Genomic DNA, 72,089 nt, shown 5'->3' with positions numbered 1-72,089 from the left:
CATTCTCCCATGTTGACAACCACTTTCCAACTGTACAGTATATGTCACACAATACTGAGTACTGTGCTAACAGTTCTATTATTATGAATGCAAATGTGTGTCTTTATGTGATTCCTATTATCTCTGTTCAGTTTGTCTTGCGGAAGCATAATCCTGCCATTCCTGAACCTTTTCTGGAAAGGCCAGCAACTGTAACTCCAATTACTGACTATTATTACTGTGGTTTGTTTTTTGTGAAACTGACACCATCCCAGGGAGAACATACAAATATCAAGGTCACAATACACCTGTTCCATTACAAAGCCAGTGAACTGCTTGGGCCAGGATTCTGACCATTCTAGCCATAACAACTATAAGGCTGCAAATTTAGCACCTGATTATGTATACGTCAATTATTTTTAACATGTTGTACACGCACTGTACTGGGGAGAGTTCAGATGTTAAACTATTTGATGTGGGAATGTTTATGTAAGCCAATGCATTGGAATGCAACATAGCTGAGCTCATCAATGTCTTGGAATGAAGTCATAAGATGGAGATGATTCTCTAGAAGCAGGAACAAGGTAAAAGACAATTATAGCACAGTGGGGAGGATGGTGGCAGTATGACAGTAACAGGAAGATATGATCCACCATTATTTGAGTTCCACATATTTATAAAACATGGAATGACAATATCCACATTTGGAAAGCAACCTAATCCAGAATGTCATTTCATTTAAACACATGTACAGTATGTAACATCATGTGCTGCAGAGTGGAGGCCAAAAAAGTCAGGGGTATTTGAAAGAATGGAAGAGGAGTTGTCAAATTGTGAGAATGGAATAAAGCACTTCATTCCACTGCTGATCTCCTGGGATCATCTACAAGACTCTACTCCTGTATAGATGTGTAAAGCATATGTAAACCAAACCACTAAACCCTCATATTAGCTTTAACATGTTAATGTAATTTCAAAAGTCATTTTTAATATTTTGAATTGTGCTGATGTTTCCTGTTACAGGGTGATAACATATTGGCTCTCAGTTGTTTTTATGTATTGTCACCCTTTCACTCACTCTTTCAATGGGGACTGCAAACAGCCATAAAAATGGTCTTCTGTGACCTATGATGTTCAGAAGTGCTAGAGCACATGGATGTAGACAAGAAATTGATGCAAAGAGGTTGCAAAAGATTAACAGTGCTGAAATAAAATAAAATATATATTTTTTTAATAAATAAAATCCATGCTGGGGCACATACGCAGGCTTCGGCAAGATGACCGCTTAGCCTAGGAACTTTGTGCCACAACTGCTTTTCCCGGACTTGTTCAGCACTCCCAGTGGGCTAGATGTCCTTCCAGCTGGGACAATGAGCATCCCAGACCCTGCTGCTTCCTTTATGGCTGGCAGAGCTGGATGACAAACAAGGTCCTGGCCACCACCAGCCAGCTGGCCCTCCACAAGTAGAACCCAAGATGGCCGGCTAAGGCAGACCTCCTGCAGGAGGGTGAGGACTTTCCTACTTGCTGTGAAGCAGAGTCCTCCCCAGTCAGTGCCCCCTTGCCACCCATGGAATTCCCAGCTTCAACTGGATCCTTGATCTCTCACACCATGGAGGATCTTTTAAAATCTCAGCCAGGCCTGCAGCCGCCCAGTCCTGATATGGCAGAGGTGTCTTCTCATCAATCTCCCTTGATGGATCGGGGGCACCAGGATCTGTTGACCAGATTCTCTGAGCTTCTGGAGCAGGGCCTGGTCCGCAAGCTTGTGCAAATCACTGCCAACATCAAAGCTGACATTCAGGGGCTGTCAGCTTAAGAGGGTTAAGGCAGTTGAGACAAAACTACAAAACCATAATTGCCTGCACTATCCAACACATGCAGTGCATCCAGTACTTACAGGATCTTCTTGACACCACATTCTCTAAAATGTATGATGTAGTGAACTGATCCAGGCACTATAACTTTCGGATTCCTGGATTGCCGATTATGCTCCTTTCTTCATGATCTCTTCCCTAGACCACCGACTGGAGCTGGATAGGGCACACAGAACTCCTCAGGCTCCACAACCTCATGGTCTTTCACGTGATATTATTGTGAAGCCTCACCTGTATGCCCTTAAAGAAAAGGTCATGAAAGCCTCTAGATTTGCTGAGGTCCTGCAGATCCATGGACATAAGATCCAAATTTTTGCGGATAATTCACCATACACCATACAGAAGCACCATGCCTTAAAACCTCTTCTGGAAGCGCTCAACCACAAAAATATTGATGGACCTTCCTGTTATGCCTTCATTTCTCTTACCAGAATTTTTCATTCTTGCTGGTGAGTGCTTGCAGTAGTGGTTTCAAGGCATGATGCTTCTGTATGCTACTTGGTCTTCGAATCATCGCTCTGGAACCTCAAGCTGCATCCTCACGGGACCGGTCCTATGCACCAGCTGATGATGTGTCCCCTATTCGTCCGATCTCACTGGCACTCATTCATCAAGGAATGTTCGCTCATAATGAAGTCCAGCTCTTGCTAGAAGATGTTTTCCACTCCACAGAGATCTTGGCTGATCTTCTCTCTTGAATGTTGCAGGACCTCCTGCACATCAGATTTTTTATTTTTATTTTTTTACTGGTTAATTCTTACTGACCCCTCACAGCCTTTCGGGGGCTTTAAGGCCCACGCCCAGGTCCTTGAACTTTCGTTTTTTTGACATTCACATATGTGTTTATTTACAGCAGCTTTGTTTGGAGGGACGGGACAGTTTTATTGTTTAACTGTTATAACTTTTCATATCCCACTTAAGTGTAAAGTGTAAAGCCGTTGCTCTTAAAGCAGTTATTTTACTAAGGCCTCGTACACACGATAGGTTAACCAGAGGACAAACGGTCTGAAGGACCGTTTTCATTGGTCAAAACCGATCATGTGTGGGCCCCATAGGTTATTTAACCATAGGTTAAAAAAAAGCCAACTTGCTTTAAAATTAACCTATGGATTGGTAACAGATAGGTCAAAACCGATCGTTAGTAGGCACGACCATCAGTTAAAAACCCACGCATGCTCAGAATCAAGTCGACGCATGCTTGGAAGCATTGAACTTCGTTTTTTTCAGCACGTCGTTGTGTTTTACATCACCGCGTTCTGACACGATCGGTTATTTAACCTATGGTGTGTAGGCGTGACGGACCATCAGTCAGCTTCATCGGTTAACCTATGACAACAGTCCTTCAGACCATTGTCCTCTGGTTAACCTATCGTGTGTACGAGGCTTAACATTTTGCCTCCCTTTTTGTTATTTAGATTGAGACTGGCTCAGGCAAGCCCCAGTCGGTTGTGCCCCACTGACTCATAGTACAGGTGGATTTTTTGTGCCCTGACTCGGGTTAGGTCTGCTTTATCGCAGAAGTTGGTGTCCCTTGCAGACTTTATGATAGATGTTGTTGTATTGTTCTAACCTGAATGTTCTTGTCTCTTTAACTGTGTCTTTCCCTAACTTTTGTATTTTTTCTTCCCTTTTTCTTCTCCTTTGGAAACACGGAGAGATGACCTATCTGCTAACTACTTGCTGGGGACCTGGGCTTTATACTTTGGATGGGTGGCTTCCTTTTATCTGGAGGGAGGTAAGCAGCAGCCCCACACCTCCATTTTCCAGCACACTAGTACACCACATGGCCTTGTCTAAACTCCTGATTCTGAGACTACTTTCCCATAACATCCATGGATCCCGGATGGAACAGCGTAAAGCCTTCCAATATTATCATTCCCAACAGGCAGACATTGTCTTTTTGCAGGAGACCTATTTTCCTGCTTCGTAAAAGCCATCTTTTCTCCATAAACATTTTCCCCAAATTTATACTGCTAATGCAATAAACAAAACTAAGGGAGTGACTATTCTGTTCTCTAAAAATGCTCCCTTTACTCAGACTCAAGAAGTCAAAAACCCAGATGGTCGCTACCTTTTACTGAAGGGCTACGTAGGTTCCCTGTATACTTTCCTCTCCTACTATGACCCCAATACAGGTCAGGTTGAACCATTTTGAACCTTACCCTGGATTTAAGTCTCGATAAATCCAAGCCAGTGGGGGCCCAGTTGCGCATTCCACCCCTCTACAAGGTATTATACCCACTATTCTCATGCACATACTCTTTATACTAGGATAGATCCCGTTTTTGTTCGATCCTCCCCTGTCCCTTCCATTCATCAGGCTTGCATTAGAGAAAAGGCTTGGTCTGACCACGCTACTGTCTCAATCTCTATCGTACGCTCTACTCCTGGCAATGGCCCTTTCAATTGGCACCTTAATGAATCCATTTTGAGTGACCCAGCTGGATGTACTGAAATAGAAAAATGTATTGTGGAATATTTCCAGTTGAACCTCTCTGACTCCATTGAGCCAATTACCTTGTGTGCCGCACATAAAGTGACACTTTAGGGCAAGCTTATCCAAATTGCGCCTCGAATAAATCGCAAACATAAGGTGGACATAGAGCAGTTGGAGAAAGAGTTCAAATCTCTCTGTGTGGCACATAAACTTTGTCTGGATAGTGTTACTCTTAATTCTATCCGGTTATCCCTCAATTTAATACTTCCCTAGCCGAAAAAAGTATCCGCTGGTCGATGCAGAAAAACGTAGTCCTAGAACACAATTTTCTGCTCCTCCTAAAATTCGCTGTTTGCCTGGTGCATGTACTCCAGTAGAGTTCCATAAATGTTATTCTCAGCTTTACCAGTCTACTACTCTAGTGAGTCTTTTCTCTCTTTGGTCAAGATCCCAAAATTAGCTGCGGCCCAAAGAGAGCTGATGGACTCGCCTATCTCAGTGTCAGAAGTTATTCAGGCCATCAAATTGATGAAGCGTGCTTCTGTGACTGGTTTTCGGTGCTATACTATTAGAAATTTGAATAAGTGCTTTAACGCCCTGGGGGCTGCTCATACATTTGATTCAGATATAAATTCGGCATTCCCAAAACCAGGGAAGGACCCTGGTGAGGTTGTCAATTAGGGGCAGATTTAATTAATTATTAATGACCTTAAGTTGCTTACAAAAATCCTGGCCAGTAGACTTGTGTCCTTCTTAAACACCTGCATTCATAAAGACTATAATTAAAATGCAGCGCTAAAAATAAGAGAGACCAAATCGCACAAAGTGAGATGTGCCTCAATGTGCAAAAAGTGAGACATAAATAAATATGTCCACATAAAGTCCATTCAAAAGACAATGGAATGTGATAATCAAATCAGACATGTAACAATAAGGGTTATCTCATAAGCCTTCTTGCAAAGGAGTAAGGGAGAATACTCTTACCGGACCCGGTGGATCTACTTATTAGGCAGATCGTTAGAGAATGTGAAAACCCGATGGCAATTTGCATTCAACTGGTATGAAGATTCTGGATAAACCACACAAATCGCAGATGGCAACTCGTTTAAAGGAAATCCCGGCCTCGAAGGGACTCTGGGTTCACTAGATATTCCTGTGGTCCTCAGATGATGATGAAGTGACCTCCAATCTAGGAATCCTTTTCAGGACTGAAGGATGGCATGATGGAAAAAACCTCCAAACAGCAACTTAATCAATCACAACATGGAAGAAAGGGGAAAAAAGAGGAGGTGCTCCGATGCAGGTAAATGTGGGTTTATTGAAAAACCGACAAGACTTAAAAGTGATCACAATACAAATTATGTTAATGAAGGGCAATAAGTGGAGTGGTGTACCAAGGCCGACGCGTTTCGTACACAAGTACTTCAACTGGGGCATCCCATGTTTTTCGCCTTAGGAGGTTTAGGAGATATTTCAAGCACCTACAGGTAAGCCTTAATCTAGGCTTACCTGTAGTTTAAAGCGGTTGTAAAGGGTTTACAACCACTTTAATGGAGTAGTGGTTCCATATAAAGTATATGTGGAATGAAATAATTTTCATTCTAAGCACTTGGCTTAGTTGTATTGATCAGTATTTAGTATTTATTCCTCTGATAAAAGGCTGACTCTCCAACTAAAAAGTAGATTTTTTATATAGGTGCAGAACCATAGGATCATAAGAGAACCTACAATCAAGTCACCATGCTATTGAACATAAGTTATTTAGTGGGAATTTAGTAGGAATGAAACACTGTTTTCTCTGTACACACAGCAGTGTGGATTCTGAACTAGATGACCCATCGGTCACAAGAATCTCGAATAATTCTACAATGTAGTATGATTATAAGTAGAGTTTAAAAAGTATCCATGTACCATTGTTACCCCAAAAGTCATACAGAAGATGAATTCTTGAAACAAGGAAGGAAATTTAGAGTGGTATACGCATTCTTTTTTTATATTATTTTTTTTTTACTTTTTTTCTAGAGATGATCAGGATGATTACAATTTTCTTTAGTCAGTCTTTATTTTTCATAATGCACATGGTGAAATGACACATGGACCCTATTACCACTCCCTTTGGGAGGAGTAGAAACTTATCCTATTATTTGTGGGCTTATCAGACCAGTGTGACTAGACACTCTACAACAGAGAAATAAAACTAAAAGTACATGGATATCCATTTTCTTTAAAGGGGTTGTAAAGGAAACATTTTTTTTTCATAATAAGCATCCTTTACCTGCAGACATTCCTCTTTTCACTTCCTAATTGTTCGTTTTTGCTCAGAAGTTGCTCTATTTCTTCTCTGTTCTGTTCACTTCCTGCTTGTCTGATTATTACTCACCACTGTAAAGGAAGGCTTTACTGCGGTGGTCAGTGACGTGCTCGCCCCCTCCTAGGAACTACATCTGTGTGTCAGGACGCTCTTTACGTGTTAGAGACTTCAAGGAGGTGTGAATTACTGGGTGTGCCGCAATGCATACTGGGAAATGTAGTTCTTACACGAACAAACGCCGCAAACCAGGAAGTGAATGAGAGAACAGAAACTAGAATGCCGGAGGTGATATAGATGAAGGAATTTAATAGGTATTTACTTGTTTTTTAACAGAATCATTACACTATTCTGTCTGTCTACCTTGCAGACATTAATTTTAGGCATAAACATTTTTTCCTTTACAACTCCTTTAAGGTTTGATGTGTTGTGATTTCAGAGATGGTATTTTGCATACCACGGCTGTAACGAGTGGTTATTTGAGATACTGTTGCCTTTGTATTATTTTGGACCAGTCTGCCCATTCTCCTCTGACATCAACAAGGCATATTTGTCCACACAACTGTCGTTCACTGGATATTTTCTCTTTTTCAGACCATTTCCTGCTTACTGTAAACCCTAGAGAGAGCTGTGTGTAAAAATCACAGTAGATCAGCAGTTTTTTAAATACTGAGACCAGCCTGTCTGGCACCAACAACCATGCCACGTTCAAAGTCACTTAAATTCCCCATTCTGATGCTCGATTTGAACTTCAGCAAGTTGTATTCACCACCTCTAGATGCCTAAATGCATTGAGTTGCTGCCATGGGAATGGCTAATTCGCAGTTTATGTTACCAAGCAATTGAACAGGTGTACCTATGAAAGTGGCCAGTGAGTGTATATCATATGTTTTATTTAAAAAAATATATGTTATTTTTGTTTCATGGCTACAATAGTAACCATACTGCAGACAAGTAAAATGTATCAATAAAATTAAAGCATGAGTAAAAGAGTGAAATGCATACTGTAGATACAGTACAACAGCAATAACATTATGTTTCTCCAACTGAATTTACACTGTTATGGTATAATATAACTATTACCCAAATTTTTTATTGAATATAATTCAGGTGTCTTGTTGAACGTCCAGTGCCTATTGTGCCAGGTGTTTCGCTCACCTGGCACCTGCCAGGTCCCCTGCCAGCTTTATCACTAAACCCATCCAGGTCGCGGCTTCCCTGTCTTCCCCCCCTGCGTCTCCTCCTGAGTCCCGGCGGTCACTTCTCTTCCCTGCCACTCAGGACTTAGGACTCGTGGCCAATTGGGTCTTAGGACTACCAGCCAATCCGGTCTCAGGACCCACTTCCTGATTGTCCGGAGGAGAAACAGGAAGACATTAGCGAATATTAATTTGCTAATGTCACACAACTGGGTGGGGACGGGGGACAGTGCTTTGCACCCAGAGTCCACCCTTTTTGAAGCCAATTAGAGCCTCAGGCTCTAATCATGTGCTTCAATAAAGAAATAAAAAAAATATTGGAATCCATGCGTCTGCCGGACTGCATGTAGATTAGGGGCCATGCACATGGATTAGGGGGCGGGGCCCCATATGAGCGACCGCCACTGTTTTATTAAATCAGTAAGGTATTAAAAAACAACCTGAGCTGCACCAAAAATAAAGTTGGTTTTAACCTAAAATTTTTAATAAGTAAACTTTTCACTATACCCAACTGCAATGTGCAATGCACTTCTCTAATAGTGCAATGAACAATACTATGTGCTAAGTAAAGGAACAGCAAAAAAAAATTATGAGAACAAAAATAATTACTATATGTATATACTATGTGATTTATAGCTGTTTATTTTTCCTTTTATTTTTTGCTATGCTTTTATTACATTTATTTTAGTTTGCAGTGTTTTGCAGACTGGTTATATTACCTTCAGTTTTTCCATAAATGTAAATAATGATGGATGCGCAAAAGGTCACTATGAGTAGTGTTGAGCAGAATACGCCATATTAGATTTTGCGATATATCACGAATATATAGCCGAATATTCGAGAAATATTTGCTAAATTCGAATATTCGTGATATTTTATCGAAATGAAATGATTGCGAAATTTCGCTATTGCGAATGCGAACATAATTGCGAAATTTCGGTAGGAGCACTCTGATTGGCTCAGAATATTCGTGATATTTTATCGAAATTTCGCAAAATGCTAATGCAATATTTATTGCGGAATTTCGACAAATGCTGTAGGAGCACTCTGATTGGCTCAGAATATTCGTGATATTTTATCGAAATTTCACAAAATGCGAATGCGATATTTATTGCGGAATTTCGACAAATGCTGTAGGAGCACTCTGATTGGCTCTGATGCAAAAGAAGGGCGGAGAAAATAATCGCGCAATATTCCTATTGCCGAATATTCGCATTGCGAATATTCGGCAATATAAAATGATCGCTTCAGCTACTCGGCCCAAGGTCTCTAATCATACCAGCAATGCTTTTAGACGTCGATGGAGATCACTAGGATGTGATCTGTTCTAAAAATAAAATTGAAAAAATCCGAATATTCGGAATAGCGAATATTGACCGCGAAATTCGAAATATTCGCGAATACTCGAATATGCCATATTCGAGCCGAATATTCGCAATACGAATATTCGTGAACAACACTGACTATGAGGCATATTTCATTGTAATGGTGGTTATATATTCTGCTACCCCTCTCTCTACCGGGAATATGTTCTTTCTCTCTCCTATCCTTGTTAGGCCAAGACAAGAAATGAGGGGAAATTTAATGACTTGAACAGAGTGACATACAGTAAACAATAAATAATAAAGTAAAAAAATGACAAAGGTTTTAACTTTTTCACAGTCTAGTTTTTTATTGTTGTTTCCTGTGTCCCCATTAGAGATATTTTCTATTAATTCGTATCCCTGTTACAGACTGTCACTGAGACAGTAAGGGAGGGAAAATTTTCATCAGACGAACCGATCGTGTGTGGGCCCCATAGGTTTTTTATCCATCGGTAAAAAAACTAGGAACTTGTTTTAAAATTATCTGATGGTTAAAAAAAAGATAGAAAAAAACGATCGTCTGTGGGCACGTCCATCGGTAAGTCGACGCATGCTCGGAGGCATTGAACTTCATTTTTCTCAGCATGTCGTTGTGTTTTACGTCACCGCGTTCTGACATGATCGTTTTTTTAACTGATGGTGTGTAGGCAAGACTGATGAAAGTCAGCTTCATCGGATATTTGATGAAAAAATCCATCAGACCGTTTTCATCGGATGAACCGATCGTGTGTACAGGGCATTACTTTACTGAGGTTCTAATCCTTCCCTTGCCAGCCAAAAGAAAAATAACGTTTTGGCTGGAGTTTGGCTTTAAACTTTAGAAGGACCCAGATTTGGTAACTACTGTTGGCCACATCAATGCAGCGTGCAGAGAGAAAGAAATCAAAATGGTGATATAATAATTATTGCATTACTGATAAAGAAAAAACTATAGACATAAAAGCATTTTTTTTTAAATAGTTTGAATTTCTAAGAGCAGATCAAAGGCAAAAATAACTGAAATTATTTAGGGATTTAATTCAATCATCTCTAATGCTTAGTAATATGTTAAGTCTGTTCAGAAATACATTTACCATGCCATCTTGTGTAGTGGATTAGTTGGCTCTGGAAGTTCCTTTCTGCTGTTCAATTGATTCTCCAAACATTGAGATTATGCTGAATGGGCCAACCCTTTAAAGATCATACATTCCTATTTCAAAGGACGAAAAGGTTTTCAACTCAGTAAATGTACATAAGAGATAATCTTTAGTTACTTTCTCTGTTGACGCCTTCGTGCGCAAACATTGCTGGTGCTACTGTCTGGAATTGTTTTGGCAACATGAACATTATTTATTGCATGTTGAACTATATTTATAGTAGCATTTAACATTTTTATGTAATGTGTGATGAAATCTTATTTTTCTATATTATGGCCTTTGGGAACGCCTGATTGCATTGCACATACACCCATGACCGATGTGTACCTCACCCATAGAACTTTTCTTTTTTTACAATTTCTTTATTTTTTCAATTTTTTCCTTCATTTATACAGAACATAAGGAATGCCATTGATCTTAACACAAGAGATCAGTATACAATCAATTATCTAAACATTACCTCTCTTTTCATTTATCTCAACAACAGAAAGAGAAAAGAAGGTAAACAAAAATATTCCAACCATTGAGATCCATGCTTCTCCCCATTAACTCCCACCCTCTCCTTTTTCTCTTCAGAGCTGAGAGTGGGGCAATGGGCCATTGGATCACAACATCAGTTCATAGCAAAGGGGAGACCACATGGAGGGGGCCTCTGGTCCTCTCAAAACAACATCACATTTCCTAATGTCCGGTCATGGGGTGACTCTCTCCCATGGCCTAACATATTATCTTTGACCCTCTCTGCTCCCCCTCCAGCCTCAGTGCCTATAATTCCTTATCCACTTATCTTCATTCCCCTGTCCCCCCCCCTCCCCACCCACAATACAAAAAAAAAACACAGGGGTATCTCCTTCCCTCCCTCCTCCCCCTCCTCCCCCTCCTCCCTTCCCCCCCAGTCCCCATCCACTAGTCTTCCACCTTCCTTCGACTGAATTAGGTCATTCCACGGTGTCCAAATTTTAAATATATTTCTCTTTTTTTCCTGCTTGTCCATATCAGGTCTTCCATTCTATTCACTTCTTCCACCTTCCTAATCCACATACTCAAAGTAGGAGGTTGTACTTGTTTCCACTTAAGCGGTATACATGCTTTAGCAGCGTTCAACAGGTGATATAGTAGTGGGTTCCCATTCATTCCCCACGGAATGTCTGACAGATGCAGGAGGAAGAAAGCTGGGTCCTCCGGTATAGCCGTCTCTCTAAACTTTTGAGTAATCTTCCGAACTTTCTATCCAAAACCCTTTAATTCTGGAACAAGTCCAAAAAATATGCACCATCGTGCCCTGCTCTGCTTGACATCTCCAACATTCACTCTTTATGTTTGGGAAGTACCTATGTAACCTATGTAACCTTTCTGGGGTCCTGTACCATTGTGAGATTATTTAATAATTACTTTCCTGCATTTTGGTGCAGGTTTCTGTCTTAAATATAGCTTGTATCATTTTGATTTTTTGAGTTTCCCCAAAGGTCCTCCCCAGATCTATTTCCCATTTCTGAATAAAGGGCAACTGAAAATTTTCTGGTGGATTGCTCAATATCGCATACATTTTTGATATTGTATGCGTACTTGATTCTTTTTCCATGCACTGTTTCTCGAATGGTGTCAATTTACGTTCCAAGTAATATGGTATTACTTTAGTATTTAAAAAATATATTAGTTGTGCTGCTTGCCAGAACTCTAACTGATAGAGTCCATTTTTATCCATCAAATCCTGTATTGTTGGCCAGTTGCCCCGACTTCTGAAATGTAAAATCTGATATATTCCTCTCTCAATTAGTGTCATAAAGGGTCCTTTCTGTGTACCTGGTATAAATCTCGGATTACCCAATTTTTATATATGCGCACTGCCACAAATTTCAAAAGATCCACACATCACCCTGCTGCCTGACCGCCATTCATCAATCTTGAGACAATGAACAGTCATTTGCTTTGCTTTGCTGTATTTTATTTGCTGGACACAACTTGGATAGGATAGGGATGATATGAGATGCCCATAGCATTTAGAACATTGGTAGAACTTCAATTGAAAGATTCAGTTCTGATAATGTGGCACAACTAACGTTCACAGTCTAATAATGCAAAAGGAAAAAACTGCACTAAACAATAAAATTAATTTAGATCAATAAAGACCAAAGGCAGCATTTTGATGAGATCAACACAAACAACACTAAATAGATAAAAACTGCACCAATAGAAAAAAACAGCACCAGGTACTAGGTTTAAATACCAATAGAAATAAATAGCCGGATTCATTCAGTAGATATGCCGTCGTAAGTCCGAATGAACGCCGTTGTATCTTTAAGGCCGTGTACACACGGGCAAACATGTACGATGAAACCGGTCCGCCGGACCGTTTTCACCGTACATGTCTGCCCGGGGCTTTCTGTACGATGGCTGTACTAACCATCGTACAGAAATCCGCGCGTAAACAATACGCGGGGCGTGTCCGCGGTGACGCGGCGACGTGGGCGGGCCTGCCAGTTAAATGCTTCCACGCATGCGTCAAAGTCATTCGACGCATGCGAGGGATGGCGGGCGCTCGGACATGTACGGTAGGTCTGTACAGACGACCGAACATGTCCGAGCGGGCAGGATTCCAGCGGACTGTTTTAAAACAAGTCCAGGAATATTTGCCCGCTGGGAAAAGGCCCGGCGGGCAAATGTTTGCTGGAATCCTGCACGCTCGGGCCTACACACGACCGAACATGTCTGCTGAAACTGGCCCGCGGACCAGTTTCAGCAGACATGTTTGGTCGTGTGTACGGGGCCTGAGCGTATTCTCAAACTGAGATACGCTTCACTGGGGGAGCGCATGCCAAAGTAGCCACCTTTTGCAGCAGACACATCTCTAGAACTGTTAAGAGGAGACTGTGTGAATCAGGCCTTCATGGTAGAATATCTGCTAGGAAACCACTGCTAAAGAAAGGCAACAAGCAGAAGAGACTTGTTTGGGCTAATGAACACAAGGAATGGACATTAGACCAGTGGAAATCTGTGCTTTGGTCTGATGAGTCCAAACTTGAGATTTTTGGTTCCAAACCCTGTGTCTTTGTGCGACGCAGAAAAGGTGAACGGATGGACTCTACATGCCTGGTTCCCACCGTGAATCATGGAGGAGGAGGTGTGATGGTGTGGGGGTGCTTTGCTGGTGACACTGTTGGGGATTTATTCAAAATTGAAGGCATACTGAACCAGCATGGCTACCACAGCATCTTGCAGCGGCATGCTATTCCATCCGGTTTGCGTTTAATTGGACCATCATTTATTTTTCAACAGGACAATGACCCCAAACACACCTCCAGGCTGTGTAAGGGCTATTTGACCAAGAAGGAGAGTGATGGGGTGCTGCGCCAGGTGACTACCTCTTGAAGCTCATCAAGAGAATGCCAAGAGTGTGCAAAGCAAAAGGTGGCTACTTTGAAGAAACTTTTGGTCTGTACTGTATATATATATAAGTTTTGGATATAATGGGTAAAGGTTAGAACCTCTTTCATGTTTTTATTGCTAAGCCCTCAGGGGAAGGTTTATCCCTGTCTTTGTTCTGGAGGACAACGTGATGGAGACAGAAAGTGAATGGAAATCCAAAATTGTAGTGAGGCAAAATCATCTATTAGGGACACCTGTATGGGGGGAAAATTGTCTATACAATTATTTTTACTTTTGGAAATTTCCTCTAATTTCCTGTTGCATGCCTGGGACAATAAGTCAAAAGAAACTACCCAACAATATTCTTTAATCCCTCCTCTATTCTATCCAAAACAAAGAATCAATACAAAGTTTTGCCTATGCATACATTTTAAAATGGGCGATGACCAAAAAATGGTTTTAAGGGGCTGCATTTGGCTCACTAATCTCAAGTCTGAAATGTTTTCTTTCTTTATGGTAATGCCAGCCCTTCATGCTCCGTAGCAATCTACCAAATGGCAAATGCTGCTACATAACAATCATTTTCTTATGTAAATTTCTATTCCAAATGACTTTTTTTTTCCATCTCAACCTTTGTAGTGTGTGAGTAGTTCACATGTCATCTGTTTATTTATTAAAACAAAAAAATGTATGAATGTTTCCAGCTCGGCAGGAAGCTAATGAGCAGAACAATCTATTTTTGTTTACTAATTAACACTAGAAATACTAGAAAAGTCACAGGATCCAAACATATACGTGGTTAGGTCAATATTAGCCATAAATTTATACACAATACTTCTTTATCCTCAACAAAATAACACCCACGGATACAGTACTCAGTTCACATTTCACATTTGTTGGACTATTTCCAAATCTGGGAAAGCTGCTGCGGGGCTGAAACAGTACAAGAGTCAGCTCACCTAGTCTAATAATGCTTTGGCTGCTTAAACTTTAATTGCATGCTATGGATGATGCTATTAGGTAGTGATATCACTGTTAAATCCATATATATTATTATTTACACTGCTGAATGCTAACCTTATTATATTCGAGATATATATATATTTATATATTAATAGATAGATATACATTTTCATACAGCTTATTTCGTCATTAGAAAGATTAGTTCAACCTAAACGTCATTCTATGCCCTCATTAAATGTATACAATTAACAAGGGCACAAAGTAATAGGAAGAAACTGGATACTCGTTTATGCACTATGGATACTGTTAACATGTACCAAGTAGTCTTGTATAAACATATTAAATATACTGATATTGTAATTTTATCAGTTTGAAGTGTATTAAGATGACTAACAATTTTTTATTTTGCTTGGACTAATGCTTGCTTAATTTGCACCTGGATATAACAGAAAACCTTTAGGATTTAATTGATCATGAATGATAATTAGTGATGAGTGGATCAGATTAAATTATCTCAGCTGGTGATCCATCAACTTCAGCTCTGCAGTTTTATTTTCTCAGGGTTGTATAGTTGTGGCTAGCAAGTCAGTGAAGTGAAAATGTAAAACAATCCTTTGCACCCCTTACTAACTCACTAGAGGGCTCTATAGAACGTACTGGGCAAACTAAGAATAGTATGGATGTAATGGCATCATTAACAGGATTATGTCATGTTCCAACCATCAATTAAAGGTGCTTTACAGCATATGCAAATATTGTCTAAATATAATAGGTATGTGTATTAATTCTTGTGCTTAGTGCATTTGTTCCAGATCTATACAGTAATCAAACTTGAAACATTGCCTCTGTGCTGGCAAAATAAAAGAACAAAAGCTGGACAGCCGCACTCCAAATGTTTTCTTTAAAAGAGATGTCTTTATTTTCAACTGTGCATACAGTCACTGCAAGCCCACAAAAATCAGTATGGCCAACGCGTTTCGCACTGGCGTCAGTGCTTAGTCATTGCCTCTGTGCTGGAGCTTCCTATCATAAAGAGCAGTCACTGCTGCTCTCTCCCTCTTTGGGCAGGGCCACTGGACTTGTATCTGCACGTATCTTGTAGATATCTGCAGGAAGCCTGTAGTGGGAGGTGTGACACTTTTAGGCTATGTTCACACTGATCTGACATGGATGTCGCACAACTTCTGAACCTACTTTACCCTTCGACTTCCGGTCCGACTTCCATGCTACTTCAATGAACAGGATCCGATTTTGATCCAACATTGAGATGATTGTGACTTTTCCTTTGACCAATAAAAACAATTCCTTTGGCCCTGGTATGGATGAAACCTCACACCCAATTTATTAAAAAGAAAACAGCATAGAGCCCCCCAAATCCATACCAGGCCATTTGGGGTTGGTATGGATCTTAAGGGGGAACCCCACGCCAATTTTTTTTAAATGGCGTGGGGGTCCCCCCCAAGACCATGTCAGACACCGGAGCTCACAGAACGGTGGACCGTGGGAGCCAGCTTCGAAGGAGGAGAATTTTAAAAGTTTTCATCAAATCTGTGGCGGTGGCAGAGGAAGAGTACATCAGTGGAGGAAGTGGAGAAGGAAGACAACGGTGGAGGAAGTGGAGAAGGAAGACATCAATGGAGAAAGCAGACAAAGAAGACATTGGTGGAGGAAGTTGAGAAAGAAGACATTGTGATTCTGTTTTTTTTTTTTTAACACTACACTGCTTTTTTTGGGTGAATAGATAGGAGTACTATGTACCCCATACTCATTCACATAGCAAGGGCTTCCAGGAGCGTCATTTCTTAAAGGGGGCTTACAGATTCTGATAAGCCCATAGGCCTCAATCCGCCACAACCACCAGCCAGGATTGTGGGGAAGAGTTCCTTGTCCCCATCAACATGCATGCTGAGGGCATGTGGCCTGCTATGGTTCGGTCGGGGGGGGGGGGCGCTCACTTGTCCCCCCTCATTCCTGACCTGGCAAGCTGCATGCTTGGATAAGGGTCTGGTATGGGTTTTGGGGGGGGGACCTCACGCTGTTTTTGTTTTTTTCCATTTTGGAGTGGGGTTCCCTCACAAGATTCATACCAGACTCAAAGGGCCTGGTATGGATTTGGGGGGGACCTAATGCTGTTTTTTTAGGGGATTTTGCATTTCTAACATTGCATATACTTGATCTCAGAGCACAAGTCGCATGCCACAAGTCGGATCAGTTAAGAAGATAATCCGACTTGGATGGGACTTCCATTTAAATCAAGTCAGACCAATTAAGAAGGATTTCATAGGGAACCATTGATTTTGACATGTCATGAAACTTGTGCTCTAGAAGTCAGAATGCATGTTGGACCAGTATGAACCGGCCCTAAGCCTCACCCTGCATAGAGATTTTTCAGATCATGGGACTAGAAAGCACCAACAGACTGAGAGTGACCATCACCTGGGTAGTTCAACTGAGCAGTTACACCTAAACACACATGGTAGTGGCAACCCCATTAACTGAAACACGCACTGCCACAGCATCTGCTGTTGCAATTCACACAATCCTGGAAGCCACAAAACCCCATAAGAAGGTGTATGACCAGGGCCGCCCGGGCCTACTGGGATACCGGGAAATTTCCCGGTAGGCTGTCTGCCCTGGGGCAGCTTTGAGCTGCCACTGCAGCACTCCCCTCCCTCTGTCCTCCTCCTCTTGTATGTTGCGGAGCTGGGTCTGTGTGTGTACGGCAGTGCTGTAACAAGGTCCCGCCCCCAAGACCGACTCATGTGATAGTCTTCTAGATGGAACACTGATTGAATCAGTGTTTCTCCTATCACATGAGCCGGTGTAGGGGGGTGGGACCTTGTTACAGCACCGCCATACACACACAGGCCCAGCTCCACAACATGCATTGAGAGGTGGCTGCTGTTTGTTCGATCCAGAAAATGTTGAGGCTGCATTGGTGGGCACACAGAGGCTGCAATTTGTGGGCACAGAGAGACTGCAATTATGGGCACAGCGAGACTACAATTATGCACAGATAGGCTCCAGTGGTGGGCACACAGAGGCTGTATTGGTGGGCACACAGAGGCTGCAGTGGCGAGACTGCATCTGGTGGGCACACAAAGGCTGAATTGGTGGGCACACAGAGGCTGAATTTATGGGCAAGAGGCTGCATTGGTGGGCACAGCGATGCTGCATCGGTGGGCACAGCAAGGCTGCATTGGTGGGCACAGAGAGGCTACATTCACAGGCACAGAGAGGCTGCATTGATGGGCACAGCAAGGCTGCAATGATGGGCACAGATAGGCTGCAATGATGGGCACAGTGAGGCTGTATTGATGGGCACAGCAAGGCTGCATTCGTGGGCACAGTGAGAGTGAATTCATGGGCACAGTGAGAGTGTATTGATGAGCACAGTGAGGCTGCATTGATGGGCACAGTGAGACTGCATTGATGGGCACAGTAAGACTGCATTTGATGGGCACTGATGATGCTGCATTTGATGGGCACTGGTGAGGCTGCATTGATCTCTTGCATCATGTCTGCAGTCTCTGGCCATCTCTTGTACCATGCCCGCAGCCTCTGACACCTCCTGTATCATGTCTGCAGCCTCTGACATCTACTGTATCATGCCTGCAGCCTCTAACCATTTCTTGTATCATGTTCTCAGTTTCTACCCATCTCTTGTATCCTGTCCTCGGTCTCTTGCCATCTCTTGTACAATGTTCTCAGTCTCTAGTCATCTCTTGTATCCTGTCATCAGTCTCTAAACATCACTTGTATCATGTCCTCAGTCTTTAAACATCTCTTGTATCATGTCCTCAGTCTCTAACCATCTCTTGTATCATGTCCTCAGCCTCTAAACACCTCTTGTACCATGTCTGCAACCTCTGACCATCTCTTGTCTTATATCATGTCTGCAGTCTCTGAGGGGGAGTCTGGAGAGGAGTCAAGAGTGGGAGTGCCGCCGCCATCATGGAAGAAGTCAGACGTGTGTGGACTGTGGAGAGGAGACCATAGGATAAAACCAGAGCCACCAACCTGGAGCCGTCTAACTGAGCCCTGCACGGTGTACCTGAGAATAGGTCAGTGACGGCGCTGCCAGGCAAGTCTGAGGGTGGTCACTGATGTAAGGGGGGAGTGAATACAATAATATAAGAGGGCACTGATATAAAGGTTTTCCCCTTATATCAGTAACCCACCTCCCTTACCTTTGTGTATTCTTTGTGCGGAGGGTGGTTCCCAGAGTTCCCAGAGTTCCTGGGGTGCCCCTTGATGATTGACCAATTTTACAACTTTTAACTGGAATGTGCTTTTTATATATATATATATATATATATATATATATATATATATATATATATATATATATATATATATATATATATATATATATATATATATATATATATATATATATATATATAAAGCCCTATGTGCTTTCATATCTGTCTTCTATATAATACACTCTTCAAATGTGCTTAAAAATGCATGGTTTTGCCTTTCATGAACAAGGAAATAATGATGTTATGATGGTTATGATGTTGGGCTGGTATATAATAATGCTATGGGGCTGGTATGACATTTTTTCCATTGATGGTTTTTAATCCCAGTCCAGCCCTGTTTATGACAGCCTCACCTCGGGTTCCAACTAGGCCACTCTCAACATATTTCACGCAACCCACATAGCTTAGTTATGGGGAAAGTCATCATGACTTTTCCCTTTTCCTTTAGGAAAATAAAAAGGTTTAACCACTTGCCAACCAGGCCTTTTTAGGAACCTTTATGTTTACAAGTTTGAATCAGTATTTTTTGCTGGAAAATTAGGTAGAACCCATTATACTTTTTATAGCAGACACCCTAGGGAATAAAATAGCGATCATTGCAATTTTTATTTCACATATTTTGTGCAGCGTTTTTTCAAATGCAATATTTTTGGAAAAAAATAATTTTAGTGAACACACAATATAACCTCTTTTTTTTTTAAAAATGTGAAAGATGATGTTATGCAATAAGTTCATAGTGGACCTTCGTAGGTTTATTCTTACATGGAATGTATTTGTTTTTGAAGCCTCCCAGTACCTTCAGGTGCAGGGGGTTGCGATGGGGACACGTTGTGCCCCATCATTTGCCAACCTGTACCTGGGGGGGGTGGGAGAAGCAACTTTTTGCCAGGGACAACGTGCCTTCCTTGCTTGGGCAGGGCTTGATTGCATGGCCTCCTGGCATCGCTACATCGATGATGTACTGATGTTTTGGACTGGAACAAGAGAATAATAGGATTCATTCATGGCTATGCTTGGCTGTAATCAGTATAACCTTAAATTCACAATGACATGTGATCCTGCCAAAGTAAGTTTTTTAGATTTAGAAATATTCCCTAACAGGATGGTATCTTGGGTTCCTCCCTGTTCCGTAAAACATTGTCAGGAAACACTTTACTGCATGCGACAAGCTCTCATCCAGTTCCATTGATAAAGAGCATTCCATATAGTCAGTATCTCCATATACGGAGGGACTGCTCTATTGACAAGGACTTCCACGAGGCAGCAGGTGAACTGCACTCAAGACTTAACTCAACTAAACCAAATAAGGATACCAAACAATATGTTAGAATAATTACCCCTTATTGCAAACAACACAAACAAATTTGTGAAATTCTAAAAAAAAATGTGGCCACTACTTTCTGCAGATCCTCTTATCAATAAACATATCAAACAACATCCAGAAATCACCTTTAGGAGAGCGAAATCTGTTAAAAATCGCATAGTACACAGCCACCATAATATAATATCCACTCCAAAGGCCACTAAGACAGACACATTTGTGTGCGATGGACGCGACGTCCGTTGCTCCATTAGCAACAGCAACAAAATACTTCTATCAAATGAACAAATACATTCCATTAGACATAAGGTAACTTGCCAAACCTTGGGAGTGATGATCTATATCAGAGAACACATAATTCCCAAAATTAAAAATGGAAACGGCTGTCAGCTTACATGTGGGCCTTTACCACAATTTTTATTCCGGCATGATCACCTTCTCTGCTCTCGATCATATACCCTTAAACACTAGAGGTGGAAGTGTGGACCGAGCTCTACTACAGCTTGAGACTTGGTGGATACATGGCCTCAGTTTCAAACAATTTCTGTAGGCCACAGATGTCGTTTCATTAATCATCCACATATGTCAAATAGATCTGCCATATTCCTTTCCCCCACCCCCAATCCCCAGCCCATTCCTCTCCTTTCCCCCCCCCATCCTTCCTTCCCCCTCCCCCTCTTCTTATCTCACCATTTTTTCTCCCTCCCCCTGTAACCCCCTTTTATTCCCCCCCCCTTTTCTCTTTCCTTTTTCTTTGCCTTTTCTCCCCTCCCCTCCCTGTTAATTAACCTTTTCCTTTTAGTGATGATTTAAAGGTTTACATAAATGTGTAGTCAATTTGTATGTACTTTAATGTATTAAATTTATAGCTATACTATTTATTTGTAGCCTGATTTTTTATGCTTTAATGAATTATGTACTTCATAAACTAACTATAGAATTATCTTTGCTGCTATGTATATATAAACAAATATTTTGATGTATGCACTATAATGTCATCTGTCAACCATGTCTCCCCCATATCGCTCTCCCCAATATGTAACCTGTGGTCCATCCATTGTTGTTTTGACTTAAGAAACCTCCAGTGATCTGGCACACTTTAATTCTATGACAAATTATAATATACGCCAGTATTTTCCCTTCACAAATCATTTATTAGTGTCTCTCTCTTACAACTACATTTGGCTATGTTATTCTTTTCTCCTGTACTGCCCATTGCTCCGTCTGCTGGGGAGAGACAGACGCGCGCCCACTGATTGGGGCATGTCAGCTCTCGTGCCTCACCTTCCTCTTCCTTCGCTTACAGGCCGCACAGCAGTATGAGTACTGTAGTCTATTAAATCTTCGAAGAAAATTCCCTACGTATGCGGCGCGCCGTCTTTTTCGATGGCAGTGTGTATATGTGACATCAGACGCTATCTGAATGACACACCGACTCTTGCTATATAAGAGTCTTCCTGTCTCAGTATATTGCTGGATAGACCAAGGGCAGCCACACTGATCAACTCTCCTGTATGAGATAAAAATTAACTGACCCATTTTTCTTCCGGATTAACGCTGCAGCTCCTTTTTCACAATACAGCCTATGTTACTATATATCTTCTTCTCTTGTTTAAACCACTGTCACTTGTGTGAGTAACTTTATCCCCCTAGCTTTTAAATGGGATGGGTGATCTGCAGTGGAGATATGGTCATTCTTTATATATAAGATGACCTTTATATTACAAATTTTACTCAAAGCTGTTTATCAATTCCTATATTATTTTCTGTTTGTGTATGCATATGCATGTGTATGTATATGTGCAGATGTATGTATATTTGTATATGCATATAGATTATTTTATTTATTATTTTTACAACCTTGCAATATATACAGTCAGTATTCAATCCTCAAACCTTCCCTCTATTTTTTTATCCCTTGCAGTTACTTATATGCAACAGTCTCATTAACAGACTCTTGTCTGTGATTCAGGCACCCATGTTCTATCTATATTTGTTTATTGATGTAAGTACGCCACACGACTTTGTGGTTCACAACAATTCTAAACACTGGGCACCTCCTTCACTACCACTCATTATTTTGGGTCTTCATCTGTGTATTCAGGTGTTCACTCTCTCATCTTTCATTAATTTTGTATCACCTATAGTCCTCACAATCCCCAAACTTCCCCCCCAATTCTTCTCATCTCCCCCTCCCCACAAACCCTTTCCTCCCTCTTTACCCCCTTATTTTACTACACACTACATCTTCTTTCCTTCCTTGTTCCCCACTCTTTCTTCACTTTTCCCCCCTTTCCCCTTCCCCCCTCCTTTCCCTTCCCTTACCACCCTTTGTCCCATTATCTTGTTCCCTCCCACCTCTCCCACCTCTTGTTCCCATCTTCCCATTTCCCCTTCCTCTCCCCCCCCCCCTTTTTCCCACCTCCCCTCTTCTCTTCCTCCAACCTATTTTTTTCTTTTCCTCTCCCTTTTTCCCACATTGTTTCCTCCACTCCATTCCTTCCCTTCCCTTTCCCCCACCCTATTTTTTTTATTTTCCTCTCCCTTTTCCCCACATTGTTTCCCCCACTCCATTCCTTGCCTTTCCTTTCCCCCACTTACTTGTTTTCTCCCCCCCTTTTTTCCTTTCCTCCATCCCACCCTTATCACCTTTCCCACTTCACTTTCCCCCCAGTTTGCCTCCCTTTTCCCATCACTATTCACTCATTACCTTCACTTTTTATAAAGTGATCCCAATGCTCTACATGAAGTAGTCTGACTAATCACGTCCTACAAATATTCTGTTGGCCAGATCACAGCCGGACCATTCTTTCAAATTTGTTTGGCACTTCTCTATGTGTGTCACCCACTGACGGTACCCTCGTTTGATTCGACCTCGAGCCGCAACTTTTAAGATCTTCATATGGGTGAGCGATCGGGGGTGGACATGGCATTTGACAGTTTATTGTTGTCATTTCATGTTATGTTAAAAATGTATATAACTGGTTTTAATTGTGTTTTGTTCTATGCAGTCTACATCTAAGTGTCTCTTTAAACATCTCCTGAAGAAGCCCCAAGTGGCTAAACATGCTGAGACAATCACTCCAATGCCATTGTTGAGTGAAACTTTTCCATCTGTTTTGAACTCTAGATGCTCGACTGTACCTATGCACACAATTTGTAGCCAATAATATTTTTAACAATGTTTTGTCTGTAGAAATGAAACTTCTGTTATTTTATATTTTTGAAGTATTTAATTTATTATTATTATTATTATTATTATTATTATTATTATCTTTTTTGCTGGCACCCGTAAAAATCCCCCCCAAAAAACTCCCTTGTCTACACACACACACACATATATATATATATATATATATATATATATATATATATATATATATATATATATATATATATATATATATATAACTTATACAATTGCTATAATAACCATGATGTGCTCTATTCACTAAAGCAGATTGCATGCGGTATTTAGTGTATGGACACATTTTCCCTAAATATCGCATGCGATCCTGGAACTGTCAATTCACTATGTCATTTTGTGGTTGGTAAATATTGTTGGTAAAGACAAAATTCAATTCACAGAAGGAAATACATAATTAAATACAAGGAGTAATTAAATAGTGGTCCAGGCATGCGGTATTTAAGGAATGTAAAGATATAGGGGTAGATCCACGTACCTGGGCGCATTAATTCGCTGGGCGCAGCGTATCTAAGATACACTACGCCGCCGCAACTTATTTTTTTTATTTCAAATCCACAAAGAATTTGCGCTGTAAGTTACGGCGGCGTAGTGTATCTTTGGCGGCATAAGGGCACGGAATTCAAATGGATGTAATGGGGGCGTGTTTTATGTTAATACGTCGTGACCCGACGTAAACAACGTTTTTTTTAACTGCACATGCGCCGTCCGTGGGGGTATCCCAGTGCGCATGCTCGAAATTAACCCGGAAAAAGACAATGCTTCCGACGGTGACGTCATTCTACGCAAATCCCTATTCGCGAACGACTTACGCAAACAACGTAAAAATTTCAAAATTGTACGCGGGAACGACGGCCATACTTAACATTGAGTATGCCTCATAACAGCAGCTTTAACTATACGCCGGAAAAAGCCGAACGAAAACAACGTAAAAAAATGCGCCGGCCGGACGTACGTTCGTGGATCGCTGTAAATAGCTAATTTACATACTCGACGCGGAAATCGACGGAAACGCCACCTAGCGGCCGCCGAAATATTGCATCTAAGATCCGACGGCGTACTAAGACGTACCCCTGTCGGATCGATCCCAGATGCCGTCGGATCTTGTTTTGTGGATACAAAACAAAGATACGACGCAGGAAATTTAAAATGATGCCGGTGTATCAAGAGATACGCCGGCGTAATGCTTTTGTGGATCTGCCCCATAATGGCCAATTTTGAGTAGTCTCTGCCTTTTTGGATCAGATCTCTCAACAGTAATGCATAGAAACCTAGATATGGAAATATGGAAATCATTGGGGTTCATTTACTTAAAGTATAACTAAAGGAAAAACTTTTTGGATAGAGTGGAGGTGGATTAGAGCACCTGTCAGGTTTTTAATGTTGTCTGGGCCCCCATTAGGGAAATTCTCCCTCTCTATTTGTCCTGTTTAGCATTATCATTGAAAGTGAAATTAAATGAAAAAATGATTTAATACTGCATACTTAGGCAAACAATCTTTTGTGGGAATTTCTCTGAGAATTAAAGTCACTTAAATGTAGATTTCTAGATTAGAAAAATGATTGGTTAAATGAGGCCCAGTGCAAATCATTCATTACTGTGAACGTAGGCAAAACAATCATTTCCTGGAGATTTTTCTGAGAATGAAAGATTCTCAAATATTGATTTCTAGATTTTACAATGTCTGTTGGGGTACTGTTTAAATCTTCATCTTAACCACTTACCCCCCGGACCATATTGCTGCCCAAAGACCAGAGTACTTTTTGCGATTCGGGATTGCGTCGCTTTAACAGACAATTGCGCGGTCGTGCGACGTGGCTCCCAAACAAAATTGGCGTCCTTTTTTTCCCACAAATAGAGCTTTCTTTTGGTGGTATTTGATCACCTCTGCGGTTTTTAGTTTTTGCGCTATAAACAAAAATAGAGCGACAATTTTGAAAAAAATGAATATTTTTTACATTTTGCTATAATAAATATCCCCCAAAAATATATAAAAAAAACATTTTTTTTCCTCAGTTTAGGCCGATACGTTTTCTTCTACATATTTTTCGTAAAAAAAAATCGCAATAAGCGTTTATTGATTGGTTTGCGCAAAAGTTATAGCGTTTACAAAATAGGGGGTATTTTTATGTCATTTTTATTATATTTTTTTACTAGTAATGGCGGCGATCAGCGTTTTTTTTTTCGGTACTGCGACATTATGGCGGACACTTCGGACACTTTTGACACATTTTTGGGACCATTGGCATTTTTATAGCGATCAGTGCTATAAAAATGCATTGGATTACTATAAAAATGCCACTGGCAGTGAAGGGGTTAACACTAGGGGGCGGGGAAGGGGTTAATTATGCCTGGGTGTGTTCTTACTGTGGGGGGGGGGGGTGGCCTCACTAGGGGAAACACTGATCCTCTGTTCATACATTGTATGAACAGAAGATCAACATTTCCCCTGCTGACAGGACCGGGAGCTGTGCGTTTACACACACAGCTCCCGGTCACCGCTCTGTACCGAGCGATCGCGTGTGCCCGGCGGCGATCGCGCCCGCCGGGCACACGCACGGGAGTCGGGGGCGAGCGGGGGGCGCGCGCGCGCCCCTAGTGGCGGCTGGGAGAGAGGACGTCATACTACGTGCTCTCGCCCAGCCGAGCCACCTTGTGGACGTATAACGGCGGTGCGCGGTCGGCAAGTGGTTAATAATAATTATAATAATAATAATAATAATAATAATAATACAGTAAATGTAGGTGCTATAATATTTTGGTATAGTTTATGCCTTGGAATAAACTACACTCCAGTGTTATATTTCAAATTTTAAAATGGATGTTGGGGGTCTTGTTTAAGTTTGGGCCTAGTGCAAATAATTTATAATTACAACTGTTGGTATTATATTTTTTTCCTGGAAATTATTAACACTCTAATGTTGATGTGAAAATGTATGTTGCGAATACTGTTCAAATTGGGTCATAGTGCAAATGATTTAATACTGTGAATGAAGGTTCTACAATATTTTTCTGTGAATAAATTACATTTACAGTAATTGTTGATGTCTAGGTTGAAAAAGGCTGTCAAGATGGTCAATTGAATGGCTGTTTTTTACATTTACTACAATCATTTTTTAATACAATAAATTACACTCTATTGTTGATTTCTGGTTTCAAAAATGGCTGCTGGGGGTCCTGTTCATACTGAGGTCCAGTGCAAATGATTTGATAGGCAGAATTTATATTTTATGGGAATTCCTCTGGGAATAAAACACACTTAAATGTAGATTTCTAGATTAGAAGATGGTTGTTGATATTCCTGTTCAAATGTAGGCCTAGTGCAAATGAATGAATACTGGTAAAAAAATGTAAACCCCTCTCTAGATGGTACAGGGACCCTCAAACTCTTCATAACATTTTCCCGTCCGTGTCTCCCTTATGCTGGAGATGTGGCTCGGCGGAGGGAAGCAACTTGCATATATGGTGGGACTACACTGCGGTCCAACCCCTTTGGTCGCAGGTTTTTGCCATATATAATAGTCTCTATGATCGAACATTATCACCTGCCCCGGAAATAGCCCTGTTGTCCATGCCCCCCGGGTCGATAGCGTCTCAAAAGAGCTTTCTTCTGCGTTTCTTTCTATCAGCCGCTAGACAACTCATATCCTTGTTTTGGAAAACCACCACCACTCCACCTCTGACTGTATGGGTCTCCTTGGTCAATGATATCATGCGCATGGAGGAGATGATCGCCTTAGACAATGATACCTTTGATAAATTTAAGATCCTCTGGCTTCTCTGGATAGACTACTCTACTTTTGATTCCCTGAAAGCGAGGTTAGAATCTTACAGTCGGCCTGGATGTGTCTCATGAATCTGCTATGTGGGATTTTTACATCTCGGTCTGCACAGCACCGTCCACCTCCCGCCCCTCCCCTGCAGTTGACCTGCATACCCCCTTCCGCCCTCTCCCCTCTTTTTCCTCCTCCTCTACCCCCTTTTTTTCTTCCTCTTTACTTTCCTCTACACCTGTCTCTCCCTTATTTCTATTTTATACCCGGATATATTTTTTCCAGGTTCTGATGTTTAGTGGTGCAAATCATTCTAACTTCAATGTATGCCTTGAGCGATGATTACCTGCACCCTCCTTGGGGACTGGCACTGTTACTTGCTCACCATGTAATCCCTGTTGTTTATTCTCTGTAATTGTCCTCCGTGCCTCGCTCATGTCATGTTATTTTGTTTTCTCAAAATGCTAATAAAAATATATTCAACTCTAAATGCAGTAAGACACTCAAATGATGATTTGTACATTTAAAAAATGATTGTTGGGCAGTCTTTTCAGATTGGGACCTGGTGCTAATATATTTATACTGCAGGTGATACAATCTTTTGGGTGTTTTCTCTGTGAACAAATTACACTTTAATGTTAATACTCGATTCTAAAATGGTTGTGGGGGCCAGGATTTTAAAATCGGGGCCTGTTAAGTTATTCAAAACTGTGTATTTACTGTGCATAAGGCAGTGGTTATACACACACAGCTTTTATGGACCAGTAGGTCCTGCATCGGCAAATAGAATAATGTGCTTAAATCATATGATTCACTCTTCAAAATGATGAGCAGACCTCTACAAACCTACGACCATAGCTACCAAAGTAAGCAGCAATATTTATCTTACAATAAATTCTGCCTGGTCTCTATTTTTTAAAATGCAACTCATAGCGTGCAATTTATTTTTGATTTGTGGACTTCGTACACAGCCACTACAAACTTTTGTATGATATTTTTTTCTGCAAAGAAATTACACTATTTCATGTTTTTAAAATGACTGGTGAGAAGTCCTGATCAAAATGGAGCCTCTTACAAGTTATTTCATACTGCACAGTAAGCTTTACATTATTTTGGAATATTTTTCAAATTACACTCTAATGTTCATTTATAGATTTTACATCTGCTGTTAGGGATTCTGTTCCAAATGGAACATGTAGGCAAAACAATATTGAGGGCCTTTTTATGAATATACTACACTATAATTTGATTTCTTTATGAGAAAATTGTTTGTGGGAGTCATGTTCCATCAATTTATAAGTGTGCATGTAGGCACTATAAAATGTGGGGTTGATAAACTTAAACCGGAGAGTGCAAAATCTGGTGCAGATCTGCATAGAAACCAATCAGCTTCTGTTTTTTTTCTCAAATCTTAACTGAACAAACTGAAGTTAGAAGCTGACTGACTACCATGCACAGCTGCACCAGATTCTGAGTGCTCCAGTTTTAGCAAGTCAACCCCACAAAGTGAAATTTTCCAGTGAAATACAGTAAATACTTGCTAATGCTGATGTAAAAAAGCTGGTTGATATGTGTCCTGTTCAAAATGGGACCTTCTAAAAGTGCTTTAGTAATCTGCATGGAGTCACAATAATAGTTTGATGGCTTATTTCATTTTAATAAATACACTTTGCTGTTGTTTAGTTGATTAAATCTGGCTGCTGTCTCTCTTCATAAAAGTGTGGCCTAGTAAAGGTGCCTATACACTGTGCAGGATATTAGTAAAATATGTATTCCTATTTTCTGTCAAATTATACACTATAACTTTGATTTATTCCAAAACCATACATGTAAGTGCTATCCTCACAAACATCAAACATAGATAATGTCCCTTTAAATCTACAATACACCACATGCAATATATGTTTAAAATAAAGTCTAAAAAAGAAGTTGAAACGAGGTGTATCGGTCTGAGTGGCTGAATACCTGCCATCCCATGGTCCTGAGTGTTGGATGTATGCCCTGGAAACCATCCATGTGGGTCCTGTGAGTTGTGCATTAAATCCTGGGAAAAACATCTGCGCAGGTCTGGAGCAGGAAGGAGCTAGGAACCTCCTTGTGATATAGGGTTCATAGTACAGGGTAAAGTATTTGGCTATCTTTTCCGGTGGTGGCGGCTGGATTGGTTTGCTCGCATCCTGTCATAAGAGAATTTGGATCTTTTGTTTTCATGAGTACTTTTGTAGACTTTTTATCACTTTATTATTTTAAATATAAAAAGGACTTATTTGAGACTTTATTTCAAACATAAATAGCGCATGGTATATTGTAAATTCAAAGTAACATTACCTATGTTTGATGTTTGTGAACACTGAGGATAGCGCTTTGCATGTATGGTTTTAGATTAACCGTAATACAGTATCTGTATGTGGGTATTTATGTTATCTGATTTCCTTTACATTTTATTTGATGCTGAGGTGTGATTTATAACACTTTTTCACACGTTGTGGGTAGGTTTTGTGGTTTTTAATTGTGATTTATTGCTTAAAACCTCCCTGGTCACTGTCTTATTAAATCTGCTTAAAATGTCTGAATCATATCAGAACAATATTTCAGATTTTTTTGTGTTCTGATTTTTAGATTTAGATTTTTTCCCAGTGAACACCTGCCTGGTCTGTTCCTTTTAGACAGCAGTCTACTTAAACTGTTTTACATAGTATGCATCGAATATGTGTGGAATTCTCACTGAAATAATACACTTTAATTTTAATTACTCAATTAAAACCTTCCTGGGTTTTCCCTTGCAGTCTTGCAAAAACGCTTATATACTGTGGAGTGAATGTGTACAATATTTCTGTTTGCGCTCTTTGAAATAACACAGTCTTATTTTATATTGATAACGTGTAATTCATTTTATTTTATCTCCATAATTTTTTATTTTATTTATAATTCTAAATGTTTCTTTTAGCTTTGTCCTGATTAGACTGCATCGGTCAGTTGTTGCTAACAGTCTGTTCCAGAGCTGCCTTTATTGTCCAAACACCTCACTGCATCCTTTGCATACACAATGCCTCACACCTTCACCCTAGGTTAATAAACTTAGTGGGCTAGATTCAGCAATGATTTACGCCGGCGTATCCATCGATACGCCGCGTAAATTCAAAGCTGCGCCGGCGTATCTTCTTTCTTTATTCAGAAAGCAAGATACGCCAACATTAGCCTAAGATCCGACTGGCGTAAGTCTCTTACGCCGTCGTATCTTAGGGTGCATTCTCACACTGGCCGCTAGGTGGCGCTTCCGTCCTTTTCGGCGTAGAGTATGCAAATTACCTGGATCAATTCACAAACGTACTGTACGTGCGCCCGGCGGTAGTTTTTTACGTCGTTTGCGTAAGGCTTTGTCGGCGTAACGTTGCTCCTGCTTCTATGAGGCGCACGCAATGTTAAGTATGGACGTCGTTCCCGCTTCGATTTTTGAATTTTTTACATAGTTTGCGTAAATGTCGTTCGCGAATAGGGCTGGACGTAATTTACGTTCAAGTCAAAACCAATACGTCGTTGCGGCGTACTTGGGAGCAATGCACATTGGGATATGTACACACGGCGCATGTGCCGTTCGTACAAAACATTAATCACTTCAGGTCATCATAGATTAACATAAAACACGCCCCCTTCCACATTTGAATTACGCGCGCTTACGCCGGCCCCATTTACGCTACGCCGCCGCAACTTACAGAGCAAGTGCTTTGTGAATACTGCACTTGCTCCTGTAAGTTGCGGTGGCGTAGCGTAAATACGATACGCTGCGCCGCCGTAACTATGCGCCCCCCCTACCTGAATCTAGCCCAGTCACAATATTTCCTGGTGGAAACCTCAGACATGATGCATGCAGTAGGGCAGGCTAATACTTAAAACACAAATAGGGTTATCTAAAGGCCCATATACACGATCTGACTTTCTGAAACAATGGTCCGACGGACGTGTTTTATTGGACAATCCGACTGTCTGTATGCTCAATCGGACAATTGTTGTCAGAATTTTCACAGACAAATGTTCGCTGTGCATGCTCTCAGACAACAAATGTGTTATGTCGGATCATCTGATCGTGTGTACACAAGTCCACCAGACTAAAATCCAAAGTACAAACACGCATGCTCAGAACCAATGCTAAACATCAGACAACAATAGCAGAAGTTGTCCAAAGGGTGGCGGTAAAGAGCTGAAAAACCACGTGATTTGGTGAAAGTGGGCTGAAAATGTTCTGCCGTGTGTATGCATACCAAGTTCACATCCAAAACCCCTTCGGACAAAAATCCACGGAAAAGTCCAATGGAAGTCCGATCGTGTGTGTAAGCCGAGGCTCTTCGGCACACACCACCTCAGGTCACATGCGGTATTGCATTCCATAGAAGTCAATGCGGAACAAATTATCTTCATTTCCATTGACTTCTATGGGGAAACTCGCTTTGATATGCGAATGCTTTGGATTACAAGCATTCTTCTGGAACGGATTATGCTCGTAATCCAAGGTTCCATTGTAATCATGAATGATAGACAAGAATTATTGATCTCATTCTGACATAGCAGTGACACCTAATATGTGTGATACAATAGTTATTTTTGTACATAGGTGCACCCACATATTTGTATATACGTGGGGGCGAGGGGGCTTTAGTTTGTATTTATTTTTTTACTGATTTGCTGTAAAAAAAAAAAACACTTAACTTTAGTGCTAACACATAGGGGCTGACATGAGGATGTCATTGTATTATACCCAACTTCCTCATTCTCCCCACATCATTTAGAGTCTGTAAGGCCTTCCTTTCATCACAGGTGGGCCTACTGGGTTCCTCCCACAGCCTTGCTCTCTGAAGCACAGGGATAATATTACATTTATCATTGTATCATATTATTTGATTTACAAAAGTATTTGGTGCACACAAATTTGATTTATATTGTCTGTGGCAATTGATAAATATAGTTTAATGAACGTTTTTGTGCCCAGAATTAAGCTTTAATGCGTAGGAAGTTATTCTTGGTTGCTTTACTTTATAAATTTGTATGCCATTGTATCAGGCAAATTTTCTCAATATTCAAGTGCGTGCAAAACCATTTTATCTAGATGGGTTTGGTTAATTAAATAGCTCTTCTGTAGTGATAATATAATGTCAGTCTTGCTAATCACACTTGTGATGTTTAGCCATTAAATTGCCAGGGTATCCTCATTTGTACCTGCCAGATATAACTAGATAAATGTGTTACTTTAAAAAATAAATTAAAAAAAGCATTGCCCTAAAATATAGTTTTCTGTTCAGTCTCTCTACTAACATTTCTACATACCATTAGGGAGCTCTGGCTATAGGATTTTCCTCCCACCAACTTAGTTGTGTAGGAGTATAAAATGCACATAGAACAGGAAAATTATTTTAGCAGTAGACTGTGATAAAGTCATACAGTTCCCTCAATTTACCCTAAAGTTTATACACAGCCTCATGTTTTTTTATTGTTATTTGGATAGAGTAGGAAGGATTAGAATACATGTCAAGATTCAACTGCTATGTTCTTGCTGCTGTTTCTGCAGGGTAAAACACTAGAGACAAGGAGAATATTGCAGCAATGGTTGCATTTTTTTTTATAAATAAAGAAATAAGGCATACTTTTACTTTTCAGCTGCTACTAGTCTTTGTTTAAAAAGGTTAACACATTTCTTCTATTGTACATACAACATTTCATAGGGTACAAAGAAAGAACTTTTATGTGCTTGTCTTTGTCTATAGTTCTTAAATTGATCGATCCCATATGTTGCTCTTTTCTACCCCACCAGCCAGTCATTGCTATATCTTGTCACTGAGTGGTAGTCATGTGTAGCACCCTAAATGCAGACAGGAAAATTGACAGCGCTATCTGGATGTGAGTGGTTACATGGAATCCTCAGACTATATAACAGCAAGTCGATGGTGAAGGCTAAAAATTAGGATTTATTGTTCACAGAAAATATTTAAAACCATAACAGGTAATACAATACCAAGCCAAGCTCGTATGGATGGATGTGGATGGGCTGATATCCACTGCGTTCGGGGGGCATAGAGATGGGAATAGTCTGCCATGATGTACAGCAACTGCTGACACAGAGTTGCAGATGCTTGGGAGACAAGCCAGGGTCCGTCGGCACTCCGACGTGATGTCACAGTGACACAGGGGCAGAAGTGTCGGACTGGAGTGGATTGCCAATCAAATCAGGCTAGAACGCAAGGGGAACTGTTCCCGTGATGACGCGTTTCACGTCAAAACTTTTTCTGTGACCAATAAATCAGAAATATTAGCCTTGAGTCAACCACTCACATCCAGATAGCATTGTCAATTTTCCTGTCATATAGGTAGATTCAGTAAGGCCCCATACACACGATAGAATCCATCCGCGGATAAATCCGCGCAAATGGGTTTCAGCGGATATATTCTATGGTGTGTACACTCCAGCGGATCTGTTTCCGCGGATATTTCTCCGTCGAATGGCTTTTCAGCAGATCGAATATTTGTTGAGATGTTGAACAAATCTATCCGCTGCGAATCTATCCGACGGATAGATCCGTTGGTTAGTACACATTATCCGCGGATAAGAACCACGCGCATGCTCAGACAAAATAAGGGGATGGGAGCACTCGTTCAGGTAAAACTCTCGTTTGTTTGTGATATGGCACATTCGTCATTGTAACTATATAGTGTGTCGTTTATTTCCTCTTGTTTTTTCAGCGTTCTCTTGCTAGAATAAACCCGTTCTCTCGCTGATGCCATCTATCCAGATGTTTGAACTTTATTTTTTGCATCCACATGTGAATGTCTTTGTTTTTCTTTTACAATTTATGTCCCCATTCTTTTTCCTTGCCCATTTTTTACCCTTTTTTTTATGTTTAGCTAATTATGTCCCCATTCTTTTCCCTTGGCCATTTTTTTACCCTTTTTTTTATGTTTATTAAATTATTTTCCCCATTCTTTTGTCTTGGCCATTTTTTTACCCTTTTTTTTATGTTTATTAAATTATTTTCCCCATTCTTTTCCCTTGGCCATTTTTTTACCCTTTTTTTTAGTTTTAGCTAATTATGTCCCCATTCTTTTCCCTTGGCCATTTTTTTACCCTTTTTTTTATGTTTATTAAATTATTTTCCCCATTCTTTTCCCTTGGCCATTTTTTTACCCTTTTTTTTAGTTTTAGCTAATTATGTCCCCATTCTTTTCCCTTGGCCATTTTTTTACCCTTTTTTTTATGTTTAGCTAATTATGTCCCCATTCTTTTGTCTTGGCCATTTTTTTACCCTTTTTTTTATGTTTATTAAATTATTTTCCCCATTCTTTTCCCTTGGCCATTTTTTTACCCTTTTTTTTAGTTTTAGCTAATTATGTCCCCATTCTTTTCCCTTGGCCATTTTTTTACCCTTTTTTTTTTGTTTATTAAATTATTTTCCCCATTCTTTTCCCTTGGCCATTTTTTTACCCTTTTTTTTAGTTTTAGCTAATTATGTCCCCATTCTTTTCCCTTGGCCATTTTTTTACCCTTTTTTTTAGTTTTAGCTAATTATGTCCCCATTCTTTTCCCTTGGCCATTTTTTTACCCTTTTTTTTATGTTTAGTAAATTATTTTCCCCATTCTTTTCCCTTGGCCATTTTTTTACCCTTTTTTTTAGTTTTAGCTAATTATGTCCCCATTCTTTTCCCTTGGCCATTTTTTTACCCTTTTTTTTATGTTTAGCTAATTATGTCCCCATTCTTTTGTCTTGGCCATTTTTTTACCCTTTTTTTTATGTTTATTAAATTATTTTCCCCATTCTTTTCCCTTGGCCATTTTTTTACCCTTTTTTTTAGTTTTAGCTAATTATGTCCCCATTCTTTTCCCTTGGCCATTTTTTTACCCTTTTTTTTATGTTTATTAAATTATTTTCCCCATTCTTTTCCCTTGGCCATTTTTTTTCCCTTTTTTTTTGTTTTAGCTAATTATGTCCCCATTCTTTTCCCTTGGCCATTTTTTTACCCTTTTTTTTAGTTTTAGCTAATTATGTCCCCATTCTTTTCCCTTGGCCATTTTTTTACCCTTTTTTTTAGTTTTAGCTAATTATGTCCCCATTCTTTTCCCTTGGCCATTTTTTTACCCTTTTTTTTATGTTTAGTAAATTATTTTCCCCATTCTTTTCCCTTGGCCATTTTTTTACCCTTTTTTTTAGTTTTAGCTAATTATGTCCCCATTCTTTTCCCTTGGCCATTTTTTTACCCTTTTTTTTAGTTTTAGCTAATTATGTCCCCATTATTTTCCCTTGGCCATTTTTTTACCCTTTTTTTTAGTTTTAGCTAATTATGTCCCCATTCTTTTCCCTTGGCCATTTTTTTACCCTTTTTTTTAGTTTTAGCTAATTATGTCCCCATTCTTTTCCCTTGGCCATTTTTTTACCCTTTTTTTTAGGTTTTGTTTTGGTAAAGTTATGTCACCATTTTATGTAGGCGTGTGTTTTTCCTCTTTTCTTTTCCCAAGTTGGTACGCCAAATTCCCCCCCCCCCCCCCAAGGAGTTGGTGTCCTTTCTAAATGACACATATTATTTGCTAAAATGTTTCATGCCTAATCACCACAGTATTAAAACACAATAGACAAGGTATTTCAGTAAATCAAATAACCATTTATTTGGTACATAAAGATACATAAATTAAATTACCAAGAAGGGCAGCACTTGCTGAGATAGCAACATAAATGCAGACTTGTGTTCCAGACTGCACAGGCAACATAGTCAAGGACAAAATGAATAACCTTGAGGACCGCATACCGAGAACAAAAAAAGAACAACAAAAACAAAAACCAGGAGCAGCAGCAAGTGAGCCAATGTAGCCCAGGCTGTGGTACTCCAAAAAACATGAAGTTTTTGGGGGATCAAATAGAAGGCCGGCAATCATCGTCTCCTGTTCCTTGGAACCCTCCTTGCAGCAGATCTTCCACGGACCCGTCCACGGCCCCTTGCAGGTCGGGATGATGTGGCAGCAGGAGGAGTTAGCAGGTGTTGTGCAGGATAGGCCGGGTCACTCAGCTCAGTGTCATCGGTCAGCCAGCCCTGGTGCAGCCATAAAAGCACCTGGTTCATGAGGTTCCTGGCACGCCTCTGACCGTCCTCCCCCGCTTGGGACAATTCATGGGCCACATAGGCACTGTAGGCCTCAGTGGGGTTGAGGGGGGCCCTCATTAAGGCGCTAGCTTCCCTAATCATTCGGAGGCTCTCATCCTCCACCTGCCTCCTGCGCCTCATTAGGCCAGTTTGCCTGACCCTGGGGGGAGGGAGTTGCCTGGTGGGGCTGACCGTGGGCCTGGGGCCCTCCTGGCTGGTGCTGGGCCCGGCCTCCTCCTCCTGGCTGACAATGACCCCTTCCTCCTGGCTGGCAGGCAGCTCAGCATCATGAGCCAATCTTTCCTGGTTGCTCCCTTCTTCCTGTGTAAAAAAAAGTGACATTTTTAAAAATTTGGCACAAGCAAATCACACACATTTTCATGCTCTAGACTGGTTTCTTTTATCTTACTTTAAACTTGAATAGACTCTCCTTCTGATCCCTGTACTTGGCATCCATCACCCCTATTTTTAGGACCATGACTTTTCAAGTCCATTTTTTTGTTTGGGATTACAATATCAACTCAATAAACAAACAAGAATTAGCAGGCCAAAAACATTTTTTTAAATACTCTACCTCATCAGAAGTGGAGAGTCGCAGATTTTCCTGACTGCCAGCCAGCCCCTCACCGTCCTCCTCCTGGCTGGGGTGATCTGTGGAAGGTCTGCTGCCCTGCTGTCTGGGTGGAAGGCTTGACATTGATTGCCGGCCCTCTATTTGATCCCCCAAAAACTCCATCTCCTGGTAGTACCACAGACTTGGCAACGTGGACTCTCTTGCTGCTGCTCCTGATCTTTGCTCCCGAAGTTCTCTTCTTTTTGCTCTGTATGCGGCCCTCAGGTTATTCATTTTGTTCTTCACCATGTTGCCTGTGCAGCCGGGAACCCATGTCTGCAGATATCGAGCTATTTCAGCAAGTGCTGCCTTTCGTTGGTCCCGGTTTGAATAATGAGGATGTTTTGAATCCCAAAGTAGGGGCATTTCCCTAAACTTCTCTATTAGCCTAGAAATTATCTCCTTTCCCACGATATTTTCCATTTCTGAGTTTTTGTAGGTAAATTTCTGATGAACACTGTTAAACCAAAAATTTTAAAAATTAGAAAATGCCCATCATACACATTGTATTCATATGTGGCCCCAGATTGATCTTGTACTATGCAAACACAGTGTCTCCTGCAGCCAAAATGCTGGCCAGCTCTGCCCCATTGTTGTGACCCAAAATTAGTTCACATGCAGACCCTTTTTAAAATCATTTTGCTAAATACGTGTAATCTAGACCCATCCCAAAATTTACAGATTGCGACCTTTCATGAAGGCAGTATTTAATGTGTACTTAGCCTGCCACTCATCATTCCTGAAATCTAAATACACTTCCTAATAACCTTTGGCCAACCAACACAGAACAATACTTGCATGATCACAATACACCTGGCAAAAAGTAAAACTAGGTAGAGCATTCTTCACATCTAGATTTAAGTGATGTGTAAAAGCCTTGTGAGAATTTAATTCAGTTTGTGGGGACACAATAAACATACTAATTTGCCTTAAAAGGCTGCAAACAACAGACAAAACCACAATCCCATGGCTCTCAAGTTTCTAGGCCTCTGCTGATCCCATGTTTCAAGTTTGTACCTTATCTCTAGCTCCTCGTGCAGCTCAATGAAATAATCTCCGCGTAAGCAACGTAATCACGTCGGTTCCCTTTTAAAGACTCCGCGTGTGCGTGACACATCGTCACCATTGCCAAGCCCCCTAATCAATGTTAATTCTCAAAATCTGGCGTTAACTGTGTTACTGCTGTCAAATGTTCTACAAATCTCCGCGTAAGCAACGTAATCACGTAGGTTCCCTTTAAAAGACTCCGCGTGTGCGTGACACATCGTCACCATTGCCAAGCCCCCTAATCAATGTTAATTCTCAAAATCTGGCGTTAACTGTGTTACTGCTGTCAAATGTTCTACAAATCTCCGCGTAAGCAACGTAATCACGTAGGTTCCCTTTAAAAGACTCCGCGTGTGCGTGACACATCGTCACCATTGCCAAGCCCCCTAATCAATGTTAATTCTCAAAATCTGGCGTTAACTGTGTTACTGCTGTCAAATGTTCTACAAATCTCCGCGTAAGCAACGTAATCACGTAGGTTCCCTTTAAAAGACTCCGCGTGTGCGTGACACATCGTCACCATTGCCAAGCCCCCTAATCAATGTTAATTCTCAAAATCTGGCGTTAACTGTGTTACTGCTGTCAAATGTTCTACAAATCTCCGCGTAAGCAACGTAATCACGTAGGTTCCCTTTAAAAGACTCCGCGTGTGCGTGACACATCGTCACCATTGCCAAGCCCCCTAATCAATGTTAATTCTCAAAATCTGGCGTTAACTGTGTTACTGCTGTCAAATGTTCTACAAATCTCCGCGTAAGCAACGTAATCACGTAGGTTCCCTTTAAAAGACTCCGCGTGTGCGTGACACATCGTCACCATTGCCAAGCCCCCTAATCAATGTTAATTCTCAAAATCTGGCGTTAACTGTGTTACTGCTGTCAAATGTTCTACAAATCTCCGCGTAAGCAACGTAATCACGTAGGTTCCCTTTAAAAGACTCCGCGTGTGCGTGACACATCGTCACCATTGCCAAGCCCCCTAATCAATGTTAATTCTCAAAATCTGGCGTTAACTGTGTTACTGCTGTCAAATGTTCTACAAATCTCCGCGTAAGCAACGTAATCACGTAGGTTCCCTTTAAAAGACTCCGCGTGTGCGTGACACATCGTCACCATTGCCAAGCCCCCTAATCAATGTTAATTCTCAAAATCTGGCGTTAACTGTGTTACTGCTGTCAAATGTTCTACAAATCTCCGCGTAAGCAACGTAATCACGTAGGTTCCCTTTAAAAGACTCCGCGTGTGCGTGACACATCGTCACCATTGCCAAGCCCCCTAATCAATGTTAATTCTCAAAATCTGGCGTTAACTGTGTTACTGCTGTCAAATGTTCTACAAATCTCCGCGTAACCTACGTAATCACGTCGGTTCCCTTTTATAGACTCCGCGTGTGCGTGACACCTCGTCTTGCCCCCTACTCAATGTTAATTATGTAAATCTGGCGTTAACTGTGTTACTTGCAGTCAAATGTTTTACTAATCTCCGCGTAAGCAACTGAGCAGAAACGGGCGCATTATCTCCGCGTAACCTACGTAATCACGTCTTATTCATTCTCTAGACTCCGCGTATGTAGTACCCGCCGCCCTGGTCCCCGCCCATGACGGGACATTTCCAGATTTCCACGCCCCTAATCTCTGTGGGGATGAAAGATGGCGATGACAGGCGAGCATGCACGGAGCTCTCAGGCCAGAAGTGAGGGGACAGAGGCAGGAACGTCCCGATCCCGGCCTAAACGTTATAAGGCAACTAATATGTCCTTTGACGAAATGGTTGAGCTGGTAGACATTATGCGGAGGAAGGACTATGATGGGCAATATGGCCCATACAAGACCCCCAACCGCAGGAAGGGGAAAATTATGGAGAAGGTGGCACGTAAAATGCAGAGGATGTTTGGCATCGCAAGGTCCAAGGAGCAGCTACGGAAGCGGTGGTCCGACTTAAAGCTTCGTGAGCCACATCAACTAAAGAAAATAAAAAAAATACTGAAAAAACGTAAGTTATTTTTTGTTTTGAGGGGTGGGGACAATTTTATTATTTGAATGTTTGGTCAGGTACATTTCTACATCTGTATCCTTGGCCTGGTTGTACTTCTGAAAATATGTTTAAATAATTGTATTTCTCAAAATCTCATTTGCTTGGCCAACGACTGTTAATAGGAAACCTTGTTCACATCAGGTTGCTTCGCAAAAATACGATGTTGGCCCAGGAACAACACACCTGGACATGCCTCTCTTGCCAAAAACATTGTTTGTAAACATTGTGGTCAAATTTTGTAATTGAACAATTAAATCCAAGAATGGGAAATGCAAACAGTGCTACTAAGCAGGTGTTTCCATATCTGTAATCCATAGCACCTGTGTCTCCCTCAAAATCTTACCATAAAATTTGGATGGTCTCAGCTCTAAATTATAAGGGGGGACATCCATGTGTGTCACTTTGCTAAAAATGGAATTAATCAGAGCTTGGCCTAGAAGTCATCCTAAAATATAGGTTTGTGTTCATAAGACAACTAAATATTTTTCTAAAAAGCCTCTAAACCTCTATGCAATGTGTGCGATTTATGCTCTACAATATCTTTTTTTTTTTTTTTTTTTCTAGGGGAAAGAAGACGCCAGCAATTTGAGGAGGCAGAGAGGGCCAGACATGCCCGGGATCTGCCATCTGGCCATGTGGAGGAGGAGGAAGGAATAGAGGAGGATGTTGAGGAGGAGGTGGAAGGAAGAGATGAGGATGTTGAGGAGGAGGTGGAAGGAAGAGATGAGGATGTTGAGGAGGAGGTGGAAGGAAGAGAGGAGGATGTGGAGGAGGAGGAGGAAGGAAGAGAGGATGATGGCGTAATTTTAGATCTGGTAGTTGTTGAGGAGGAAGATGAAATTGAAGAAGAAGATTTAGCAGATTTTGAAGATGGTGGATTGGTGGAAGAAGAAGAAGGAGGAGTTATTGAAGATGGAGAAGTGGTGGAGGAGGAGGAAATCAACACTACATCAGGTCAGTGTCATCCCAGCTTGATAGGGCAAAACAGATGTAGATAGGGTTGCCACCTCATCCCTTTAATCCAGAACACATATGGATTACACATGTTCTGTGGCTAATGTAATGCTGATATGGCACCAGGTGAGTAAAATTACCACCTTTTAATCAGCCACAGAACCTGTGTAATTAATATGTGTTCTGGTTTAAAGTGATGAGCTGGCAACCCTAGATGTATCTCGTCCGCTCAAATGTCTAAAATTTAATATTTTGTACTAATTTTGTAGGGGATGAAGATGCTGTTCCCCATTTTTCTCGGGCAAGTGCGGGAATTATAATCCAGCAAGTAATGGAGTGCAGCAGCGAAATGGAAAATATGCGGCAACAGATGGTTCAGATGGAACAGAATGTGCGCAATATAATAGTCGACTGCTGTGCCGAGCTGGACACTATGCGGCAACGAATGGTGCTTATAGAGCAAAACTATAAGAACATCATTGACATGATGGGCCGTGTGAAAGAATAAACCAACCCCCCCCCCCCGCCCATCCCCCAACCTGTTTTTATGTCTGACTCAGCAACACGCCAAAATTTGAAGATGCACACACAGTGTGTCAACATGTGCTATCTGCCATCACAGAATATAGAATATCTGTGCTTTGTGGGTACAACCCCCTCCTCGATTATTAAATAATTTTCGAGGAAAGGTTTGCTCCCACAAAACCCAGACATTGTTCACCCATGATGGCAGATAGCACATGTCGCCTTTTTAAAGTCTTTTGTTGTGGTAGAACTGACATTTGGCGAAAAGCACTGAATGTGTGCATCTTGAAATTTTGGCGTGTTCCGGTGTGACCTCACACCATGACTGTTTTTGGGAATGCAAAAGTGACACATTTGGGTTTGTATTTTTTGGGACATGTTTTCTATTGTATAGTTTAAAAATGGCTTCCATTCAACAAGCCATACAAAACAGAAAAAGTAAACAAAAATTAAAAAAAAAAATGTACAAAAAACAAAAAAATTTAACAAAAAATTAAAAAAAAAGATTGTTTAACACATCGATCCCAAAAATATGATCAATATTTTTAATTGATTTCCAAAAAAAACAACACCCAAAAAAAAAAAAAAAATTATATTGTTATAAAATATTTCCCCAAAAAAAAAAAAAACGATTATTTTGTGAACAAATATGTAAAAAAAAGTTTGAATATATTTTTACACACTATTACGACAAAAAATATTGAAGAAATTGTTTGGAACCCAAAAAAAAAAAAAAGGATACTTACAAAAAAAAAAAAAAATAACTAATCAACGTGAAACGTAAAAAAGTTGGCATGTTTAAGAGCACAAAAAAAACCTTTTGCCAAAAACATAGAAAAAAGCTGACAATAAAAAAAGTTGGTTTTAAAACATTACAAGGAGTGGCTTGATTTTTTAAGATGATGAATACCCAGTTTGGAGATGAGTGAATAATGTGCAATTGTGTTTATTTACTAAAACCTGAACCCTACATTTGGCACTAGAAGTGCACTATTTTTTGGGCTAACCAGGAAGACAGAAAAAAATAGAAAAAGCAGTAATGACAAACAACTGTATAAAGTCCAATGGTCTAATTATTTATTTTTCATGAGAATATTCCTTTCTTTGGGGGGCCAAATTAGAAAGAAATATGATCTGGCATAGCAATGGCCCCCCGACCCATGAAGTACTCAACATATTTGTCGCGTACCTCACGAGCAGATGGGGTGCCAATGCCAGCGCGACCAGTGACCAGCCCAGGGAGAGGATCTGAGAGTAGTCTTGCCTCAGAAACGCTGTCTGATAGGTACGTCTGGGAATGCCTGCGTAAAAAGTTGTGCAAAATGCAGCAGGCAAATACAACGGTGTTCAATTTATATTCCGCCAAATGTATCGATGTCAGGAACAGGCGGAACCGGTTGCTGAGGATCCCAAAGGCATTCTCGACTACCCTCCGAGCCCTGGACAACCGAAAATTGAACACACTCCTCTCTGAGGTGAGGGTCCTCTGGGGAAAAGGCCGCATTAGGTGAGGTCCAAGCCCGAAAGCCTCGTCCGCTAGGAACACAAACGGAAGTCCTTCCACATTGTCTTCATCTGGTGGCAGTGCCAGATCACCAGTTTGGAGACGATCGTAGAATTCAGTCCGTGAGAACACTCCCCCATCTGACATCCGGCCATTCTTCCCCACGTCCACATATAGAAACTCATACTGTGCCGACACCACCGCCATCAACACAATACTATGATAACCCTTGTAGTTAAAATAGTAGGACCCCGAGCGGCGTGGGGGCACAATGCGGACGTGTTTCCCATCTATTGCTCCACCGCAGTTAGGAAAATCCCACCGCTGGGCAAATTGGGAAGCCACAGACTGCCATTCCTGTGGGGTGGAGGGTAGCTGTGGGGACAAACAAAAAATGAGATTTACTACTTTGGCACATAAACATTGCAAACATAATCGAAAAACCATCATTGTGCAACATCAACAACAGGATTCACATTTCACACAAGCATTGTGAATTTTTTGTTTTTTGGTTAAAAATATAGACCCACTTAATTATCAGACTCCACATCCCTCTGATGATAGAGCAAGAAACTATTTTGGGGGGGGGGGAGGGGCAGAGCTACAATTGATTATCCTAAAAATAAACCAGAATTTAGGCTAGGTGGGTTTGGGCCTAGGAAAGCATGCTGGACAGGTTTATGGTGGGTAAGGAAAAAATATGCAGCTAGGCCCAAAACAAACATGTAAAGGTTAACAACATGCCTGGGAAGAAAAGGGAACATCCCACACACAGCAGATTACAATCTCATGGTTATTAGGGAAGAAAAAAAAAAAGACTTTCTCACACATTTAAAAAAACAAAATTGTGTTGTTCAAATTAGGGAACTTACCTTAATATACTCCTCCTGCAGAACATGTATGATGGCAGTACACGTCTCCGGTATGATGACCCCAAGTGACTGGGGAGAGATGCCTGTCGAGAACTTGAGGTCCTGCAGGCTCCTCCCAGTCGCCAGGTACCGCAACGTGGCAATAAGCCTCTGCTCGGCCGTGATGGCTTGGCGCATCACAGTGTCCTGCCTCGTGATATAGGGGGACAGAAGTTCCAGCAGACGGTTGAATACGGGGTCCGTCATGCGGAGAAAATTCCGAAAATCATCCGGATTATTCTCCTGGAGTTCCCTAAGCAGAGGCATATGAGAAAAATGGTCACGCTGGCGCAACCAATTCTTGGCCCAGAAACGCCTCCTCCCACTGTTCCTGGCCAAACAACTGATTCGCTGAGCCTGTCCATTAGCAATCCCATAACCAGCACCAATTCGCGAGAATCGACGCTGCTGCTCCATCATGGATTCAAACCGGCCGGCTGGTCAGTCAAGAACACACTCCAACAGAAAGCACTCGCAAATCCAGCACAACCTGCTAAGCCCGCACGACACACAGATACGAGCGCACAGTACGCGGAAACGTGCTGAAAGCCTGTGCCCGAATGCCAACTGCAAACCCGCAAGCAAACGCACTGAACCCGAGAATACCTACTGTCAAAACGCGGAGAATGAAAAGCACGAATCGGCTCTAACCAAACCTTCACTAGCACGCGGTCACACGGAACTAGCAAAAGCGGAACAGAGGGCGGCAACGTTGACTTTGGTCTTCCCCTTTATAGTGACGTTTTACGTGGTTTACGTTGCATACGTTCTGGTTCGCGGAGATTTTTGGGCGCTAGTGTGTACGTTCCAGCGGATCAACAGATAAATCCGTCGATCCGCTGAAACCGATCCGCGGATAAATTTCAGCGGATGGATTCTATCGTGTGTATGGGGCCTAAGAGTTAGGCCGGCTTATCAGTAGATAAGCCGACCTAACTCAGAATCTACGCCGACTTATGTTTAAGCGTATGCTCAAACAGAGATACGCTTAAACATATCTAAGATACGACAGCTTGCGCCGTCCTATCTTAGATTGCAATATTTTGGATGGCCGCTAGGTGGTGCTTCCATTGCGGTCGGCGTAGAATATGTAAATGAGGAGATACGCCGATTCACAAACGTACGCCCAGCTGACGCAGCACTTTTACGTTAAAAAGTTAGAGCTAGGCCCTATTGGAATAGTAATGTCAAGTATGGCCGCCGTTCCTGCGTCGTAATTCAAATTTTTTACGTTGTTTGCGTAAGTCGTCCGTGAATCGGAATTTACGTCGTTTACGTCCACGTCAAAATCAATAGGCCCGTGCGGCATACTTAGTCGCAATGCACACTGGGAAATGTAGGCGCCCGGCGCTTGCGCAGTAATGAAAAAACGTGAAAAATGTAAGGTCAAGCACAATTAGCATACAACACGCCCCCTAACACACATTTGAATTAGGTGCCCTTACGCCCGCCCGCTTTAGGCTACGCCGCCGTAACATAGCAGGCAAGAACATTGTGAATCATGTACTTGCCTAGCTGACTTACGGCGGCGTAGCCTAAACACGCTAAGCTACGCCGCCGCAAGTTTGCACCATTGTACCTGAATCTAGCTATGAATTTCTAGTCACTATGTGTACTATTGCTGACCGCTGCATCTGATTGGCCCTTGGGCAGTGGAAAGTGTGATTCCCCATAGGACATAGCGCTTGGGACACTTTGTTGTTTCTATGGGCAGCACATCCATGGTGACTTCACATGCTGCATCAGTAATGAGTGACTCTATTATGGATGAGGATATAAGTTGGTGATGATGTGGCATCTCCAGGTCCTGTATGGGTATCTGAAGATCTCCTTATGAGGTGAGGGGCCCCCAGAGTAGAGCCAACCATTAAATACTGGTCAGTGAGATTTTTGTTTCTAGTTGCACAGGGCACTGGCTTTGCATCCCTTCCTCTGGTATCCTTTAAAATTTCCCACTTATTTTTGGGGGGCTTTTGGGTGCTGTGCCTAGATGTTTTTGGTTGTGTACTGTAAGTCAAGACCAATTGTGAAAAGATTTTGTATTGCCTTTTTAAAGCTGAAGATTAATGCTTACCAGATTAAATGGACCCCTCATTACAAAAGGTCATAAACGCCTGTGGCTCCATACCCAGCCAGGGCCTTTAACTCCAAGCAGTCTTTCAAATTGGGACATAAATCCTCCCCATAAGATGATCACAGGGGTGCACCAAAATAGAAAAGACTTCACATAGTTTAAAATATTCAAAACTTGAATACACTGGAAAAAAGATTGCACTTACAAGATTGTGGTAAAAAAAAAAAGCTTAATTCATATGCGTAGGCTGGCACACATACATAAAACCTGTCCTTCTGGGACACGGATACAACGGTGACGTCAGCGCCTCTCTCCTACCTACGCGTTTTGATATAAGTTTGATTTCGTCCACAGTGCCCCTTTTTTTGTTTATCTATTAGCACAACTTTATAGAGTTTTATATTTTTTGGGACTGTGGTAATATCTCACAGAAAATTTGCTGCTTGGTGATGTTTTATGCTACACTTAGAGCATTATTTTTTTTCGCAATAAATATATCGATTCTACTACTGTGACTTTTGGAAAATTACAAATTACGGCAAACCATGATATTTTTTCACTTTAGGTCCTATTTCACAGCAATAGAGTACCTATAGTGCCTCTTCAAAATAGATCTAATATATTATAATTTCCTATGCATATAGGAGATAAAAAAAACTCACCGTAGATTGGATCAAACCACTAAAACTATGTATTATATTGCTTAAATTGTATAGTGATTAGTATAGCCGTACTTGTTCTTCTTTAACATAAAACATGTTGACCTTGCATTTGAAAACCTTTCACAACTGCATTTATCATCTTCTCCATGATTAATCAGAATGTTACCATAGTAACTTACTGTATACACCATATTATTGTAACAGGTTATCACCATACAAGCAGCATGCATGTAAAATGATAACAATACCTGAATCATTTTAATGGTATTAATTCAATATTCATGGACAATCTTCAGCATAACCAGGCTGATAACATAATTGCATGATACATTTTGCATATTGTAGTTTTTACAAGGACATCATGAACTTGGGTTGCTTTATTTAAAACATTGATTTTTATTGTTTAATTACCTGCTAGAATTAGGTTGTTAGACATAATGGCCCGGATTCTCGTACGAGTTACGCCGGCGTATCTCCAGATACGCCGTTGTAACTCTGAGTCCAAGCCGTCGTGTCTTGGTGCCTGATTCAAAGAATCAGATACAGTACGCCAAAATTTCACTAAGATACGACCAGCGTAAGTCTCTTACGCCGTCGTATCTTAACTGCATATTTGCGCTGGCCGCTAGGGGCATGTACGCTGATTTACGCCTAGAAATATGTAAATCAGCTAGATACGCCAATTCACGAACGTACACCCGGCCGACGCAATACAAATACGCCGTTTACGTTACGCTTTTCCCGGCGTAAAGTTACCCCTGCTATATGAAGCGTAGATGAGGCGTACCAATGTATGTATGGACGTCGTTCCCGCGTCAAATTTTGAAAATTTTACGTTGTTTGCATAAGTCGTTCGCGAAAAGGGCTGGGCGTCATTTACGTTCACGTCGAAAGCATTGGCTTCCTGCGGGTTAATTTGGAGCATGCGCACTGGGATACTTTCACGGACGGCGCATGCGCCGTTCGTAAAAAGCGTTATTTACGTGGGGTCACATTAAATTTACATAACACACGCCCACATCTACCACATTTGAATTAGGTTTTTTGAGTTTTAGCTCAGACCGGGTTGTTGTCTGATCAATGACTGCAATAAACTTCTCTTATGCCTCGTACACACCACCAGTTTTCCCGTTGGGAGAACTGCCATGACAGATTTTGGCCGGGGAAAACTGGCCTTGTGTATGCTCCATGGCAGTTTTCCAGACAGGAAAACCGCCGGGAATCATGGTAGGAAAAATGAGAACTTGTTCTCTTTTTTGCTGCCACGATTCCCGGCTGTCTTTTTTCCCTATGGGAAACACTGCGGTGGAGCATACACACGGCCGGGATTCCCAGCCAAAGCTCTCACCGCAGTTTTCCTACAGGAAAACCTCTGGTGTGTACACGGGGGAAAGTGACCGAGCAGGTTCTAGGTTTTCCCCCGGGATTCCCGGCGGACTTTTTACCGCCGGGAATCCCGATCGTGTGTACGGGGCATTATTGTTTTGTTATATCTATTCAATAAGTGTAAAAATAAAACAGCTGATCATTTCATAAATTCCTATGCTCACTCACTTTGCTTTCTCAAGGAAAGAAATTAGCCAACTGAATCCTTACCTTGGGCCTACAGAATGATTAACCTCTATGTTGTTGACACAAGCTAGTAGGTGGATCTGTCTAGATTGGCAAATAAAGACTGACAGCACTCAGTCTACAAAAATTTTGTGTGTAGTCAAGTCTCAATAGGATTTAGGGAATGAGTGTACTTCTGGCAGATCAACAGGTATTTTACTGTATTTGCAGGGTCTTTAAAATGGATAAATGGGGCATCTAAAGAGATTGCAAAGATGTACTGCATATGTTTTTTTTTCCCTTGACATATGCTGTAAGGCAATAGAATATTGCTGAATCATCGTGGCAGTTATCTCTAAATTCCATAATTCCCTGTTAAAGTGGTTGTAAAGTTAGATTTACAGCTGCCACCCCTCTGTTGTATAAAATATTGTGTGTCAGTTTATCTAAAATTATAATTCTAAATATCTTCTTTCACAATGCTGCAGTGTGGTCACATGACCTCCCTCTGGTCTTCTTCCCTGATCTAAGGAGAGCAGCCGGAGGGGCTGATATTCCCCTTTGAAGTCAGCCAGCCAGTAGAGGGAGATTATGTAACCACACAGCGGTGCTGTGCAAATGGTATTTAGAATTATAATAAAAAAAAACTCACACACAGTACTTTATATCTTCATACAACAGAGAGTATGCCATTTTACTTTACTTTACAGTGGCAGGGAATAGCTACAGGTGGAGGCGGGGGGGGGTTGTCACTCAGACACAGAAATGACAGGCAGGGAGGGGGGGAGAAACTCTGAGCACACTTCGGGATGAAGGAGGCACATAAACTGACCACAGTATCATGGTTCAGCAGCCATGATTACTGTGGTCAGTACACCTAGGGGGTGCAGGAACAGCACAGTGGTGTAGTGGTTAGCACTTTCACCTAGCAGCAAATGGTTCACTGGTTCGAATCCCGACCAAGGCATCATCTGCCTGGAGTTTGCATGTTCGCCCTGTGTCTGCGTGGGTTTCCTCCCACACTCCAAAGACATGCTGGTAGGTTAATTGGATCCTGTCCAAATTGACCCAGTATATATGTGTGTACGACTGTGTGTCCCAAGCGTGTCGACATCCTACGGGGTAAATGACCACACCAGCCAGGAAGACACTGGCTGCAAAAAGCGCCTAGAGGCAATTAAGTTTGCTTGTGTAGCGCTATACAAGTCACTAATTCATTCAGGAACAGGCATGAGGGTCAACCAGGTTTTTTACAACATAGAATGGGACTGCAGATGTGCTGTGATATCTATCATGCTTTAAAAGAACAGAAGCTTTTTTTTTTTCTTTTTAGGATTACAGCCGCTTTAAACATAGACTAATTATTCTAATATTATGAGCTACTCAAGTCTGACTCCACTCAGAGTTTCCATAATGCTGCTGCCTCTGATTCTTTCAGGTTGATTTACTTAATGAAGTGAAAATATACTGCAGTCACTAGGAAGGCCAGTCAAAGCATCCACCTTCCAATACTGCTCCAAAACCACATCTTGCCCAACAAAACTCAAACAAGGCCAAAGGCAGCTTATTATAGCTGCTTGTGAAAACCTCCTGCTTACTAAATAAACCGCCTATTGCTTTTAATGTGACATCAATTTGAGACTTTTAGGCCCTCAAAGGGATATTAGCTCTCAGGGTTCATTGTCAACAACCTATCCAATTTTTCAACATGACACAACCACATTCTTCACCCAACAACATTGCCTTTATTTTTGACGTCATTACTTAATAAAAACTAAAATAGTTTGCATCATATGTATAACAAAATGCAAAATGTACACAAGAGTGAATGAACATGTAACAGGAAAATTACATACACAGTAATTGGTTAAACCTTTGTGCATGATTTGTATGATGAGGATGACCACTGATACTCAAGGCATTGGCATTACTTATGCAGGCATTAGCCATGTCTTTCCAGTGAGAGTGAAAAAGAAATGAACGCATTTAACAATGGTTTCATCCTAAATTAATATTTAGCTGATCTCCCTCTCTCTTTGGAAAGCAATGTCACTTTGTTTAATCTGGCTAAACCATTAGTAGTCTTAATATGCATAAATAATAGCAAAAAAAATCATAATTGCCATATGTAAGCAATTGAACCCCAAAAAATGACACCAATCTTTCTGTGACACAGGATATATTTTTATTAGTATGCAGTCAATTATTCAGAATCGTTAAGGCTTTTCTGGTTCACTTACTAAAAACGGTGGCAGACAAAATCTGACAAATACCAACATTTTCAGCCCCCCCTTTCCTACAAAAAAAAAAGAAAGAAAAAGAAGCATACCATTATTACTGTGCATCAGCCACATGATATTTTGGGGGATTATTATTCAGTCAGTCATTGAGACTTACTTACTAAAGAAGATGGCTATGTAAACTACTATAATCTCAGTATCAGTCGCCTTAAAAAGATTCACTACCCCCCTTCTCCTGCCCGCCCTAAATAAATTATAGCATTCTTTCTGTGCCACAGAATTTATGCTTTTGATTATTATTTTGTCAGTTATTGAGATTTTTCAGACTTTTCAGTCAAGAAAAGAGTGATTGATCCACCAAGAAATTAGAGCATTCTTTCCGTGCCATGGGATATATTTTAATTATTATTCAGTCAATTATTGATATCAGCATCAATTATTAGATTAGCGTGCTAAAGAAGGTAGCCTCCCAAATCACCCAACAGTACCAGCCCTACCTGTATCATGATCTGTTTTTTTTCTTAATTTATAGTTTATATTTTTTAGAGTTTTAGTTCAAGGCTGGTTGTCGCCTGATAAATGACTATATAGAAAATCTAATATTGAAACCATTCAAGGGGCTTAGGGAAGGGTTCATCCCTTGACAATTATCTAGGATTTTTTACTTTTTTTTAGGCAAATGTCTTTCAATTGCAGCATTAACAGACTGATACTGAATGATGCTGATTGCATTTGTGACAAATTATTCCATTAGTGTAGTTAGGTTTGAAAATAAAGGTTTGAAAATAAATCAGGGAGTTACAATATCAACCCTGTTTTCTGCAGAAATATAAGCATTTGCCAGTGCCTGATGTTATACAGATTCCCAGAGCTCCCTGAAACATACAAACTGGCATGCTAGAGCCCCAGAGGTTTCTCTGTTGGGCTAAAACTATGTGGGGCAAAACATAAGGAGAAACACCCTTAACATGCATACATGCACTTTTTGAGCAATACAAGCATGGAAGGCATTTTCTTGGAAGTGCACCAACAATGGACACAGCAGGGACGGCCCATCCATTAAGGGCGCCGTCCCCTATATGACAAATGAATAGATTAATGGATTGTATTAAATTGTATGAATCTATCCGAGGCCGTCGCTGCTACCCCCTATTCAGGCGTCCGGCCTCAATTTGGAGACCGGGCGCCTGATTTCCAGTGATGGGGTGTTTTTTTGAAGCACCTGATTAGAGCCATAAACTCTAATAGGCTTTAAAAAAGGTGGAGTGCAAAAAATTGTGCTCGCAGTCCACCCAACTGTGTTAGAAAAGCAAATGATTATTTGCTTTTCTAACACTGAAATTCCTCTCTGCCAATCAGGAGGCATGGGTCTAATACTGGTCACCTGATTGGCTGAAGGCACAGGCGATCCAATTGGCCAGCTAACAAAAGTGAAGAAGAGATGAATGGAGGACACAGAAGCCTGACCCGTGCTACCCGTCCCACAGCTCGCCACCATCACCTGATGCCTGACCCGCCACCAAGATAGGGTAAGTGCCGGTCAGACAGCGAGCAGGCGTGTGGGCCGGGGGGACGGACACAATGGCTGCATAAGATGGGCACAGAGGCTGCAAATTGATGGGGCACAGTGGCTGCATATGATGGGCACAGAAGCTGCAATTGATGTGGCATAGAGGCTGCATTTCATCAGCACAGAGGCTGCATATGATGGCACAGTAGCTGCAATTAATGGGCACAGTGACTGCAATTAATGGGCACAGAGGCTGCATTTCATGGGCTCAGAGGCTGCATTTCATGGGCACAGAGGCTGCATATGATGGGCACAGAGGCTTCATTTCATGGGCAGAGCATCTGCATATTATGGACACAGTGGCTGCATTTCATGGGGCACAGTGGTTGCATTTTATGGGCACAGTGGCTGCATTTCATGGGGCACAGTGGCTGCATTTCATGGGGCACAGTGGCTGCATATGATGGGAACAGTAGCTGTATTTGATGGGGCACATTAGCTGCATTTGATGGGGCACAGTGTCTGCAATTTATGGGCAGAGTGGCTGTATTTGATGGGGCACAGTGGCTGCATTTGATGGGGCACAGTGGCTGCATATGATGGACAAAGTGGCTGAATATGATGGGCACCATGGCTGCAGATGATGGGCACAGTGGCTGCATTTAATGGGCACAGCGGCTGCAATTGATGGCACAGTGGCTGCATTTGATGTTTTGGTTTTCAGAATCTTTCAGTTTGTTTACACCCCCCCAAAAAATGTGAGCACCAGCTGCCACTGAGGCACAGCATAAGTATACCTTTTGACCCTGGAAAGGTAACACATTTACATCTTCTTTGACTTGCACAAAAACTGGGCACAGGGCTAGAGTAGTATTTATGCCCTTGGAAAGATAATGTGATTTAAGAAAGTATGATTTAGTAGTTGTGCTGGACTAAGGATCTAGTACCACAAATGTCCTATAAATGGATGTAGAAGGTTAATCAGAACATGTGAAATATGATTTGTCAGATGTAGAAAGCATATCTGAAGTGAAACAACAGATTCTAATCTTAAAGAAGGCAAAATCATATCTGACCATGAATCTGACCATGAATTAGAGATTCTGCATATGTGAACAACATATCTTAGATTTACATTAGACTACTCAAATGTGTAAGGTATAAGAGGGCAGAACATTACAAATTTTGCAGACACAGTGCTTGAACAAAGCATGTATGCAGATAACAGTTTCTAGAATTGCATATCTGAACATGAAGTACTACGTTAATTGAATTTAGAATGTAAACTTGGATATTTTATAACAATTTATGTGTGTGGCACCCTTAAAACCCCATTCCTCTTTTGTTCTTGCTTATTTCCTAAATTCAAAATGAGTTACACTCTTTTGTTTTGCTGTGTTATCACCTACAGTTTCATCTAAACATACCGATTCAGTCACCTGGTTACTGATAGACAAACCTAACATTGCAGAATATGCAGAGATAGCAATAGTAGACCATTTTTGCAAGAATCATTTTTAATGAACCCGCTACAATCAGTCTTTTTTTTTTTTGGGAATGTAATTTCTTTTGTGAAGCAGCTTTGCATAACTATTTTTGTTTTACGTCTTCACTGTTTTCACATGTGGGAGACTTTATGTTAAAAAATGTGAGGGTGACCTATTGAGTCAAATAATTGAAATGCCTGTGCAAAATGAATGTTTGTGCGTAAGTGTAGTAGCAAGTGTTTATGAACTTACCTTAGACTAGGCCTCAAGACTGTTAGATGGTGAGGGACTCTTCTCTGGGTTGTGTTCGGCTTGGTGCCTGTTAACCTGGTGATGGCACTTGAGTTTGGGGATCTATTCTATTTAGGAAACAAACAGAAAAGACCTTATAGCATAGCATAGAGTCCATGTTGTCCACTTCTGCATTAGAGGACATCTCTTTATTAAGTTTTTGATTGCTGAAAGTTAACCTGGGGATAGCATCAGGAATGGGAAACTATTTCCAGTGGAAATCACTGTGTTGCATCTTGGTTGGTATCTGTTGACTTTGTCGTAGCAACAAGAATGGAGCAATCAACTTGAGTGTTGATCATTGACTTCAAAATAATGTCAGCAATAGGTCCCTGCTACAGGAGAGGCTGGAGGATATCATTATGTTAAAGTTGTAATATCTAGGTAGAAAAAAATTACATAAAATACTACATTTAAAAAATGTAAATAACTGAATTACAGTGGAACCTCGGATTACGAGCATAATCCATTCCAGGAGAATGCTCGTATTTCAAAGTACTCGCATATCAAAATGAATTTCCCCATTAAAGTCAATGGAAACTAAAATAATTTGTTCCGCACTGACTTCAATGGCATGCAATACCGCATGGGACCAGAGGTGGGGGGAGCTGGAGAGCCTCGGAAACGGCCGGAAAGGCCCAAGGACCCCTCGACTGACCTTGGCAAACCTCGGAAAGATTCCGTTCCCGAGGTGTGCATTTCCAAACGGCATCAATCGGCAGCCAGCGGGTGGAGTTCATTGCTCCAGGTGGCTTCTTTGGGCCTGTGATTGTAAATAACATAGTCCCCCATTGGGTGGATTTGTCAGTTCATTGCCACATGCGTGAGATTTTTTCAGGTCCTGGCTTTATGTGTAAAAAAGTTAATTCTAGAAAGCTCTAAAAAGTGCAAGGAAATTACTCCAAAGTAGATTTTACCTCTCTCACACAATATCATTATTACATTTTTAATATATCATTTATTCAAATTACTTGCTAGAGATGATGGCCTCCCAATTACAAAATCCCAGCATTATCAGTACATAAGTGAGTGACTGACTACCAGGTTCCCAAAATATATAGTACCATCCTTTTTGTGCCCCAAGATATAATTTGTTAATTTTTAGTCATTCAGTTATTCAGATTTGTTTATTATTTTTATTTTTTTTTGCTAAAAAGGTGGCTACCCAGAAATAAGTGACTGACACCCCATGCCAGCCCCAAAACCAGCAAACCAAACAGCAGATCCTCAAAAAATGCACCACTCTCACTTTGTCCCATCATCAAAATATTACATTTTAATTTTAGTTAGTAATCATGCAAACTAGTTTAGGCTTTCCTTGTTCACTTGGCTTTCTGCTGCCATGTGTCTCTTCTTTTCACGACACCTGGGCCACACACACAGCCAGCTCAGCAGCATGGCCTTCTGCAGCTTCTAGGGCAGGCCTCCATGGGCTACGTTTTATTCAGCCTGTTGTGGGTGCTGCCAGAAGGAGGCGGTCAGGTGGTTTGACATCTGCCCAAGTCTCTGACATCACCAACATCACTTCCTGTAAAACAGGAAGCAGGCACAGACAGAGTGGAACATGGAGGGTGGGTTGCAGCCATTAATCAAGTTAGTGACTTTTTAAGGCCAGTGCACTATGAGAATTCATAGGAATGATGTACCAGGGAGCTCCAGGGATGGAACAATTAGTGTAGTTAGGCCGGCATGAAGCTGACAGGTACAGTTTTAGCTAAAAATGACAAACCCTCCTTTCGGCCACATTCTTCCTGGTCCACAGGCCCTTTTGTAGGCCAGTCTGCCTCTACCTCCAAGGCCCAGTTTTGTTTGTGAATATTTACTTGGAGCATAGCTGGAGAAAAGCTTAAAACTCTGTCCATGTCTACCATTTAATTATTTGGAAGCCAGGTGAACAGTCGTTACCTCTTTTAGTAATGAACCCCATATCTAGAGAAGGGTAAGGATCAGAGGTTGGTTTATTTAATTATTGATCTCATTTTATTTTAAATATAAAATAAATGGCAGATGATGAAATTAAGTCATGTCAAAATAGTGGGTTACTCATACAGTATATGACAAGATATGAAAATAAGCATTTGTTTTAGTATTCATGCTTAGGCTCTTTTTTCCTTCTTCCTAGAAACTGAAAAGCTCTGGTTAATATATACATTCCTATTATTTGCTATATACATCATGTATCTGCACACTACAATCAGTGCATCATAAATTTGACAAGGTATACTCCATAGGCTGTCAGTTTACAGTGATGTGCGCATTAGACGTTTAGGGTTTGTGTCGCCTGGGTATGTGCTAACAATGTATACAGATTGTCAAACGAGAATGTTGCACACTGTGAATGGAGCACAAAAACCCTCCAATTACTTTTGTGCTACAAACAATATTTACTAATTATATAGCTACAAAATGAATGGCAATTGGTGCTGTAGTGTTAACTTATCTCCCTGGCTTATCACTCTGACTTTTATTCCCATACTGCCCCACTGAGCAATAAATAAGCCTTTTGTGGAAGTTATTGCATGCTTAATAATACTTTCACTGTCAAACATTGTTTAAGTTGTCAGAAACGTATAGTTTAGATCATTAATTTCCTTGTTCAAAAACGTGCTGTATTTTTAAAATTTGTCCCAACAATATGAAGTGTCACGTTTTTTTAAATGTATTCTCAGATCATCAATAGTTAAAAAAGAAACCTGATGACATCTTCAATCGATGACATCCTCTGGTACATCTCAGCAGCTAGGGCAATTAAAGTATATCTAAAGCTTTGTGATACAAGACGAAATATTATTTTCATTTTTTTCTGTGATTTTCCAGGTGTCTTCTATTTTTGATTTCCATCCTAATGATGTTCCAGTGACAACTGTAAAGTTTCAAATTGTCCATAATTTTTTGGTACTTAAAAAATATGACTACGTAGAAATTAATTTAAATACTAAGATACCCAACTTTTATTCAGTGTTGTATCAATTAACTAAGTTGCATAAATAAATATGTGTAAATATACAAATAGCACTCCCCCCTCCCTTTTAGATGCCTATAGTTCGCATCAATCATAAACCGTAATCCCCATGTTTGAATAAAAAAAATAATCTTCCTAGATTTCAATATACCAATACACAAAACAAATATTATCAAACCATAAAATGAAAACAAAAAATATATAAGTTTGCTCACGGATGTATCCCAACCAATAGGTACTGTATCTGTGTCAGTACAAAAGTAGAAATGTGAATCTTCCATGTTACCTCCACCAACACCCTTTAAATTTGGAAACTCACCAGAAAATTTTGACCCTATCAATTCGTTTTTGTAGTCTTAAAACTCTTTCAGTTCTAAGGGGGGCAGTGCTGCTCTGATCGGCTTGCGCAAAAGTTATAGCGTCTACAAAATAGGGCATAGTTTTATGGCATTTTATATTAATATTTTTTTTTACTAGTAATGGCGGCGATCAGCACTTTGTATCATGACTGCGACATTAATGCGGACACATCGGACACTTTTGACACATTTTTGGGACCATAGTAATTTTTACATTGATCAGTGCTATAAAAATGTACTGATTACTGTGAAAATGACACTGGCAGTGAAGGGGTTAACCACTAGGTGGCGCTAGTGGGGGTTAAGTGTACCCTAGGGAGTGCTTCTTACTATTGGGGGGGTGGGCTGTGTGTGACAAGACAGTGATCACCGATTACAGGAAGCTGTTATCACTGTCATTGTCACTAGGCAGAGCGGGGAGATGCTTGTTTACATCAGCATCTCCCAGTTCTTCCTCACCGTGACACGATCGTGGGTATCCCCGCGGCGATCGAGTCCGCGGGACCAGCGGTCGGGCTCATGGAGTTTGCGGCGGGCGCGTCCACAGGTACGTCCTTTTGCCCAGGAGTGCCATTCTGTTGACATATAAGTGCGTGTGGAGGTCGGCAAGTGGTTAATGTGTTTTGGTGATCTAGGAAGACACACATATAATAGAATTGTAATCTCTCTCTCTTTCTCTCTCTCCCTCTCTCTCTCTCTCTCTCTATATATATATATATATATATATATATACATGTATAAATGTATTAATAAATAAATGATTAACATTTAATCCAGTTACACATTGATACAAAAAACTTAAATGTATTTTTGAATAATACTCAAATCTGTTTTATATTGACTTGCAATCCTTGGCTCAGACTATAGGGGGAAGGGACAGCGCAGTAAGCCAATTATACTATATTACATTTGTAAAGTGCTGTCAATCTACCACTGAGAGCTTGTTGATGATAGAGCACAGATTACCTCATTGGTTTGCTGCTGCTCTTTCACTATCCAATCACAAACTGCAGCAGATCCTTGAGAAAGCTGTATTGGTTTAACTTTAATGAAGAAAGGTAAGGTCAGGGACCTGACTATGCTGTCTGGCAAGGGTGAATGAATCCGATGATTAGCTGAGCAGAATTGCAAATCCATTGCAGGTAACACAGTTCACAAATATGCATGTTAGTTATCTATTAGCTTCTTTATCATGGCCGTGCTTTAAAGTTTGTACAAACTATAGTAAAGTAGGAGTATGCCTGGAAAGCACAACCTTTTGTTTCAGACAATTACCAACCTGTCATTGTAAATGTGAATCAAAAAAGAAAAACGAGTGCATTTTGACAGACACTGTTAAATTAAACATTCTTCATACCAAAAAATAAAGTATAATGTACCCTTTTCAGTTCTAAAGAATTTCTTTCAACCACGGCTATTGTTTGTTAATAAGAGCTAGCTTTTGTGAGGTTAATCAGTGTGCATAATAAGGACATAAAGGTACGGAGAAGTAATACTGTAATCCTTTTGTTTGGATAATCAGACTAATGTATGCAAATTAAACCTTATTAGTACTAGGGTTCTGTGTCTGCTTATCAAAATGTGCCATTTTCATGAAAATTGGAAGTCCATTATATAAAGTTATTATTAACAATCATTTAGGAATTATATACGGTATGCAAATTAAAGTTGATTACAACTAATTAAGGGCTTTCTTTGTTATTTGACCTTGTCTGCTTTTTATGTAAATATGTTTCTTTTGGTCTGGCATATTTTTAGACTTGGAAAAGTATATTAAGACAAGTTACATTATGTATTTTTAACATTTTTTTTTCTATTGTGAAACCAGTACATTCTTTAGGCACTTAAGAATAAGAAGGATCTGAGGAGGCTGCTCAAAAGGATTCTAGATAACAGGCTTTGATTTCCAAGACCATTCATGACACTTGGTGGCAGGTGGCAGGCAATGGCATGGAATGAGTACACATTTTCAGATGCCAATTTTCTAACTACAAAAGATATACATGCTAATTGCTAAATACATCACATTGGGTGTGAGTAAAAGTAGCTTCCATTGCATGTCATACAACATAAATAAATACATGAATAAACCTAGGTTGAGATCTATCCATGTCTATCGACAGAATCTATCTATCTATCTATCTATCTATCTATCTATCTATCTATCTATCTATCTATCTATCTATCTATCTATCTATCTATCTATCCACCTTTCTTTTTTCCTTACACACTATAAAACGCACAGATATAGTATACATTTCGCAAGCAAAACCTTTGATTGATATACAGCTATATTCAACAAAATAGGTGTCATATACATACTATTAAATATACATAATTTTTAAAACCTTTAATAGAATTTTTGCTGTTTCCATCATTATTATTTATCCATTAGTCTCAGCACTTACTGGCCGGCTAGTCTATAATTATCTCAGTGTGTACAGAGTACTATGCTCTAGAACTACTAGGACACTAAGAATACATTTAATGATCTGGAGGTAGTGTATTGGTTAATAAATAAAGAAATAAATAAAAAGTATTTTTTAGCATGTTTTAGAAAATGGATAGAAAATTACTGTACATGACTAGTTACAATGAGCAACATCATTCTTTTCTTGTTTATGTTATATTCATTTTCTTATTCTTTTTTAGGACCAGTGCCAATGGGCTTTTGCTTATGTCATAAGGGTTTTGCATTCTTATAAAAGTCTAATGCCTTGTACACACAATTGGAATTTCCAAAGAAAAAAGTCAAACAGAATTTTTTCATCTGATATTCCGACCGTGTGTGGGCACCATCGGACTTTTTTCCGTCAGTGTTTTGAAATAGAATGCATGCTCGGAAGCATTGAACTTAATTTTTCTCGGCTTGTCATAGTGTTTTACATCACCACTTTTTGGATGGTCGGAATTTGGTCTGACAGTGTGTATGCAAGACAGTTTGGACGGAATTCTGACGGAAAATTCCATCGGAAATTCCGATCGTGTGTACAGGGCATAAGGTTAAGATCATGTCAGATGGAGATCAACCTGTCAATGAATTCTGAATGATCCCAGAAGGATCTCAAATGGTGTCATCTGCACAGACTCAAAGCCCATAGAAACAATCCCTTTAAAAAAAAAACTTTAAAAAAGTTTAAGGGGAAGTCCATGCTAAAATTAAAATTCCTGCATCTATAGCCACCAACATTCTAACAGTAACCTATATAGGTGAACTAATTTGAACCACACTCTCTCTTAAAGCAAGAAGACCTGAATGTACTATAAAGTGCAAGTGCATACAAAGTGCATAGCAAACAATGTCAGCAAACAATTTCCCAAAATCCAAAATATAATGTCCAAAAAAAAACAAATCTAGTAAATGTCCAAAATAAATTCAGTTACAGTCAGGTCCATAAATATTGGGACATCGATACAATTCTAATCTTTTTGGCTCTAAACACCACCACAATAAATTTGAAATGAAACGAACAAGATGTGCTTTAACTGCAGACTTTCAGCTTTAATTTGAGGGTATTTACATCCAAATCAGGTGAACGGTATAGGAATTACAACAGTTTGTATATGTGCCTCACACTTTTTAAGGGACCAAAAGTAATGGGACAATTGGCTGCTCAGCTGTTCCATGGCCAGGTGTTATTCCCTCATTATCCCATTTACAAGGAAATGATAAAAGGTCCAAAGTTCATTTCAAATGTGATATTTGCATTTGGAATCTGTTGCTGTCAACTCTCAATATGAGATCCAAAAGGGCTGTCACCATCGGTGAAACAAGCCATCATTAGTCTGAAAAAACAAAACAAACCCATCAGAGAGATAGCAAAAACATTAGGTGTGGCCAAATCAACTGTTTGGAAAATCCTTAAAAAGAAAGAACACACCGGTGAGCTCAGCAACACCAAAAAACACGTAAGACCACGTGTTTTTTGTTTTTTCTTTCCCTGGTGAAGAAAACACCCTTCACAACAGTTGGCCAGATCAAGGAGGTAGGTGTATGGGTGTCAAAGTCAACAATCAAGAGAAAAAAAAGATGTAAACCATTGGTGAGCCTCAAAAACAGGAAGGCCAGAGTTTGCCAAACAACATCTAAAAAAGCCTTCACAGTTCTGGAACATCATCCTATGGACAGATGAGACCAAGATCAACTTGTACCAGAGTGATGGGAAGAGAAGAGTATGGAGAAGGAAAGGAACTGCTCATGATCCAAAGCATACCACCTCATCAGTGAAGCATGGTGGTGGTAGTGTCATGGCGTGGGCATGTATGACTGCCAATGAAACTGGTTCTCTTGTGTTTTTTTTTTTTTCTTTTGTTAAGGGGGTAGTACTGCCTGTACCCCCTGTCTTCTGGGAAGCCGATTGATGGACGTGTGAGGATTACTCCAGTCAGCTGCAGGGAGTCCTCTTCCTCTGTGTGGCCGGATTGATCACTTGGCACGTGTGAATTTAATCGGAGTGTAGCCGCGGATCGATCGGCATGTGAGAGGTTAATGACAGGTGAACCCGAGGTCAGCTGGCTGGAAGCCTGTGTAGTCGATGAATCGGCGTGTGAGGGGTTAATTTGGACAATTAACTTGTTAATTCATTAATTTGGAGAATTAACCCCTGGGCATGTTTTTGGACTGTGGGGGGAAACCGGAGAGCCCGGAGGAAAACCACGCAGGTCACAGGGAGAACAATGCAAACTCCAGCAGGTGTCGTGGCCGGGATTCGAACCCACGACCCTTTTGTTGCTAGGCAATAGCGTTACCACTACACCACTGTGCCTCTTGTGTTTTTTGATGATGTGACTGCTGACAAAAGCAGCAGGATGAATTCTGAAGTGTTTCGGGCAATATTATCTGCTCATATTCAGCCAAAAACTCATTGGACAGTGCAGATGAACAATGACCCGAAGCATATTGCGAAAGCAACCAAAGAGTTTTTTAAGGGAAAGAAGTGGAATGTTATGCAATGGCCAAGTCAATCACCTGACCTGAATCCGATAAGGCATGCATTTCACTTGCTAAAGAAAAAACTGAAGGGGAAATGCCCCAAGAACAAGCAGGAACTGAAGACAGTTGCAGTAGAGGCCTGGCAGAGCATCACCATGGATGAAACCCAGCGTCTGGTGATGTCTATGCGTTCCAGACTTCAGGCTGTAATTGTCTGCAAAGGATTTGCAACCAAGTATTAACCGTTTAACGACCGCCGCATGTACATTTACGTCGGCAAAATGGCACGGACAGGCAGAATGACGTGCCCGCACGTCGCTGCCTAGACGTGGGTCGGGGGTCCGATGGGGACCCCCTGGTACATGCGGCGGTCGGAAATCGCCGGGGAGTGATCCGGGATTAGGGCGCGGCTATTCATTTCTAGCCGCCCCCTCGCGATCGCTCCCCGGAGCTGAAGAACGGGGAGAGCCGTATGTAAACACGGCTTCCCCGTGCTTCACTGTGGCGGCTGCATCGATCGTGTCATCCCTTTTATAGGGAGACACAATCGATGACGTCAGACCTACAGCCACACCCCCTACAGTTGTAAACACACACTAGGTGAAACATAACTCCTTCAGCGCCCCCTGTGGTTAACTCCCAAACTGCAACTGTCATTTTCACAATAAACAATGCAATTTAAATGCATCTTTTGCTGTGAAAATGACAATGGTCCCAAAAATGTGTCAAAAATGTCCGAAGTGTCCGCCATAATGTCGCAGTCACGAAAAAAAACGCTGATCGCCGCCATTAGTAGTAAAAAAATAATAATTAATAAAAATGGAATAAAACTATCCCCTATTTTGTAAACGCTACCAACCGATAAACGCGTATTGCGATTTTTTTTACCAAAAATATGTAGAAGAATATGTATCGGCCTAAACTGAGGAATTTTTTTTTTTTATATATTTTTGGGGGATATTTATTATAGAAAAAAGTAAAAAAATATTGAATTTTTTTCAAAATTGTCGCTCTATTTTTATTTTTTAGCACAAAAAATAAAAACCGCAGAGGTGATCAAATACCACCAAAAACAAGCTCTATTTGTGGGAAGAAAAGGACGCAAATTTTGTTTCGATACAACATTGCATGACCGCGCAATTACCAGTTAAAGCAGCGCAGTGCCAAATTGTAAAAACACCTCTGGGCATTTAGCTGCATATTGGTCCGGGGCTTAAGTGGTTAAAAAGTGAAAGTTTGATTTATGATTGTTAATCTGTCCCATTACTTTTGGTCCCTTAAAAAGTGGGAGGCACATATACAAACTGTTGAAAATACCCTCAAATTAAAGTTGAAAGTCTGCACTTAACCACTTAAGGACCTGCTCACGACTATATACCTCCTTTTTTAAAGATGGATATCTCGGTAACGGCAGCAGCTGCTGCCACAACCGAGATATCCATCTTTACTGTGAGCGGTCCTGTAAAACAATAACGGTGGTCTCCACAATGGATTCGCGGCGAGATCACCGTTATCGGCGGTGGGAGAGGGGCCCGCCGCTCTCCTGCCGTCGGTAGCGGTGGAGGCGATCGGGTCCTTTCCTCTCCTCGGCTGGGATACGCGTGAGGGCAAGATGGCCCCCAACCGTCCCCATAGCATAGCAGGGCGGAAGTGACGTCAAAACGTCACTTACGCCCATACTTCTTAAAGCAATATTTTCTAAATGTCATTTTTTCAAATGACAACTTTTTTTGCATTTAAGTCTAAATATGAGATCTGAGGTCTTTTTGACCCCAGATCTCATATTTAAGAGGACCTGTCATGCTTTTTTCTATTACAAGGGATGTTTACATTTTTTTCAGTGTAAAAAATAATAAAATAAATAAAAATAAATAAGAAAACAAAAAAAACTTTTTTAAAGCGCCCGTTCAGACGAGCTCTCGCGCAGAAGAGAACGCATACGTGAGTAGCGCCCGCATATGAAAACGGTGTTCAAACCACATAAGTGAGGTATCACCACGATCGTTTGAGCGAGAGCAAAAATTCTAGCCCTAGACCTCCTCTGTAGCTCAAAAGATGCAACCTATAGATTTTTTTAAACGTCGCCTATGGAGATTTTTAAGGGTAAAAGTTTGACGCCATTCCACGAGCGGGTGCAATTTTGAAGCGTGACATGTTGGGTATCATTTTACTCACGTAACAGTATCTTTCACAATATAAAAAAAATTGGGCTAACTTTACTGTTGTCTAATTTTGTAATTAAAAAAAGTGATTTTTTTCCAAAAAGGACGCTTGTAAGACCGCTGCGCAAATACGGTGTGACAAAAAGTATTGCAATGACCGCCATTTTATTCTCTATGGTGTTAGAAACAAAAAAATATATAATGTTTGTGGGTTTTAAGTAATTTTCTAGCAAAAACAAATATTTTAATCTTGTAAACACCAAATCTGAAAAACAGCCAAGGTCCTTAAGTGGTAAAAAAAAAATTCAGGTATGCTGTGTGAATTGGAACGCATAACAAACATATAATGTTTTTTTTTTCACATTTGACTGCAAAAGAGAAATACATTTAAAAGATTATTTTAGCCCAACTTTTCATAATCCTGATATGTTCCTGTTCTCTATGTATTGCTTCCTTCCTGAAATAACTGGTGTTGCCATCAGCCCCCCTGCTTTCCTATTTCAAACTGGTCACACTAGGCATGAGAGCACATCCATCTGAGCGTGGTCAGTTTTCTGGCTATTCTGGGAGCAAAGCCTGCCAGTCCTCCAATGATCAGACTTGTGCTGACACACTGACACCTGCACAGCTAATCACTGGAAAGATCAATGTACTTCTGTTTCTCCACCCCCACCTCTCTAAGGCTGCATTCACACCTGAGCAGAGACATTTTCAGGAATTTTTATTTGAGAGTTTTGCAAGCATATACAAGTGTTTTATAAGTGTATTACAATTATCTTACATGTGCATTCAATCTTCAGGTATTTTTGTTTTGGACAATCAATAGAAAGCACTAGAGGAGGAGATTAGGGTGGAGAGCTGCTGTTTAGCCAGAAAACGTGCAACAAAATGCTTGTAAAATGCTCATGATACTCATTTTCAGTCACTCCCCTTGAAGTCTATCTGGCTAAAATCTGCTGAAAAAGAAGCTCAGGTGCTTTTTTGAATGACAGGTGAAAGAACGCTCAGATGTGAACAGGGGCTATTGATATGAATAGAATTTGGCTTGTTGTGCATCTTGGAGCTTCAAGCTTCTAAACGCTCAGATGTGAAGGGCCCTCAGTCCCTTATGCCACAGCGAACAGAGATTATGTGATCACTAGAGTTGAGCGGACACCTGGATGTTCAGGTTTGGACCCGAACCCGAACTTTAAAAAAAAAGTTCGGGTTCGGGAACCCGAACCCGAACTCCGAACCCCATTGAAGTCAATGGGACACGGACTTTTAGTAAAAAATAAAATAAAAATGCGTGGAGGTCCCCCCAAATTTAATAACCAGACCCTTTAGGTCTGGTATGGATATTAAGGGGAATCTCGCCGTCAATTTAAAAAAAAAAATTACGTGTGGTTCCCCCTAAATATCCATAACCAGACCCTTCAGGTCTGGTGTGGATTTTAAGGGGAACTCCACCCCAAATTTAAAAAAAAAATGGCGTGGAGTTCCCCCTAAAATCCACACCAGACCCCTTTTCCGAGCACGTTGACCTGGCCGGCTGCAGAAAAGAGGGGGGACAGAGTGCGGCCCCCCCCTTTCCTGAACCGCACCAGGCCACATGCCCTCAACATTGGGAGGGTGCTTTGGGGTGCCCCCCAAAGCACCTTGTCCCCATGTTGATGGGGACAAGGGTCTCATCCCCACAACCCTTGCCCGGTGGTTGTGGGGGTATGCGGGCAGGGGGCTTATCAGAATCTGGAAGACCCCTTTAACAAAGGGGACCCCCAGATCCTGGGCCCCCCTGTGTGAAATGGTAATGGGGTACACTGTACCCCTACCATTTCACGAAGGAAGTGTAAATAGTAGTTTTCAGAAAAAAAACACACACACCGTAGAACAAATTACTTTATTAATTAAACCAAATAAAAATCCAGCGGTGAAAAAAGACGATCGATGCTGCTCGCAGTTCCATCGTTGTCTCTATCCAGTAACGGGTGATCTCTCCAGCGACGGGTGATGTCTCCAGCGATTGGTCCAGCGATGAGAACATCCATCCATTCAGAGCACAGCTCAGCGAATGACGCGCCGATGCTTTGATGTTTCTTTTATAGGGGAGGCGGGCCACGCGTCACGTGACCCCGTCCCCATTTGATGCACACTCTGCTACGTCACTGGGACAGCCCTTGCGTCAGAGCAGGACGGGGTCACGTGACACGTGATCAAAGAAACGTCAAAGCATCGGCGCATAATTCGCTGAGCTGTGCTGTGAATGGATGGATGTTCTCTCGTCTTTTTTTACCGCTAGATTTTTATTTGGTTTAATTAATAAAGTAATTTGTTCTACGGTGTGTGTGTTTTTTTTTCTTCTGAAAACTACTATTTACACTTCTTTCGTGAAATGGTAGGGGTACAGTGTACCCCATTACCATTTCACACAGGGGGGGGCAGGATCTGGGGGTCCCCTTTGTTAAAGGGGTCTTCCAGATTCTGATAAGCCCCCTGCCCACATACCCCCACAACCACCGGGCAAGGGTTGTGGGGATGAGACCCTTGTCCCCATCAACATGGGGACAAGGTGCTTTGGGAGGGCACCCCAAAGCACCCTCCCAATGTTGAGGGCATGTGGCCTGGTGCAGTTCAGGAGAGGGGGGGGCCGCACTCTGTCCCCCCTCTTTTCTGCAGCCGGCCAGGTCAACGTGCTCGGATAAGGGGTCTGGTGTGGATTTTAGGGGGAACTCCACGCCATTTTTTTTTTAAATTTGGGGTGGAGTTCCCCTTAAAATCCACACCAGACCTGAAGGGTCTTGTTATGGATATTTAGGGGGAACCCCACGTCATTTTTTTTTAATTGACGGTGGGGTTCCCCTTAATATCCATACCAGATCTAAAGGGTCTGGTTATTGAATTTGGGGGGACCTCCACGCATTTTTTTTCCCGAACTCCGAACCCGGACCCGAACTTTCAGCAATTATTCGGGTTCGGGAAAAACCCAAAGTCCGTACCGAACCCGAACTTTACAGTTCGGGTTCGCTCAACTCTAGTGATCACTTACAAAAAAAATAAAAAATATATTTATAATTTTTTTAATACTGTATATAAGTGTTATACATGTAATTTCTATTTTAAATTAAATGGATTGTTTTACAAGGTATTCCTTTACATATGACCGCAATACGTACATTATATATACAGGCATACCCCACTTTTAAGTACGCACTGGAGTTTATTTACTATCACTGGAAAGTGAAAAATCAGGCTCACTTCTGTATAGAAACCAATGACATTCCAGGTTTATTACCAGGCTTAATTGAACAAGCTGGGGTTAGAAGCTCATTGGTTTCTATGCAGAAGTGAGCCTGATTTTGCACTCTCTAGCGATAGTAAATAAACCCTATTGTGTACTTAAAAATGGAGTATGCCTGTATATATATATATATATATATATATATATATATATATATATATATATATATATATATATATATATAGATATATATATATATATATATATATATATATATATATATATATATATATATATATATATTAACTTTGTGAAAATAGTGCATTGCTGCGTATCTATAAATCTTATATAAACAAATAATTATACATTCCATAAAGCAATTAATGAAAAAAGAAAATAAATGAATTATAAAAACACAGTTCATATGTAGGTTTCCAAAGCTGTCACTGCTGTGAAAAATCCTATTTAAATGGATCCAATATTCAGTGCACACCACCACCTGCTAAAATGCCTGCTCACCTCAAGGATGAGTATAAAAACTCATAGACAGATCACTCCATGTGTCCACCACGATCAATCCACTTTACCAATGGTAGTAATTCCTACAGTCTCCAGACTGCACCTCTGTGTGGGTAATCAACATTTAAACTGTCTCCAAACACCACCTTCCTCCATTCGCTTTTTAATAATCAATTCCACTTATATATCCAGGGGTTAAGGACAGGAAACAAAAAACACAAGTTTTTATCCATCGGTGAAAAAACTAGGAACTTGTTTTAAAATGATCTGATGGTTAAAAAAACGATCGTCCATCAGTTAAAAATCCACGCATGCTCAGAATCAAGTCGACGGAAGCATTGAACTTAATTTTTCTCAGAACGTCATTGTGTTTTACGTCAACGCGTTCTGACACGATCGTTTTTTTAACTGATGGTGTGTAGGCAAGACTGGTGAAAGTCAGCTTCATCGGATATCTGATGAAAAAATCCATCAGACCGTTTTCATCGGATGAACCAATCATGTGTACAGGGCATTAGAGTCTGTAGTAGAAACCACAATAGAGACAACAACAATCTCGGACCATGCCCCGGTAACAGTAAAAATGTAATTTAACGATAAAGACAGAGGGAAAGGAACATGGAGGTTAAACGAAGACTCGATAGAAGATGCAGAAGTGACCAACAACTTAATAAATTAAATTGAACAATTTTTTTGTAAAAATGATACTCCGGATGTCACAAAGGCCACAATCTGGGAAGCCCATAAAGCTTATGTTAGAGGTAAATTAATCTCAATAGGGGCAGCAAAAAAAAGAAAGGGAAATGAATATGAAACGGGCAATAAGGGAACTAAATGACTTGGAACAGCATAAAACCATACATACCAACCAACATTAAACCTACTCCAATAGGGAGATATATCAGAGAGTGGTGATAAATAGAGACCAATTAAGGGAACTAATGGAAGAAGAGACCAGGAAACTATTTAGCAATGTGGCAAAATAAAGATATAGATGGGGCAATAAGCCTGGAAGATATTTAGCTAAAGTGTCAAGGAAAAAAAAACTTTAAATTATATCGAAAGGATAAAAAATGAAAAAGGAGAAATTAAGTATAAAACAACAGATATTGCAAATATCTTCAAGAAATACTATAGCTCTTTATATGCAATCAGAAATAAAGAAACACCACAGGAGGAGATTCATAGGAAACTTAAAATACAGCAATATTTAACAGAAGTAAATCTACCAAAGATAACAGCAGAAAACACAGAATTCTTAGAAAGGCCAATAACACAAGAAGAAATTAACGAGGCCCTTAAAAAAATACCAGGAGGGAAAAGTCCAGGACCGGACGGTTTCACGATAAAATATTATAAAAAATTTAAAGAGCAATTAGTACTAGTATTATGTAGTTACTTCAACAACATAGGAGATGAGGAAATCAGAAAATAATCTCGCCTAGCAGATATTACAATAATACCAAAAACAGGTAAAGACAAATCTATCTGTTCTAGCTACCGCCCATTGAGTTATTAAACGCAGATGTAAAACTATACGCAAAAGTGTTGGCAGCAAGGTTAAAAAACCTGATGCTGGACCTAATAAACGAAGATGAAGTAGGCTATGTCCCTGGTAGGGAGGGAAGATACAATAGTATTAGAACTATGTTATTAATGCGCAGAGACCAAAAGAAGAAACCCCCAGTCTTGCTCATGTCAATTGATGCCGAAAAAGCATTTGACAGGTTAGACTGGGGTTTTTTAATGGATAAATTACGAAGCATGGGGATGGGTGCAAGATTTATGAGATGGATTGAAAATCTTTATAAGTAACCTACGGCTAGGGTTAAGGTGAATGGAAGTATGTTGTCCACGTTTGAGATGTTTAACGGCACACGACAGGGCTGCCTGCTCTCGCCCCTCCCGTATGTAATCGCACTGAATCCGTTGTTGGAAAAAATAAAGAAAAATGTGGACATAGGAGGGCTCAGAGTGGGAGACGAGGTGCACAAGGTGGCCGTGTACGCGGACGACATACTTCTATATATAACCAAGCCCAGGTTGTCATTAAATATAATAAAATAAATCAAAGACTATGGCGAGCATACAAACTTTAAGATAAACCCTACTAAAACTGTAATGCCGCGTACACACGATCACTTTTTGTGATGAAACAAAATGTCATTTTTTATCATGAAAAAAAAATGAAATTTTTCCAACTTCATCATTAGAAATGATGTTGCCCACACACCATCGTTTTTGAAAAATGATGAACAAAGCGACGGCACTCTAAAGGGGAAGTTCTATTCGCCTTGAGCCTGCTATTAGCTGGTTACTTGTTAGTAAAAGACGATTCGTGCTTTTTTGTCTGTTACAGCGTGATGAATGTGCTTACTCCATTATAAATGGTAGTTTTACCTCCCATCTCATAACTTGCTTCTGGGCATGTGCGGGTTTAAAACGTCGTTTTTGCCCACACACGATCATTTTTTACGACACAAAAAAATGACATTTTCAGAAGACAAAAAATGATGTTTAGCCCACACACGATCATTTTAAATGACGTTTTTAAAAATGTCATTTTTTTTCATCACAAAAAGTGATCGTGTGTACGGGGCATAATACTAAACCTAGGAATAGAGAACAATGAGGCAATAGCATTACAACAGGAATTCCCGTTTTCCTGGGAGACAGAGGCATTAACCTATCTGGGAATAAAACTGACCCCCATGTTGGAAAAAATATATTGCACCAATTTTATCCCATTACTGAAAGAAGTGAAAGAAGATATAAAAAATGTATAGAGGAGACAGATTTCTTGGATGGGAAGGATAAACCTGTTAAAAATGGTGATCCTACCAAAAACTTTATATAAATTTCATATGCTCCCAATAGAGATACCCCAATCTTTTTTTAAATTTATAAAAACGATTATTTTGAAATATATTTGGCAGAATAAAAAAGCCAGAATAAGGAACGTGCTTCTATCTAGGAAAAAAAAAGAAAGGAGGACAGGCGGTTCCCGATATTAAAATATATCATACGGCGACAATAATGGCAAGGTTATTAGAATGAGCCAATATAAACACAAATAAGAGATGGATAAAAATGGAAAACACACTTTGCACGACACCACTGATGGGATGGGAAGGCAAATGGGAAAAGCACAATTAAAAGATATAGTAAAACAAGGAGAAATAAGGACTAGAGTAGATTGGGTTGGGATAAATCACTATGGATTTTATGTAAAGTATTGTTTTGTATTTATACGCATTTTGTATGGTGGAAATAACTTTTTATAACTCAATAAAATAAACTTTAAATAAAAAAAAATAACATAAAAAGCATTCCAAGAGGCTCAATGTCACGATCAGGCGTCAGGATCAGAGGCCAATAGCTATAGCAGTGGCAGGACAGGTATACTGGCAGTCACTTCTGGCAGATAATACAGGCTCCCCTGAGGTGCGATGGTGGAGATGGATTTAGCGGCAAGCTAGTACCAGGTCGCGGTCTTCAAGTTTGTCCCACCAGGGTGTGAGCAAGCCAGTGTACAGTAGCGGATGAGCAGACAAGGATGAAACAGCAGCGTGGTCAGTAAACAAGCCAAAGGATCAAATACGAGTGGCTGCAGGTTGGGATCAGGCAGAAGAGTAGTCAAAGAACAGGCCGAGGGTCAAACACGGGTGGTTGCAGATTGGGATCAGGCAGAAGAGTAGTCCAGGAACAGGCTGAGGGGCAAACATGGGTGGTTGCAGGTATAAATGGCAGCAGAGCAGACAAATCGCAAGGCACTGGCTGGGAAGGCACAATAACCTGGCAAAGAGGAAGTGCAGGGACATGGCTTTTATAGGAAGTTCATGGGATGAGCAAAGGGATTCAAGGTTCAACAACAATCAAGACACAAGGCAGAGTATTCCAATGGATCAGGTAAGTTTGTCCAGCAGATCAGACAGGGAGCTGTCCAGCATCCCCAGATAGCTCAATGGGAAGCGTTAATGCCAGACACAGAAGAGGTCCCAGGTTCAAGCCCAGGTCCTGACACTCATGAGCCGTTGTGTCTCAGGCTTACCGATTCTGCCAGGTCACTTGGGAAATGATCCAATGGTGCCACTGGCAGGTCCCAGAGGCGAATCAAAGATGGATCATCTTTGATCGCCTCTATGGCCTTGGAGGACCGAAGCAATTTTTTTGATCTGTTGCTTTTAAAGGTGAAGGAGAGATTTGTTTTTGTTTTTTGACCAC

Source organism: Rana temporaria, chromosome 2 (assembly GCF_905171775.1).
Source record: "Rana temporaria chromosome 2, aRanTem1.1, whole genome shotgun sequence".
In the NCBI taxonomy this organism is placed as follows: Eukaryota; Metazoa; Chordata; class Amphibia; order Anura; family Ranidae; genus Rana; species Rana temporaria.
This window is presented reverse-complemented; position numbering follows the sequence as displayed.